This window comes from Chenopodium quinoa, unplaced genomic scaffold (genome assembly GCF_001683475.1).
Source record: "Chenopodium quinoa cultivar QQ74 unplaced genomic scaffold, ASM168347v1, whole genome shotgun sequence".
Taxonomy (NCBI): domain Eukaryota; kingdom Viridiplantae; phylum Streptophyta; class Magnoliopsida; order Caryophyllales; family Amaranthaceae; genus Chenopodium; species Chenopodium quinoa.
Window position 1 is genome coordinate 716,302 of NW_018745026.1, and position 72,089 is coordinate 788,390.

General features: G+C 34.6%; 5 protein-coding genes across 5 annotated transcripts; 2 read left to right on the forward strand and 3 right to left on the reverse strand.

The window, feature by feature from the left end:
- Positions 1–15,050: 15,050 nt before the first annotated feature.
- Positions 15,051–15,986, forward strand: LOC110709050. The gene has a single exon (XM_021887259.1). It carries the CDS (start codon positions 15,051–15,053, stop codon positions 15,984–15,986), a length of 936 nt encoding a protein of 311 aa, XP_021742951.1.
- A 6,754-nt stretch (positions 15,987–22,740) lies between these two features.
- Positions 22,741–24,167, reverse strand: LOC110709070 (BRI1 kinase inhibitor 1-like). The gene has a single exon (XM_021887281.1). The coding sequence runs from the start codon at positions 24,008–24,010 to the stop codon at positions 22,940–22,942; it is 1,071 nt and encodes a 356-aa protein (XP_021742973.1). The 5' UTR covers positions 24,011–24,167; the 3' UTR covers positions 22,741–22,939.
- Positions 24,168–31,832: 7,665 nt separating this feature from the next.
- Positions 31,833–37,941, reverse strand: LOC110709071 (probable protein phosphatase 2C 12). Its single transcript, XM_021887282.1, has 10 exons — positions 37,484–37,941; positions 37,070–37,376; positions 36,637–36,808; positions 36,198–36,351; positions 36,047–36,110; positions 34,870–34,977; positions 33,598–33,723; positions 32,989–33,221; positions 32,663–32,862; positions 31,833–32,568 (listed from the first exon to the last, which is right to left on the reverse strand). The coding sequence occupies exons 2-10, from the start codon at positions 37,265–37,267 to the stop codon at positions 32,543–32,545; spliced, it is 1,281 nt and encodes a 426-aa protein (XP_021742974.1). The 5' UTR covers positions 37,268–37,376; positions 37,484–37,941; the 3' UTR covers positions 31,833–32,542.
- A 2,806-nt stretch (positions 37,942–40,747) lies between these two features.
- On the reverse strand, positions 40,748–43,610 carry LOC110709086 (B3 domain-containing protein At5g42700-like). Its single transcript, XM_021887301.1, has 6 exons — positions 42,632–43,610; positions 42,412–42,507; positions 42,289–42,320; positions 42,008–42,170; positions 41,295–41,501; positions 40,748–41,198 (listed from the first exon to the last, which is right to left on the reverse strand). The coding sequence occupies exons 1-6, from the start codon at positions 42,755–42,757 to the stop codon at positions 41,154–41,156; spliced, it is 669 nt and encodes a 222-aa protein (XP_021742993.1). The 5' UTR covers positions 42,758–43,610; the 3' UTR covers positions 40,748–41,153.
- Positions 43,611–48,155: 4,545 nt separating this feature from the next.
- On the forward strand, positions 48,156–50,213 carry LOC110709051. Its single transcript, XM_021887260.1, has 2 exons — positions 48,156–48,189; positions 49,558–50,213. Exons 1-2 carry the CDS (start codon positions 48,156–48,158, stop codon positions 50,211–50,213), a joined length of 690 nt encoding a protein of 229 aa, XP_021742952.1.
- The last annotated feature ends 21,876 nt before the right edge of the window (positions 50,214–72,089 follow it).

Genomic DNA, 72,089 nt, shown 5'->3' on the forward strand with positions numbered 1-72,089 from the left:
GATGAAACGTTTGAAGAATGGGTAACATTGGTGAAACAAGTGGAGAACCAGCTCACCCACAAGGTGGTCTCGGTAAGATCAGACCATGGTACTGAATTTGATAATGCTAACTTTATTGATTATTGTAGGGAACATGGAGTTAATCACAACTTCTCAGCCCCTAGAACACCTCAACAAAATGGTGTTGTAGAAAGGAAGAATAGAACTCTTGAGGAGATGGCGAGGACGATGCTCATTGAGAGTGGTCTCCCAAAGAGTTTTTGGGGAGAAGCTGTTGACACTGCTTGCTATATATTGATTAGAGGTCTCATTAGACCAAAGTTAAATAAGACTCCCTATGAACTTCTTAAAGGTCGAAAGCCCAACATCACATACTTTCGTGTCTTTGGATGTAAATGTTATGTGCATAATAATGGGAAGAATCAACTTGATAAGTTTGATCCTAGAAGTGATGAGGGAATCTTTCTTGGATACTCTTCTCACAGCAAAGCATATAGAGTCTTCAATAAAAGGACTCTTTGTGTTGAGGAGAGTGTCCATGTCATTTTTGATGAATTTGACATGTCTTCTGAGATTGCGCAGGTACAACCTGATGAAGTGATTGGATTGATGGATTTCACGGGGAACCAGTATACTGGTCCCACGGATGAAGTGCAAGCAGATCTAGGCCTACCAAATACTCCACCAGATGATAATGATGAAGTGCCTAGAGAAGAAAATGAAGATAATGAGGACTCTGAAGGGGAACCAAGTCCTGATGGTTCCTCAAATAATAGACAGGTAATGAGTTCAGGGGGAACAGAAGAAGGTACCACCCCTGAACCTGAGGTAAGTAATGATAGAGGAAACAGCATGAATGTGAATCCTCCTGGCTCCTCAGAAGAAGGAGAGATCCATGAACATGCTGGTTCCCAACTTAATGAGAAAGCACAAAACAGTCTTAATTTTAAAATTTATAGATATCAATCTTCTCATCCCACTGATCAAATAATTAGTGATATAAATAAGGGGATTCAAACGAGAACAAATGTTTTTCAAAACTTTTGTGCTTTCTATTCTTTCCTGTCTAATGTAGAGCCTACTGACTATAAAATGGCTTTGACTGATCATGATTGGGTACTAGCTATGCAAGATGAGTTAAATCAGTTTCAGAGGAACCAGGTTTGGCACCTGGTTCCCCGTCCCAAGGAAAGATTAGTCATTGGCACTAGATGGGTCTTTAGAAACAAGTTAGATGACCTTGGTACTATAGTCAGAAACAAAGCAAGGCTAGTGGTGCAAGGGTACAATCAACAAGAAGGAATTGACTATGATGAGACGTTTGCACCAGTAGCTAGGCTAGAGGCTATTAGGATTTTAATTGCTTATGCTGCTCACATGAATTTTAAGCTGTTTCAGATGGATGTAAAGACTGCCTTCCTCAATGGATATTTAAAGGAAGAAGTATATGTGGAGCAGCCACCCGGTTTTGAAGATGCACTGTTCCCCCAACATGTGTACAAGTTGGACAAAGGATTATATGGGTTGAAACAAGCTCCGAGGGCTTGGTATGAAAGATTGTCCAATTTCTTGATGGCAAATGATTACAAGAGGGGAACAGTAGACAAGACCTTGTTCATAAGAACCAGGGGGAAACACTTGATTGTAGTACAAATTTATGTTGATGATATTTTATTTGGTGCTACTAATCAGGTTTTATGTGATGAATTTGCTAATCTTATGCAGAGTGAATTTGAAATGAGCATGATGGGAGAACTAGGATTCTTCCTAGGGCTGCAGATTAAGCAAATGGATGATGGAATAATGATCCATCAACAAAAGTACTTAAAAGAGTTGCTGAAAAAATTCGGCATGGAGAACAGCAAAGCTTATGATACACCTGTTCCCCCATCTACAAAATTAGATGCTGATCTTAAGGGAAAAGATGTTGAAGCTTCTCTTTATAGAGGAATGATAGGTTCTCTACTTTACCTAACAGCTAGTAGACCTGCCATTGTGTTTTCTGTTGGTTTGTGTGCTAGGTTTCAAAGCAATCCAAAGGAATCTCACTTGAAGGCTGTTAGAAGGATACTTAGGTATCTTGTAGGAACAGCAAATCTGGGATTGTGGTACCCCAAAGGCAGTACCATTGATCTTATTGGATACACAGATGCAGATTATGCTGGTTTCTTAGTTGATAGAAAGAGCACATCAGGTATGGCACACTTTCTTGGCTCTTGTCTAATTTCATGGGGTTCTAAAAAGCAAAATTCAGTGGCCCTATCCACAGCAGAGTCTGAATATATAGCTGCAGCTTCATGCTGTTCCCAGCTACTGTGGATAAGGAACCAGCTGAAAGATTTTGGTGTTATTTATAAAAGTGTTCCTATTTTTTGTGATAACACTAGTGCAATCAATATTTCAAAGAATCCTGTGCAACACTCCAAGACAAAACACATTGAAATAAGACACCATTTTTTAAGAGACAATGTGGAAAAAGGATTGGTGGAGATGTTGTTTTGTAAAAGTGAAGATCAAATTGCTGATATCTTCACAAAGCCTTTGTGTAGAGAGTCTTTTTGTAGGTTAAGAGTCCTTTTAGGTCTAGTTAGATTTTAGGTATTGGCTTCAATTACTTCCTTCAATGATTGGTTAGAATGGTATTCTCTTGTATAGTGTGTGTACATACTTATGTTGATATCTTTCAAGTGTTGTGTAGATGGTTCAAAATCTCAAAAGGATTGAGAATCATTGTTGTAAGAAACAGGTGAAATCAGGCTGAATTGCCAGAAACAGCGTGACATGGTTCTATACAGGTACCAGCAAAGGGAAACAGCAGACCAGCTCTGATATGTCATCCGATAATATCTTTTATTTTCGGAAGATTACTATAAGATATTTCCTTTTGGAAGGAATTTATCTTATTTCAGTTATTTAATCCCATATAAAAGGCAAACATATCATATGCCTTATTTATAGTTGGTTGAGATAATTATGGTAAAAGATAATTACCAAATTTTTGATTTCAATTTAAAAAAAAAAATAAAAAAAAATATCCTTTACAGTTGCTTTTTATTGGCTCAACTAACTCTTTTCTTTCCTTCTTCTCTCTTTGTGCTTCATTGTTAAAAATATACACTAACCCTTTGTGCAGATCATCAATCATCATCACTCGAAATTCTCTTTCTCTCTCTCGTATGCTTTAAATTCATCATTGTTCATTCGGTTACTGTTCACTCAAGGAACCAGCTCAGTCTCAGGGGGAACATCAGAAGGAAGCTCAAATGTCCTTAAGCCCGAAGTTGGAGGAAATTCGGAAAAGTCAGAGTGAAGAGGATAAAATAGAGATTGTTGGTTACAATGAGGAGACACTCATTGTTAAGACCATGGTACGAAGTAGAGTAACTCAATCTTCATTAAAAAAGTTCACTGAGAAGGTGTAGGAGGAACAGTCCATTAATTCTCTTCCGGAAACCAAGAGAAAAAGGGTACCAGCAAGAACCTTTCACACCACAAAAGGGTGGAGGTCTTTGCTTGATTGATGTGATGCTAGTCTTGTACTCGTTATGCAACAAGGAGAACTTTATGAATAAGTGCGGATCTCTCATGATTTATAAAAAAAAAAAAAAAAAAAATAGAGGAACCAGCAGGTCAGGAAGTGGTTTTGAAACAGATTGGGGAATCACAAGAATATGCTTAGTAATATAATGATTTTGGTTTAAGCAGAGCATGGTGACAAGGATGAAGAGGAATCAGATGATAATACAGAAGATGCTGCAAAGTTCGAGGAGGAGGAAGGGAACGAGAATGATGATGAGGAGTGATGCTGTTTCTGTTCTTGTTTCCTCACCCTCATGTTTATTCTAAAATAACTGATTTTGTTGGTCTGTCTACTTCTCTCCATTCCATGAACTTTCTTTTTGGATGGATTTGGGCTTCTTTGGTTGAACTTTGTTGGCTTGTATGAACTACTAACTCTGCTATGGTATGAACTGTTTGACTAATCTCTTTTTGCAGCATAATGCTTGAATGGTGGTTGATGCCATTGTATGGATAAGCACATTAACTTGTGCACATTGCTTTTACTTGTGGATACTTTTTAATGATGCCAAAAGGGGGAAGTAGTTTGAAGTTGAAGCCTAAGGTTTAGCTAGTTTAAATTGAGTCAGTTTGAGGTTTAGCTAGTTTAGATTGAGTCAGTTTGAGTCTTTTTATTTCGTATTTTCTATTTTCTGTTTAGGGGACCAGTTAGCCTAACTGACTTGTTCCAAAGAGTTTTGAGTCCTTGAAGTTTTTGACGGTTTTCTTTTTGAGCATGTCCACAGGTTCAAGAACTTCAAGAGTTTGTCATCATCAAAAAGGGGGAATTTGTTGAGTCCCTTAGGTTTTGATTGATAGTTTTGAATGATGACAAACAGCTAAGGGAAACAGGTCTTTGAAAGTGTTCAATACAGTTGGGGGAACCAACTAAAATAGAACACTGTTTTCCTAGATAAGTTATTGATTATATGAGTTATCTATTGAACTAACTTATCTATATACAGGAAACAGTTAGATGATAAATGTGCTATGTACTGGTGGGGAACCAGTATGAACTGTTTCCTTGACTGCTATGCGGAAAAGCAGTCACATACTCTTTATTGTGCATTAACCATGTTACATGTGCAGTAGTTGAGTTGATTCCAAGACTTGGAGCATAGAAGCCTTTCGAAGATATTTCGAAGAAAGATTGTTTGCTCATAATAGAAGTATTCAAGGAAGATTCAAGTCTTGAAGATTACATGAAGAAAAGACGATTTATGCTTTAATATGTTATCTAGGTTTTCATGTAATATGCTCCGTAGTATGCTTGCATGTTTGGGTTATATAAGTGCTTAAAAGTATATTGAAGTATGATATGAAATCTGGTACAAAGTTGGAACAGGTTTCATAACATGTTTCAATTCAGGGAACCAGGTCGGGGAACCAGGTTCACTGTACGAAATATTCGAGCTGCCGTTTTGGAAAAAGATTTTACAAAAAGATTTTTTCGAAAAGATTATTTTGAAAATATTTTGTGCAGCTGGAAATAAGATGAAATATTCTTGGTTACCTAAAAACTAGGAGTATTTATCTTAATTGATTCTATCTTTGTGATTAAATCAAATAAGATAAATACTTTCCTAAAATTACAATATATCTTATTCTCTAAGATTGTGTGATTTAAGGAAACTAGGTTTTAGGAATCTAAGCTTATATAAACTCATCTTATTTCACATATTTCGTGTGCCTCTCCAGAAATTAAAAAGAGCAATTATTTGAGAGCATATACTTAAGCACTAATCCCATTCATCAAGTCATATACAAGAGCATTCTAGTACAAAAACATTTTCTCTTAATTAGCTTCGTAGAAGTGAGATCAAAGGAGAGTTCTTGATTCTTGTATTGAGTCTTTAACAAAGGGGTTAAAGACTGGGTGAGTGTTTGTGGGTTCAAACACATTGGGCTTACGAGTGTAAGTCGAGAGCACACTCGGAGTAGAGTGTGGGGTAGACTGGTTCCCGGAGTAGGGAAACAGTAGAGTGTTCTTTGTCTTTGTTTTTCGGAGTAGATTAATAAAGGACTTAGGATAGGAGGACGTAGGCCTGAGTTGGCTGAACCTCGTTAAATTTGTTGTGTTCTTTATTGCTTTGTTTTATTCCGCTGCATAAGGGAACCAGCACAACTGGTTCCTTACACATAATCCGAAAAGAAGCAAAAATCGCTAACGATTACTTAACACTCAATTCACCCCCCCCCCCTCTTGAGTGCCCATTGAACCTTCAATCACGATTTAGAATAAAGTGAGATACAGTAAAATATAGTAACATTTAAATGAAAATACACTTCTTATTGCCAATAAAATTTAAAGCTATGTAATCATTACTTAAACTCCGGAAGTTAAATATGGCGAATGAAGATTTGTGAAACAATAAGTACGTCCCTCCTAATTGAAGGAGTTGTCAAACGATATGTTAGACGTGGCTAATTATGTGGTATTTAACGCAAAACCGACTAATTTCACATATTAAATTAAAACGTCAAAGTGACTATAAATACTTATAGTAATTTCACGTATTTCCTTCACCAAACTTTATTCAATAGAGTTTACTTTCTCTCTCTAAAACTCTAATCACACAGTTTCTCTCTCTATTTCTCAAAAACTCAGTCTTTTTTCCTAAATCAAAAGAAAAAGTGAACAGGCAAACCTAGATTAAGGTGCAGTTGTCATGTCTAACATGGAGCTGACAAATTCAGGTTATGTGCAGCTGTAATTTGATACTTTGAAGTACCCTAGTGAATGCCCAAATCACCATATGGCCATTAAAAGGTGTTCCAAATGGAAACAAAACTATAAAAGGGTCAATATACGATGGGGGGAAAGACCATAGATCTTAGAAAACCCAGAGGGGTCTGTTTTCCTTAACGCCATTGTAGTGGGAGAAAATGTTGATCTCCAAAGGAATTGTATTCCTTGAAATCTTCAACGAAGACAAGGAACCTAGCTAGCAATGACGAGTTTGAAGCCTACCTTGAAGACCCTGGTCTACAGAGGGCATTGACTAAGATCAAAGATAATGCTGGTTACTGGAAGGAATACTAGAAGGTTACTCAATAAACATATTTTTGTATATATTTAGGCTTTATTTTAAGATCATTCACAATTCAAGACTCCTTTGTTTGTAATGTTATTGCTTTTGTATATGTTAATTAAAATAGAATATGAAGTAATGTTAAATGCTTTCTATTTTTCTTAAAAATATATAGCGTATAACAAATTCAATAGTTCTATAATTTTGTGAAGATAAGTCATGATTTCCTTGTTTCAAATGCCATCAACCACCAAATCAAGGGGGGCATATTATTTGTTACACTCCAAATTAAAATTTCTTGACTTATGTTGATTTTGACATTTTGACCTATGTGAGTTGACTCTAGAAAAATGTTATTTTATAAGAGGAACATGGCCCATCGATGAGAAAAGAAAGATATATATCAAGGCCTAAGAGAGAAAGACCAAGAGATAAAACAAGAATGGTTTAAGCAATTTAAAAGTATTTAAATTTAAAGGGATCTTGCGCCAAAAATGTAATAACCAGTATTTTTATACATATTTTATTTTAAATAAGTATTTTGTGAAGTATTTAAATAATTTGAAATGAATTATTTACGGCATTTTAATTATTTATTTTAAATAAGTTTGGAAATATTTTATAAAAGGAAATTAAAGTTTTATTTAATTAATTATTTTAATAAGTTGGGATCATTTTAGGATAGTTTTATAAAAGGAAAATTTTATAAAAGTTAAGTTTTATTAGGAAAGGGATTAGTAAGGATAAAATGGGAAATTAAGGTTAGAAGGGTTTCTAGAGAAAGGGGTATAAATATTCAACACATGGGCAAATTTTAATTAAACACATGGGCAAATTTTAATGAATACCCAAGGTAAATTTTCTCTCCCTTCTCCTTTATTTTCTTTTTCTTTTTCTTTCTTTTCCTCTTCCTCTTCCCCTTTTTGCACGCACCATCGTCGGCCACCACCACACCACCGGCGGGTCGCCGCACCACCAGCAGTCGCCGGCTGCAACAGCGGTGCCACCAGCAGTGCGACAGCAGCTGACTATTGTGTCGTGGCTGCTGTCCGGTGCACCATTCGAACAAAATATTTTCTTATTCTTTTTTCTTTGATTCTTCATTCTAATTATGATTTATGGGTTTTGTGGTGATTTTATGATGTTTGATTATAAGTATGATGCAATTTAATTTTAAGATTTTAATTTTAATTAAAAAGCCCCTAATTTGAAACCGTAGATTTGTAAATAATTGATTATTGAAGGAATATGATTTAAGGAAGTTTAAATCTTTAATTTGAAGGTTTTTAAGTATATTTACAGCAAGTTTTTATGAACTAATATTGCTGGAAATTATGTTAGTAAGCTAAAAATTAAGTTTCTTGAAGGAATTTTGACCACCCATTGATTGGGATTAAAATAAGGGTTTTTAATTAATTTTCAGCTTGTTTTAATTAAATTATGAGTGATATAATAAGAGTATATATTGCTGGAAATTTGTGTGGAGTAGATTTAATGCCATGTTATAATTTTGTATTGTAGGAGATTTCCGAGTGATTTCTGTTAGTTGTGGCGATTTTAATACCGTATTCAAGGTACGTTCGCGTACTTAGCTTGGTATTTATTTAATGATGTAAGAACATGCTAGGCTTTGAATAATTGATTCCAAATAGTATCATGATATATTTTGATTGGAATTTATAATTTGGTTGATGTTGGTGATTGAAATATGAAACATGAATTATTTGTGATGGATTATTGAATTGAAATAATTATTTGGGCATGTTGTATATGAACCACACTTTTATTGTTGGCATGATAGGGAGCATGTTTAATGAAACTAAATGTTTAATTTGGTTTGAAATATTAAAAAAGGAATTATATTATGGTTAATATAATTTTTATTGATGTTGTAAGCATGAGAAAAGAGCTATTTATGTGTCTATGTACACAAGGAATAAATTATATTTTGGTGCCTTAGTGCACTTAAGGTGTTTCTAACACCAAGGGATAGGAATTGTGGCGCATTACGCGTTTAAGGTGTCCTTGAAACCGAGGTAGATAAGGGTTCAACATTAAATATTATGTGGTAACTAATTATTCAAGAATTAAATTAGAATGTTTAATTGTTTGAATAATTATAATGTTTGATTGTGTTATGGTTTGAGAGTCATCACCAACTTTAATAAAATGTAATTAACGCAGTGAAAGAGATTACGCACCAAAACTCTTGGAATGTATATACCTTGAGTATATAAACATATGGGGGGAGTTAGCGACTTTATATTTGACCATAACTCCTATTGCGAGTACAGGACGCTGTATTTTCCTTTAATTATTATGCGCAAGAATTCTGCCACTTACGAGTGGTTATTTTATACTAGATGGCACGGTTAGCTCCCGTGTTAGTACCCCTTTATTGGGACAGGTTAGGGGGAAATCCATTCGATGTGCAATCAATGCTAGATGAATCAATTAATTATTTTAATTGAGAGTCATGTTGTATGTTGTATGCTTGTAAACAGGTGCAATAAGGTAAGTTGTATGTTGATAGGTAATAGCATGTTAAATTAGTGTGTTTAATTACGCTTATGTACTCAGCATTGCTGATTGTGTGTTTGTATGTTTGTTTGGCCTTGTCTTTACATTGGCCCTATGATGACCATTTTTAATGGAGAGTGGTAGAAACAAGTAGAGAGAAACTTTTCAAGTGATGAAGCATATTCATGATGGGCATGAGTGAATAGCGAATCATGCTAGTTTCCATAAGTTTATGATGTGTTTATCGCTTTAATTATTTTATTATATTATGCATGTGAGACTGACGCAAAGGTTTTGATTTGGTTCGGTTTTGTTAAGGGCCTACAATGGTTCCAAGTTGTATGTTGACTTCGTTTTACTTTGGTTTGACTTTACTTTCGTTTGGTTGACTTTTAAGTTGAATGGTTTTTGAATGCTTTAAAGATAGTCTTCACTGTGTGTCTTTGATAGTTGTCTTAGCCATTTTCACGGTGGCGGTAATGTCTTAGATTTTCCTATTTTGAGTTTTTAAAAGAGCAAAACTGATATTTTAAAGGAAAATAATTACTAGGGTGTTACAAAGAATTACAAATGTCTGGTGGTTAATTGAATTAGTGGGGTAAACCGCACCGTATTTGCCTATAAATAAAGGAAGACCATCCAGGGAACGAAGAGACATTAGCAAATCAATTAATAAAATCATTTAATTTTCTATAAGTTTTCTTCTTAGCTTTCTTATTTTTCCCTTGACTTAGTAGCCAAGCGATAATTAAACTAGTTCTTTTAGCAAGTATTGAAGATTAAACATTCTTTCCAATTGTATAAATATGGAGGTAATCTTTCCTTCAACTTGTACAATTGTCTCCTTGACTTTATCTTTAATTAATGGAAATCATTTGCATTTTGTGTCATATGTTCGTCTATTCGTTTCTTCAGCAATCTAACTTGTTTAACATCTTTGAGGATAACTTCTTTACTATTTTGTTGTGTTATGTTAGTGAGGTTATCAATCTTTTAAAACCAGTAACAATAGGGGTAGTCCCATAATACTCTAGAACAAGATAGAGTATTTGACTCGTCGGTAAAGAACAGATGCTCGGGGATGAAACAGTCACATATTTCAATCTTAGTAAGGCATTTTCATGATGTAGCATTCACATGGTTTATAGTGATCGTGTAGACAACACGACTAATTATAGTTTAGCTTTTAATAATGTTCCTTAGTCTATGTGTTAAGCTCATGTCCAAAAAAGAAAAAAAAAATGAAAATATATAGCTTTACAATAAGCTAAGGTTAGTAGGACTCGGACACCAGTATTCTGGATTATGACATATAAATCTCACTATCATTGTGACAACATAAGATATTAGAACAACATGAATCCAATCCCAAATTAGCAATTACGTTTATATAATAATTATCAGTGATAGTAATTAATTGTTTTAAGAACAACTCATTGCCGTCAAATTTTTGGTTATTATGGCATAATCTCATATAACCACTCAGAAATTGGTCCCTACGTTTTTCTACCAATTGTAGTTTAATTTTTTCCTATCTCTATATAATAAACTATCAATTGACGATGTTTAATTAAATTGGCATTAATTATATTCAATGTTTTTACTCTTGAATATGTACATAACTTGATCAGAATAGATGCATTTATGAGAATCATACTACAAATAGGTCCTTCACAAATATCTTGAGTGAATTGATTATATAGATTGTTTGTGTACAATATATTTCTCAATCTCATGTAGAGGTATTCTTGCAAACAACTATTAGCATTGATGGCCCCTCCCAACTCCTTCGATTTCGTGTTTTGATTTATGTCTTGTTATCTCAATGTGGGCGTCTTCTTTAATAGATACTTATTTAAATCGTTATAGATACTAAAATATAACATATAGATATATTTTGACAAAAGATACTACTAACATATACGACATAGGAAGATGATGATGAAAAAATAAATAAATAAAACAGGATCAAGAACTATCAACCATTAATGACAATGAGACTTTTTACGAACTACAAGTCAGATGTATTGCTTTTTTTTTTTTTTGAATAGAGTCAGATGTATTGCTTAGTGGATAAAAGTTTGGAGAAATGGGGGAAATGAAAATTCCTAGAAATTTACAGTTCGCAACTTAGGCCTTGTTTGGTTTGATGTAAAATGTTTTCATGGAAAATGAATTTTTCATTTTTTTTTCCCATTTTCCTTTGTTTGGTTTGTTAAGGAGTGGAAAACAATTTTTCAAGAGTGGAAAATTTCATCCTTAATGATGGAAAACATTTTCCTTCTAAAAACAAGGGAAGTCATATTTTCCTCTCTCCTCCTTACCTCTTTTTTTACTTCTCTCTCATTCATCCTTACATTTCCACTCTTATTTTTTATTTTTCTTGGACTTTTCTTGTATGCAACCAAACAAAGAAAAACTAATTTGCAATTGTGTTTTTCCTTGAAAATATGTTTTCCATGAAAACTAATTTTCCATTGAAAATGTTTTACATTAAACCAAACGGGGCCTTAGCTTGCATAAAATGTTGGAATTTATTTCGTGGAAATTTACTTCCTATATTGTTGTTATCAATGTATATGTACACAGAAGCTTTTGTTAACACAGAGATATGACGTTAAGATAAGAATGAAAGATTAGACACAAAGTATATAATAATTTTTGAATGAATTAATAACATGAAAGCACACAATACATATTTAATTATGTCATATGAACTTAACTTAATAATTTTAGCTTATTCTCATATAGAAGTAGTTTGCAAACATTAATGGCCATCAAACTTAGAAACTATTATGCTTCGTCAAATGAAAATGACATTGCTATGTAGTGTGATAAGTTTTAATTCGTTATGACAAGGAAAATATCCTATTTATTGATAACCTAGTATTGAAAAAAAGACCTAACTTTAATACAACTTTGATTGACAATTTTAACAAACAAATTGACACTTTAGAAAATGAAGCTACAAAATACAAACTATATCCAAAAAAAAAAAAAAAAAAAAAAAAAAAAAAAAGAAAGAAAGAAAGAAAGAAAATGACTACATAATTTAAATTGATTTGTGATAAAGTGACATCTAGTTACATTGGAACCGAATATAATATTATGTTACAAATAGAGAAAATGAATTACTCCACCTGAATGTTTCTTAGTACACATCTAAGCTAACCAAGCTAGCCATAACTACATCTCCAATCTTATAAATCTATCTAACTTTTCGTTTGAGATTGCTTATAAAAGATTGTCTTATTAAAGTCTTACAATATATATATATATATATATATATATATATATATATATATATATATATATATATATATATATATATATATATATATATATATATAACTTTTCATTTGAGATTGCTTTTAAAAGATTGTCTTATTAAAGTCTTACAAAATATATATATATATATGAGTCTTACAAAATATATATATATATATATATATACATATATATATATAAATAAAAAATAAAAAATAAAAATTGTCTTATTTTAAAAAAAAAAACTGCCTATGATCTCCGATCTTATAAACTGCCTAACTTTTCTTTTCGCAATGTATGTCTACGGTGCCTTTCAAGACACTTGTTAATCAAGTTTCAGACTCCTTCAAGCCGTGGTTTACGTCAAGGATACCTTTTGTTATTATATACACTATACACCTGTTTTTATTCTGCATGGATATTTTGTTTGTGATGTTCTCGAGGGCTGAAAATTCTCAAAAACTGAAGTTTTTCATTGACTTCCCTTTAAAAAAAAATGAAATCAATCAATAACTATATAGTAAAAGACACATCGACAATGATACGTGTTAATTTCTAGTGTGTCTTTAATTTTTTTTTTTTTTAAAAAAAAAAACCCTTTTATAAAACTTCTATATTATACTTCCTCCGCGTTTTTAGTTGACACATTTCTATTATCACGCTTGTCAACACATATTTTTAACGATTAATATCTCTAATTATCAACATTATAAAATTATAAAAAGTGGATATTAATAAAATATACATTGAAAAGATTCAAACAAGATCCCGCATGAATATATTTCATCGTATTTATAAACCACAAAAGCAAGTCAAGGCGTGTTATGTGAATAGTGTAAAGTCAAACTAACGGTGTCAACTTAAAAGACGGAGGAAGTAGTAAATTATTTTGTACAAGGAACCAAGAAGAAGGCAGAAGGTTTTAATCCTTTGTGTATGTTGATTGATGATATTTGTACTCTCTCTCAATGTTTTGCTAGTTTTTATGTTTCTCATGTTAAGTGGACTGATAATACTCTAGCTCACCATGTTGCTAGGTGGGACTCAAGAGGTTGTAATGAAATTATTTGCTTAGATCCTTTTCCGCAAAGTCTCTTAACTTTGGCGGAAATTGATCTATTTTTTTTTAATGAAATCCCACAGGTGTTTCCTCAAAAGAAATATATATATATATATATATATATATATATATATATATATATATATATATATATATATATATATATATATATATATATATATATATACAATAATAATTGTCACAATTAACTGTATAAAATAAGTAAAGATCTTCTACGTTCTATAGATAGATATGCAACTACTATATGTATGTGTTTTGGCAACATATAATTACTTTAAAAAAACGCAATCTTTGAGAATTTTTTTTTTTATAATATACTCCCTCCGTTGATAGTTATGTGCAACTTTGAAGGGCATTACGGATACCAAGGCAAAAGATGGAGGCAAAGATTAGAGGGAGTAAAGTGACTTAATTAATAGGAGTGGAGAGAGAAAGTTGGTCCCTCCCCTCACTTGCAAATATGGAGGGGAAATCATATTGTTTTGGTGGGGTTTGTTTCCCCCACACCCCCCCCCCACCCCACCCCAATTTTTAACAAAAAATTTGAATTTGGGAATTTAAAAGTTCCCTCTAACTTTTTTTTTAAAAAAAAGAAGTTAAACTTCCTAAATTTCTGATCATCATTTCAGCATTTATGAGGCTTATAAATAGCAGCCTCCAATATTCATGAAGCATTCTGTGCTTCACAATAAATACACAATCATGTTTGTTCAAAAGATTGTTCAAAATAGCCAAAAGTTAGCACTAATTACACACCTTTAGCCCACATTAAACCCAAAAAATTACTCCTAATCTAAAATTAGTGCTACACATAATTAGTCTTCATATCATCATTGCATCATCTTTAGGGCAGCATCATCTAATAAAAAACCTTCATCAGCCCACCCCCTCACCATCTACAGCAATCTGCAAGTTCAAACAGCAAACAGAAGACATGACAGACATAGATGAAGACCCTTTTTTCGACATGATGACTTAATTACAGAAGAAGAAATGGCAGATTTGTACTATGAGTATGAAGAACAGATACAAGATGCTGACTTTGAGGGGTACAACTCAGACAATGAGAACATGCAAGAAGAGAAAGAAGAAGAACAGTCAAGCATAAACAACAACAATCAAACTCAGCAAGATGAAATTCAAGCATCATTGTTTGAAGAAGGGACTCTCCAACCAAACAGAAAACAGCTCAACATGCATCAAAAGAGGGAGATAGTTGATGCAATGCTTGTGAAAATGCAAGATGGTAACTTACCAAGAGGCTACAAGGTGGAAGTAGCAATCAAATTCAAGGTTCACAAATCAACAATCACAAGAATTTTCACTGATATAAAAAAGCAGTTGGCAGAAGGGAATTTGATTGATGTCAAGTCCAAAAAGATAGGCAGGACAGGTCCAAAGCCAAGGGAATTTTCTGATGAATTCCTACAGTCAGTCCCACTGCACTTAAGGCAGACAGAAAGATCATATGCTGCAACACTCAATATTTCACATGTAACTCTTCATTATTTGAAGAAAAAGGGGATCGAAGAATCAGAACACACACAGCAAGCAGTAAGCCAGCACTGACTTCATATCACAAGGTTGCAAGAATGAAGTGGGTTTTGTCTCACATAAACCCAATCCAAGGTAATGAGAACCCCACATTTGATGACATGAAGTATGCAATCGACATTGATGAGAAATGGTTTTATCTCAACCCAGATAAAAGGAGATTATATCTACTACCAAGTGAGGAAGATCCTTATATGGCTCAACAATCAAGAAGGTTCAAATTAAAAGCTATGTTCATGGCCATTATAAAGAAACCTCTTTATGGGAGAAATGGGGAACTCCTACATGATGGGAAGTATGGGATATTCCCATTCACACAGAAAGAAAGGGCAAAGAAGTCAAGTAAAAACAGACCAGGTGGCACAATGGTTACAAAACCACTTCAAAATGTGAACAGAGAGGCAATAAGAGACATGTTAATTAACAAAGTCATCCCAGCGGTAGTGGAAAAATGGCTAGAAAGTTTGCCCAAAAATGTGGTCATTCAGTGGGATAATGCAAGGCCACATCAAATACCAAGAGATGAAGAGTTCATTGCAGCAACACAAGCACATGGATTCAACATTGAGTTTGTTTTCCAACCAGCACAATCACCAGATTTGAATGTGTTGGACTTAGGTCTGTTCAGATCAATTCAGTCTTTGCAATATCAGTCTTTCCCAAAGAATGTAGATGAGCTTGTTGAAAAGGTTATTGAGTATTATAATAATTTCAAACCAGAAGTAAAAAAGTACATTTGGGTGACTTTACAAAGCTGTATGATCAAAATACTCAAGGCAAAGGGAGGAAACAAGTACAAAATCCCACATATGAACAAGAAAAAGTTGGAGAATCTTGGCATTCTACCAAATCAGATTGAAGTGGATAGAAGTATAGTTTTGGAAGCTGTGGAATACTTGAACACTATGTTCAGGCCAGCACCCCAGGGAAATCATGAAGCAGAAACAGAAGACACGGAGGTAGATGCAGACTAGTTACAAAGAGACACAGAAGACAACCAAACACTGCCACACATAACCACTTAGGAGTCAACAATGCTAGGTTTAATTTCTCCTTTGTTTAGTTTTTTTTTTTTTTTGGTACCAATTAATAGGTGGTTAGGTGTATTTTGTATGTAGGTAATTGAAACAAACATCAAAGGAAGTGATGGTTTAGTTCTAGTGCACATGTAACAAGCTTTTTGTAGCCATACTTTAAAGTTAATGAAATGGCCAAAAGTACTTAATTAAATTAATCCATCATGAGATCTTTTTTTTTATATACACAACTCTTCAAACATGGTTACCTCAACATCAATCACTATATAGTGATTGGTGGAGCAAGACCTATATTCAAAAAGTGTTTCATAGGAGTCCTTTTATCATTTGGATTCCATTACAACACTACAGTCAATTAAAAGGGGGGACTCAACAATATCCACAACAACCAGCATATAAAGGGAACTCCATTACATAATGTTCTTTCCTATATGATCATTGAGAACATGTTACACACAACAACCAAAAAAACCAACTCAACAAACCATCATTAAGGCTCATCATTCAACAATCAAATTCCCATAAGCCAAAAGCCATGATTACAACATTAACCAATCATTATCCAAGCAAGTAGAACATGTAGCATAAATTAATCAAATCCATGATAAACAGAACCAAACCAGAACATCCACCAAAAATTAATCTAACACAGAAGGCTACCAAACCAGAACATCAACCAATCATTATCCAAGGAAGAAGCCAACCAAACCAGAACATCCACCAGTAATTAATCCAACAGTCCCAATACTCAACAACAACAAACATAAGTATGAACATAAACAGGACTCACAAAAGGCAGCCATCCAAGATCACAACAGAACGGAACCAGCATAAACAAATCAAATCCAAGAGCAGAACAGAACTTGCATAAACAAATCAAGTCACAAGCATACACAAACATCACATAAAAGGGACTCAATAACAAAAATTAAACAATTCAAGTTAGGGTTAGAAATCGTTATGAGTGCAGCTACTCAAAGGGTTGAACCGAAGGGTTCATCCGCCTCGATCACATAGCACTTCACAACAAGAACAGAACAAGAGGGCTCTTCTGGTTTCTTGGCTAGAGGTTCCTCATCAGGCTCCTCATCAGAAGACAACTCAATCAACTCGTGGTTAGGGAGGCCACGCATCCTTCTCAGAGCAACACGCGTGGCCTTCTTTGTAGCCCTAACTCTTGGGGGTCGCCTTTCCCTCTTAGATCTAGGTTTTGTTGGGACCACAGAACTTCCCTCACCACTCTCAGTAACCAGATCCACAGCCATCTCAGAGAAATCAAGCGATTTACAGCGGGACTCACCTTCACCCTCCTCCTTCTTCGCTCTTTCTTCCTCGTCAATACTTTTTAGAACTTGACCAAGGGCTCTGTAAGTGTACAAAGTACAGTAGGGACCCGTCTCACTGGACTTGTAAAATTGACGAGGGAAAGGAGATCCAACCTCAAAGTAGTGGATGAGGTTTTGGATCAAATTCTCCTCTCCCTTGTCGTCTATGGTCATGTAAGAATCCTTTAAAGGATCCAAGTTCACCATTGTTATGGGGGACTTTGTTTGATAAAGATTGAAGAAGAGAAGAGTAGATCTGGAGAGAAGAAGTGAGAAAATCGCAAGAACAGAGGAGAGAGAAAAACCCAGAAGATGAACTAGGGTTCATCTTAAGAAGTCCCTAGAAAATATAGAGAGAACCAACCATCAGAATTTAATTTTGGTGGTTGGAAATGTAAGTAAATGAGGAGAGAAGGGGGGAAATGGGTACATAAAAGGAGGGAATCATTAGATTAGGAGAATCTGATTAGTCTTAGGTTAATTAGATTAGGTTATAATAAGGGTAATAATTAACAAAATAAAAATTTTAAGTAAGGGCAATATAGTAATTTTCACCTTTTTTTTTACTAAAAATAGAAAGAAAATGGAAAGTTGCACATAACCTCGATAATCTCGAAATGGCAAAAGTTGCACATAACTATTAACGGAGGTAGTATAATCTTCATAAACTTGACAGAATAATTACTAGATTAGGGGGGGGGGAAGCCTATATATATAATTTATATATACTTCTTTTATTAATCCGAAGTAGTAAAAAATATAAAGGATACATCAATTTTGTCTTTGAAAACTTAAAATTACCCATATGATCAAAAACCACTACAAGAAAAAGCGTTTTTAGCAATCAATATTACCGACAGGCGTCAAGTCGGTAAAATGAAATATTAGCGAATGGTTTTAAAAACGGTCGTGAATTACCGATCGTTTTAAAAAAGAGTCATTCGACATAATTTTAAAGTACTCATTGGACTAAAGTACTAAGTCGAGACCCAATTGGGAGATGTTTCAGCTTATATTCCTACTAATGTTATTTCCATTACAGATGGACAAATATTCTTATCCGCCGATCTATTCAATGCTAGAATCAGGTCGGCTATTAATGTGGTTATTTCTGGTTTTCGAGTAGGATCCGCCACTCAAATTAAAGCCATGAAAAAAAAAGTAACTGGTAAATTAAAACTGGAACTGGCACAATTTGCCGAATTAGAAGCTTTTGCCAATTTGCTTCTAATCTTGATAAAGCTACTCGGAATCAGTTGGCAAGGGGGCAACGATTACGTGAATTGCTCAAACAACCCCAATCCGCCCTTCTCACGGTCAAAGAGCAGTGACTATCTATACCGGTACGAACGGTTATCTTGATCATTAGAACTTGAGCAAGTAAGGAAACACCTAGTCGAATTACATACTTATGTAAAAACGAATAAACCGGAGTTACAAGAAATCATATCTTCTACAAAGACATTTACAGAGGAAACACTAAACAACGTTTTCACGTGATATTCAACATTTAAATTTTTGTATGAATAAGAAGAAAATAACTACTAGTATATTTTAGTAAAAATTTGTTGACAGTTATTTTAAAAAAATTTAATTAAATTAAACGTTAATTTATTAATGAAAATTAAAATATATCGCCCATGACATAGGAACTGACCTAGTTTCTTAAATTATAAACAACCCCCCCTAATCCTAATACTACGTTATCTGACAACAATCGTCCTGCTTTCTTTCGGAGATAGCTTTGTATTTTGAAGGTGTTGAACCACCTTATTGGGCTTATTCTAGTCCAATCCAAAGTTAGATGGGTGAAGAATTTGTACCACTGTGTTGATACTGTTGAAACTTGTCTATCTCTATGATGTTTTTCAATAGTATTAATTTATTTAGCTGCTGCTTTCTACCAAAAAATAAAATGTATATATGTCCAAATACTTCGGCAAAATTAATGGCAGCATGTAGCTTTTATCGGTCGGCTAGTGAGAAGCTGTGGGGCGTGTTTGACAAAACATAGCTGTTAAGGTATCTGTTAGCTATGTGGGTAGCTTTTAGCTGTCAATAAACTGTTAACTATGAAGATAGATAATTTAGGTATGAGTATTCGGTAAAGTAGCGGTTGACTAGCTTTTACATATAAAAATCAATATTTTATTTTTAAAACTATAGATTAAATTTTTAATAGCTATCTCAAAAGATACATGTAACTTCAAAAGCTAATACTTTAACTTTTCATAAAAGCTACATCCACCACTTTTGTTAAGCAGTGGATTGACCCCAATCAAACCACTAAAAACTACTCAAACGCTAGTGTTGAAGTAATGGGTAGAATTTAGCTGTAAAAGTAACGTTTGATAATATGAGCGTTTCGCAAAAGTAGCGGCGATTGCAATATTAAATTACATTAAAATTCTTACACATTGTTTGAATAAAGTAATCAAATTTGTCAAACGCTACTCGCTACTATGAAACGCTACTGTTTTTAACGTTTTAGAAAAGCTACCCAAATGCTACATCTACCACTAAGCTAATCGCTATCCAAACCACTACCTTCAAAAACACTCTTATGTTTTCCTAGTGGGGTTTAGACTTGATCAAAATGCTAATTCACTACCTCAAATGCTAACGCCAAATATAACCTAATTATTATACAATTTAATTAATTACAAGTACCCAACTATTCTTTGGACAATTTAAAGTGCCATAAAATAAGGGACGCGATCATATATTACTCGTATAAGTTAAGTACTTTATCTAGTCCAAGTTCTTCATAATAAAGCGTCCAAGCATTTTTGCACTGCTCTAGGATGATTAAGGTCAGTCACACGTGTATTAAAGCTCATAAATCAAAAAAGATTTTACTTTAGTCAATTATTTACATTTTTTAATTTACCTATGCTAATTGAATATTTCAATCATTGCAAAATGCTTTCTCGTTAATTCATTAAAGCAAATTACTTTCTTAATTATTATTACAAGATCATCTACTAAAGATGCAAAAGTTGATCTCTGCTGTAAATCTAAATTAAGATCGAGCAATCAAATGAATTACTTTAATAAGGTATCTTCATGCTTAATTCTTCAAACTACCAAAAAATAATCAAACTAGAAGATCTACCAGGATTTCGATCTTGCACACACACGCGTAATTATACACATAATCTTGTTTATACATACAATAAATCACTTTTTCTAGCTAATCAAAGCATAACAATGGTCCTAAAGTAGTAGTTTTTTTCAAAAGAAGAGAAGTATATAAAATAATAATACAAATGGGTGGGCTCTAGTTACCAAGGTTATGAGCTAATTAAACATAATTAAGGGAGGTTCTTAGAAGGAAAAGATCGTTAATTCGCCTCGTGATTAGTTGCACTAATCATGAATACCATCATGCTTATTATCATTATTATGATTTGATTAGTTTCGGGGCGTAACTAAATTAATAACATGGTTAGCATGCAGCCATGCATGTGCATTAGTACATATAGATATCATTGCACATTATAGTACTTGAGGTACTCTTAAGCCTTTATTCTAAAAGTCTTGAGTTTTCAAATCAAATGACCCACATTATCAATTTGCTATCTGCTAACAACGAAGCTTCAGCTATATGCTACTACCCAAATTTATTTCTGTATAAGTGCGTTATTTAATTTATACAATTGTTCTTAAACAAGTGCATCACTTTTTTAATAGAAATATTTTTCTATATTTTAGATTATATCTCTCGTCTAATTGTGGTTGTTATGTTATTATTTATCTCTTCTTTTTTCCATATGATCCAAATTTACATATGAATTCCATTTATGTGCAAATTGAATAAAATATTCGATTATATCAATGTAGGTACTCGTATTATTTTTCAACCTAATCCACTTGTACAATAATGTACTTAATTTGTTCTTGTATTAAATGTGTACACCATATTAGTATAGTAGTATGGCAGGTCTTTTATTATGTTGCATGCGTTTTAGGAAAATTTGGCATTAATTAGAAGTGTCCTTTATTGTGACATGACTTGTTGATCCAGATGCATTGTTTAATTTGACATATGAGCAATCTAGTCTCCTCAAGTTCAATTCCAAGAATCATCATATATGCATCATAGTCTCGTTAGAAAATTGTTTTTTTTTTTATTTTTTGAAATTAAGTGAACAAGAACAGTGTTGTGTTTGAAATTGCTAAAATAAAAACGAAGATCATATGACTTTTTTCAAAAAAAAATCAATTATCATGTCCATATGATTTGGTTGTATACAATCTTACCTTTTTCTTGAATTAGACTTCACAATAAAGGGGTTGTTCTGATTAACTAAACTGAGCTGAACTGAACTGATTGGAGCTAAATTGAATTGAACTGAATTGTTTATGAGGGAAGGAAATTAAAAAATAATCTGGGCTGAACTGAAATGAAATTAAGCTGCAGATAATATGCTCAGAGTTATCCATGTTTACATGCAATTTCTTTCCCAAAATCATATAACTAGGGTCTCTAAATGTATTTTAAGTATAATATTCATTAGTGCTCAACAATGTCAATTCGTGCTTCTTTTTACATAAACTGTGACATAGTATCCTTTATTTGCTATAATGTAACGAGCACATCATTAAACATAATAACGTGTATTGTTAATTCATTATCACACAAATCGTATCAAATTAACACTAATAGCGCGATTTATTGTCAGTTTTATCATCGTAGCCCCATCCTTACACGTCTTTAGTGGTGGTTATGATAAGAATTAATTAAAATGACAAGTACATTATAATAATTTCATCTGGAACTAACGATCAATCCCCTGCAACAAATTGTATTCATCACCTCAAACTTGTGGGGCAAAAGGCAGGCCCTGTTGGAACTGTTTTGAGCTAGCAATCCAACCATTATTGGACCAAAATTGGTTGGAAGCTCCCAAACCTTGTGTTTTGTACCATGAATATGAGGTTTTAATTCATTTGCCATTATGTTTTTTCAAACCGACGACTAAAATACTATACATGAAGATAATGATGTAGACAAAATTCAATTTATTGTACTGTCGTAATTACCACGTGCCAACATTTACTAGCATACAGTTAACATCTACTCCCTCCGTCCCAAAAAGAACGACCCATTTGGATTGATTACGCGGGTATTAAGGAAGTTAAGTAAAAAGAAGTAAAAATATATTGGAAAGATAAATTTACATGGGGTTTGTAAAAAAAATAGAGAGAAAAAGTAATAAAATAACATGGAAAATCAAATTTTTATATGGGGAAGCTAATTTTGCACAAATATTGTAGCAAATTGGTGGGTGTTTTAATGCAAATGGGTCATTCTTTTTGGGACAAAGTTTTTGGCCAAATGGGTCGTTCTTTTTGGGACGGAGGGAGTATAATATACCAAGGCTCTGTACTTTTGAGTTAATATGGTCTACTACTCTGCTGAAATCTGCTTTAAACTGCTCACAAACTCAAAAGAATAGGGCCTAATGCAATCTAAAATAAAGAATTATATTTGAAAACAAGAAATGAAGATAAAATTATGATTATATTGATATTAATAATGAATGCTAATTTTAATTTAATTTAATTTACAGAAATTGATGATGAAATTTCTTGTGATGATTTCTTATCTTCAGTTGAAATGGAATTCTTGCAATGAGCAATAGCAGATTGAATAGCAGCCTGCAACTCTTCCATGGTGCTATCACTAGAAGGTGATGGCACCCCTGCAGTAGCCAAAAGAAGTCCACTGTTAGTAGGTGATGTCCTCATTGACGCAGGAGCCGAAAACTCTCCTCGTCTTCCCCTCATTAGCTCTCTATTGTCTCGGGGACTAACCGTCCCCGAGAACGAGTACGATTGCCTTCGTACTCGTACACTATCCCTTCTCCCACCTCTGGGAGATAACAGTGGTTTCACCATATTGATGTATCTCTTAAGAAATTGAGTTACATCAGACTTCAGTTTATTTCGTCTGCTGCAGTTTTCTGGGTGTTCTGTTTTTTCTTTACTGTCAGACAGTTTTTTCCATTTTGATAATCCAAAGAGGGAGAATGATTTGAACTTGTTGTTGTTGTTGCTTCTGCTTCTTTCTTTGCTTCTGAAATCGTTTCCAATTATATTGTTGTTGATTTCTATTTCGCTGTAATCTTTGTCGAATGAGATGTACTGGTCGTCGTCTTCAGTACAGCTGCAGGTGGTGCTGCTGTTATCAGTAGTGCTGCTTGTGAGTGGCTTTTCTTCATGAAAGGCGTCTCTGATTGGGCCGGAAAACCCGTCTAACGAATGAGTCGAGGGGCGAGCAGAGGAGGCGTGGAGGTGGGATAAGAAGTGGAGAGGAAGTAAATGACCATGGAAGAAGATTTCATCAGCAGGAGATAAATCAATTGCTAATGGTGCCTGCTGTTGGTTCTTCGATTTCGTTGCTAACGAAGGCGATGATGATGCTTTCGGTGTCGTTGCTGCAGAGGTATGCAATGAGATTGTGAAGGAAAATTCATGTGATGGTGAAGATGCTGGTGAATTCGTTGCTGATGCACCTGGTGTTGCTCTTTGCTGCTGCACTACCTGTTCTGCTAGCTCTTTTCCTTCTGTTTCTGAATCCCGAATATTACGATTTTCGTGCCGAACTTGTTGCTGAGTTTCCATGGACATGGTAGTAATAAAGATGGATGGATGTTGAGAAAGAGTGAGAGATAAACAGAGAGAGTTTAGAGATAGATTTTAGAGGCAAGAAAGAAATAAGTTGGTTTAAGAAGCAAATGTCTATTTTAAGAAGAATACAGAAAAAGAAGGTGATCGTATTGTATTATATTCACATACAAATATTGACGTATGTAGTGTATAGTGTATAGTGTGTTTGTGGGGTGACCTTATAATGTTTTTTGATTAGCTGTTTTTGTTAGAAATTGTGGGTCCAATTTAGGTCTTAAGAGCTAGTTATTCATCTTTAGGAGTGGCTATGATTATACCCCTAATTTAGTGATTAGATAGTCATGGACTATTTAATATAATCTGTATTATAATGGAAAAAATGGGGGAAAATCCAATAACAACAACTTGGTCGTTATGTAAGCTGTCAAAAATATATCGGTTCATGTACTTTGCACTTAAACAAATCATTACTGCAATTAACTTATAGATTTCACTGTTGTGTATCTAAAATGATTAACGTTAGCAAATAACCAAACATGTTTGAGGTCACAAGTTCAATTTGAGTATGATCATCTACTTTAGCTCAAAAATAGCGGATTTTCTTACCCATTACACTTAAATATTGACATATATGGTTAGATTAACTGACTTATAGAGGCGCCTATTTAGTAAAATCTTTTAGCGGAAATACATAACGATTAACTGACTTATAGTCGGCGTTTATTTAGTAAAATCTTTTAGTGGAGATACAAAAGGAGTTGAGTAAACTCAAGTAATTGTAATTACCCTTCTAGATGGTGAAGAAAAGCACAAACTTGGTATTTGGAGAGGAATCTTTTGAATGGATGAAGCAACTTTAGTGTTAAAATTTGATAGTATTTAAGTATGAGTAGTACATGATTTGCACGCAATTACATGTATGGTTGGAGTGTGCTTTTTGTTTGGGAGTGGGTTGATTTGTCCGTTTTGAGCACTTGGGATTTTAGGAATAAAAAGACGAAGGAAGCTGCAAAATGTGGTGAAAATATCTCTTTTTTTAAAAAAATTCTTTTTCTGAACCATGTTTATTTATGCATAAATTGTGGAAATATACAAATTATAATGGCAGACCATACTTGGTCTTAATTTCAATCCTTTTCCTCCACTCTACCTAAATTTTTGTGCTACTATTTGCATTTTATAAAAACCAAACATAAAATAAAACAAAGTATGATCATTTTATTCCAAGAAATAGTAGCATTATGATGCATTAAAATTGGATATATGCTTTTTTAAAAAAAAAAATGGATATATGCTTTCAACCATAGTTGAATTTTATGCATTGTGGTTGTAAAGTACGTAAATTCTCAATCCTCAAATGGATATGAGAGAGTACATGTTTAATTGATTTGTGTTTTTAGTATTCCAAATCAAGAAATTGTAGTGTTCCATTCAATCTACAAAATGTAATCACATGCACCCACTATTTTTCTTGCTATGTTAATTTATACGGATTAGTTCACTTTATAAACGCAGGAAGTATTAGAAAGCTTTCGAATATATACAAGCAAATGATGTTACAATAATCTACAAATATATATGGTCAAAAGGGAGGCTCGGCTTCTTTCAATAGAATAAGCTTTATACTTTCTTTGATTTATTTTAATAGTAACGTAAGATAAAATAATTGCAAAATAAGTTTATTTGAATCATGATTTTATTTATCTTTCTCCTCTTTTCATAGGTCCCTTATTTTTTTGATATGTTTTTTTTCTCTAGTTTTTATGGATATCTTCCCAAAGATTTACGTAAAATTAAATCCTACTTCAATGTTCATTAAATCTTACTCCTATTATATGCTTTATCATTGAAAATTATGTTCTCTTCTGAAGTAAGAAAATCCAAATAGCTTAACTGTGCAAGTTACAGTATTGCAAGACAAGCAATAATGAAGATAACATAATCTTGAAAGAATCAATAACATGCATAGTAGCATTTATAATATAGAACCAACTTATACAATGCAGATTGAGACGACAATTTGCAAAAGGAATGAACAATATAACTATGACAATATCCTATTTGAAGGTATGGTCTAATTCACAAAATGTAACAATATCAAATAAATAAATAAGAAATGAGATAAGTGCAATGTTTAGAACCATGTTCTATTAAAGATGAAGTACACAAAAGGACAATGAATTGTAGATGAGATAGAAACTTAAGGCCTAGAATTTAAGAAGTGTACTATCAAAGATATATGCTTTCCAATGAGGACTAGAGAAAAAAGAGAGTGACGGTTCATACACCTCGTGGACAAACTTGGCCAAATATGGACCCTTTTTTTTGTATATATGCATTGCATATAATACTTGCATGCACCAATTTTCTTCCCTATACCATATCATATAGCTAGGTTTATGGAGCATAGTTTGGTCAAGTGGTGGGAGCTCCATTGGCAATCTCAAGGTCCCATATTAGAGCCAGTCGTACCATGTTTGGCCTCCTATGTCTACGTACATGAGACTCGGCTCGCAAATCTAGCTTTAATATAAATGATAGGTGAGGCAGATCATAAGATTTTATGTACCAATTAGGATAGATCGATAAATAAATAAGATGTTGAAGTGTTATGATACAAATGGGTTGTAGGGATGATAAACAATAAGTGAGGCAGACCATGAGCTACATTAACATCTTATTTAGATAAAGTGGGAGCTACATTAAGTTTAAATAAGATGTTATAGTTAAGTTTAAATAAATATAGATAAAGTGGGAGCTACATTAACATTTCCGAGGTCACGAGTTAAAATAACTACAACATTCAACCTTATTTTTTACCCATATACAAGAGACTTATAAATAATAAACTGAGTTTTAATATTAACGATAAGTGAGATAGATCATCAGCTTGTGTGTACCGACCAAAATTAATAAATAAATTAAATGCTAAAGCCAAGTTTTGATGAAAAGAGGTCATGGTAGACCCGGAACACACGTGTAGAAGTGGTCCAACATGCATAGAGGATTTTTGTAAGGTATCATGAGGTCAACATCTCAATCATGGAAGCATTATTTAATGGGTGCCACTAAATTAAGTCTCTCAATTAATATTGAAAACTAGTCTCACTAAAAACTTACAAAAGTAACAAGAGAAAATAAAGAATAAGAAGAAAAATGGTTAGGTAAGTTTGCATGAAACAAAGATTTCACATTCATATAGGTTTGCAAATCCATCCCCCTTTTTTCTTGTGTTTTCTTCAATAACCACTCAAATAAACTTCATCATTCATGTGTTTATTAGCAATCTTTCTTAATCAATTCTTAGTAAATCCAAGTTGTAAACGTGGAAAGCTAAAAAAAAATTTGGCCCTTTGGCCTCCCATCGCTTTCTTTTGCGCCCATGGCTAAGTGTCAAATGACAATTCGGTGAAGACGTGAAGTTATTCATGTTTCATAATTTAGTAATAAGTGTTTACATATTATATTATTAAAGTATTAAGGAGTAAAACTTTTGATAAAAAAAATGATAAATACACTTATATATATGTTATTAAACATAAACCAATTTATTGTGATCATATCTAATTATATATGTTAAAACATAAGAAAATATATGTATTCTTTTTCTAGTGTTTCGGATATATTTTTCCGAGTCTAAGAGGGTCATGGCCCTCTGGTGTTTTATCTTATATGTGCTTCACCTTACTCGCACTTATTAAAGTAACATGGATGCATGCATATTGGACACTCTCAATCCCTCATCAATATCATTTTTATTAGACCGACCCCCTCCTCAATTAAGTTTTACTTCGCCCTTGAGATAGAGTGTTCTAGCAAGGATGTTTTTAGAATACTCAAGGGTGTTCTTGTACATTTGAAAATGTATTTAGGATGTTCTATGTATGTACATTAGATACTTAGAATGTTCTAGGAGGTTAGCATGGATATGATCTAGGTTCTCCCATTTGTTAAGGTTATGGAAGTTTCTAAGACATCTCTTTTAAGTAAGATGATGGCCTATAAATAGGCACCAAGAGACCATTTGTAAATTTAAGTTGAGAGTTCTATATATTTAATCAATCCCAAATTAAAACTTGTGTTTCTCTTCCAACTTTACCTACTTCCGGATTTCAAGTGATCAAGTACACTAGCAAGGGTCTTGTATGTTCACTTGTTTACAATATTAAGTTGTAATCTCCAAGATCGACATTAAGGGACACACATAGTCCAACAAAAGTGCATTACTTATTTCATAGGGGCATGCTAGCAATGCAAGTGTATTTAAATTCTCAAACACAAGAAATTGTGTTACATTGCACACAAGGAGTAGTAAAATCTATTACATTTTTGCCCCATTGCCATTATTATAAACTAGTCATCTTAAAGTAAGATGATGGCCTATAAATAGGTATAAATTATGACTAGTTTATAAGTGAAAGAGGTAAATATGACTTTAAGATGGGTTAGGTTGTATAGGCCAATCGAGCCCATGACCATTTGGATGGGTTGGGTTGGCACAAAATAAATTTGAAAAACAAGATGGTGTATGTGGTGAAATTATGTTAATTAAAAATTTTTGTTATAAAAACGTAATGTATTTTGAAATTAATGGGTTATGGTTATTCGACAGAGAGTGAAACTTTCAAAATGGTGGGGCAAAATACAGGACAGGTTACACTAAAATTGGTGTGCTTAGCTATTCAATCGATTAATGGAGTTTTTGGATTCAACTTCAATGATCCAAATTCTTTCTATACCACCAAATAATACGCTTAGCATATTTTGAACACTTAAAAAAAAATGGAGCTTAGCCTTTATTTCAAATTTGTGTCATTTAAAAAATGAATTTAGGTGAACAAGACGCATTTTCTTACTCACTTTTGTATATTAAATTGTATGATTTATAATTGTTGTCTTTGTCTTTGTAAAAAAAAAAAAAAAAAAAAAAAAAAAAAAAAAAAAAAAAAAAACTATTATTACAAATATTCAGAATTCCTAAGTTTTTCATAAATTCATGAACATTGCAAACCCTAAATCAATTTCACAACATAACATAAAACAAAAAAAAAAAAGCTTCATTATTAATGACATAGGTTTTGAAAGTCTTATAAGCGGTTGTTTAGTTCAAGTAATATAGTTATATGATATAAAGTATGAGTTACACCGACTAAAATCAATCCCTCGTCTTTAAAATAAATTTAATTCACACGTTCATATTTCAAACTCATAAGGTACAAGATTTAAAAACGCATGAAAGTGGGTATGACTCATACAAACCCTACAATAATCAAATAGAAGAAAATTGTTCAATTAAATATTATTAAGGGCTTGTTCTCTTCCGTTGAAATTCAGTTCAGTTCAGTTCAGTTCAGCTCAACTCAGTTCAGTTCAGCTCTTAATTTACGTCTAATGATATAAAGCCAAATTTCATTCTTTTAAGCTCTTATTACAACGACGACAACAACAACAACAACAACAACAACAACAACAACAACAACAACAACAACAACAACAACAACAACAACAACAACAATAATAACAATAATAATAATAATAATAATAATAACAATAATAATAATAATAATAATAATAATCAATAAGTAATAAATAATAATAATAATAATAATCAATAAATAATAATAATAATAATAATAATAATAATAACAACAATAATAATAATTGAAATAATAATACTAATAATAATAATCAATAAATAATAATAATAATAATAATCATCAATAAATAATAATAATAATAATAATAATAATAATAATAATCAATGAATAATAATAATAATAATAATAATAATCAATAATTAATAATAATAATCAATAATCAATAATTAATAATAATAATAACAATAATAATAATAATAATATTAATAATAATAATAATAATATTATTATTATTAATATGTACATTTGTATATACACATATGTATAGTAATAAATAATCAAAGATCACTAATCCGTAGTTAAAAATCACTAATTAATAAGTTCAGTTCAGTTCATTTCAGTTCAGCTCAGTTCAGCTGAGTTCAGTCAATCGGAACAGGCCCTAAGTACTCCCTCTGTCCCTTTATTTTTGCCCCATTGCCATTTTTTGGGTCAAACTTTGAAAACTTTGACCATAAATTGTCGTTAATCTATAAAAGGTAATATAGTCATGAGTGGTCTTGTTAGATTCGTCTCATTTTATATTTTATTAATATCACGTTTTTATAATTTTTACGTGTATGGAAATAAAGATATAAAGATTCTAATACATGTCTTGGAGACCGTGCATAGTCAAATGGAGCAATAAAATAGGGACAGATGGAGTACCAACTTTCAACCCCGACCACCCTGAACCCATTTCTAATCCTAAACTCACATTACCCCGCGATCCAAATACGTCAATAGCAAACGTTAGAGCTAAACAATAACCTGGGCCAGACCAGGCCAAAATCTGGTCAAAATTTTGAATCAATAGACCATAAAAGTAGACACTTTTAGCCGGGCAAATCCAGGCCAGATTTGATGCCCATATTCAGGCGGGTCAAGCTGTTTTAACACCTCTACTACACTCTGATCATGTAAAACTGCTACAATAACAATGTAATGGTCAAGTTGATTGGTACTCGTTCTCCGCAAGAAAAGAAAGAGGAAAACAAATACTCCCTCCGTTTCTTATTTCTTGCAACAAAGGGGGGTGCACGGTTCCCAAGTCAAAAGTTTTTAAGCATGATTATAAAAAAGTAAGGGCATGTAAATAATGTAATTAAGGGGAGAGGGTGAATAATTAATTAAACAACTAAAACTCCAGCACCACCACCGAAGAACGTGCAAGCCACCCAGAACCACCAGCAACGAAACGCTACCACCTAGAACCACCAACGAAACTCCCCAGAACCACTTGGAAACCACCCAGAACCACCCGAATCCACCTAGAACCACTTGAGATCACCTAACGAAACCACTTCTACCAAAAACCACCCAAATCTAGAACCCAGGCCACCCACAACCGCCACAAAGACCCACTACACCAAACCCACGAAACCACCAAAACCCCTCATCCACCCCTGCGAAACCACCAAAACCCCTCCTCCACCCCTGCGAAACCACCGACACCACCGAACCCAATTCTGATCCACGAACCACCAAACCACCTTAACCACCTACAAACCAAACCACCTAAACCACCGACGACCCAGACAACCTAGACCACCGACAAACCCCTGTGAAACCCATCGACACCACCAAACCTCCCCGATCTAGGCTAATGAACCGCCAAAACCACCCACAACACCACCAAAATCAACGAAAGCACCAATAAGCCAAATTTGCTTAGGAGAGATGAGAGATAAGGAGAAGAGAGAAAGATAATGGGGAGATGATTTCATTTGGGTGGGAAGGGTTAGAGATAATTAAATCAGATTAGGCCCGATTAGGGTTATAATGAGTTGTAATTATGTGTAGTGTTATGTGTTTAATTTTTTTAAATAAGGGTATATTGGTCTTTTTGGCAGAAAAAAGTTTCTAAATAAGGAAAAAAAGAAGTTTGTTGCAAGAAATGTGAGACATCTAAAACTGGTAAATGTTGCAAGAAATAAGAAACGAAGGGAGTACGTAGTATTAGTACAGCTGGCTATGAGTGTTATACATGTTGCAAATCATCAAATCAGCTGCTTTATCTTCGATGTCAAACATTGAATTAATCAATCAATTAAATTCAACTAAATAAAAACCAAAAAAAGGAAAAAAAAAAAAAAAAAACCTATAATTTTCAATGGCTCCAAAATAATTCCATAAATTAAAAATGTTTGATTAAATTATTGCACATGTCTAAGCTGACTGCCACCTTGCATAACCCAATTGATTATATTAACCACAAATGATTAACTTTCAGAAATACGATACAAACAAGATCAGTTGAACAGAAAGAATATCATAAAACCATGAGATTTCTATTTAAAAATTCACCACTTTCCTAGTTGCTTAAGAATCTTAAGGAAAGAAGCTTCTATATTTCAACAAATTGGTTGAGTTAACTCAAATAATTAATTTTGCGCTATAAAGAATCCTATGTGTACGTCCGTATAGATAATACAAACCCGAATGCCCCTTTCGGAAATAGTATACAGTGGGAATTCTATGTATGGATGTAGTATACAGCTGAATTGACCAGAGAAGCAGAACGAAACCTGAATACTCCCTTCAGCTGAGCTACGGAGAGAACAGCAAGCAGCAAGTAAATAGGTTTATCGACCTTCCACTAAACTTCCAACGGAGGCTCACGTAATCGAGATAATTAAACACTCACCAGTGAGGGGAAGATGCTAAATTAGGTTAGCCACTTCTAAATATGAGATTCTGACTTGAAATAACATATAAGGATTAAGGAGGGAAGAGGTACACTCAGCAACGCCAAACGAACCTAGATATATGCTTCAACTCCTTTGTGAGTCGAAGAAATAAATTCAAGCAACGGGACAAACCTCCAATTTTCAATTCTTCCATCACTGGCATAACCAATCGGACTTTGCCAACCACATACCGAAATTACTGCCAGCTAATCACTATCACTGTTATATCTATCTGCACGAAGTTAGAAATGCAATGATTCCAAGGTTAGGATCATTTACAACTACTCGTAACCTATAAGCAGATATCTAAAGACAGCAAAACATACTTCCAGACGGTCTTTTCCCTTCCATTGCTTCTCTCTTTTCTTGGCAACTTTGGCACAAGAAAGGGCCATCCCAGGGGCGAGTTTTCCGATTGGAAGAGCCGGCATGTATTGAAATACCATCTCCGGGTTTAATCTCGGCTTGACAAATTGCACACATGAACAACTTGAACATATTGCAAAGTGGATATTTGGTATCAAGCCTGCAAGCCACAATTTACTATTAAAAAAAAAATCCTGAAATGCACAAGTTCACAATTATTGCAGAGTGCCAAAGGAAAACCCAGATGGCCAAGTCACAGTGAGAAATGATCAAAAAGAGAGAAAACCTTTCTGTAAGACATGCAGATCCATCTTCAAACATCTCCTCAACCACATCTGGTTCCAAGTACTCTCGTTCCGCTTGAGATGTTGACTCAGCTGACTTCTTTCGGAAGATGGCCTTAAAAACTCCTTTTCCTGGTTTTTTTGGTGCAGGAGAAGGGAGATTCTTCTCTGGTGGGAAAATGTCAACCACTATACAGGTTGTATCATCCCTGATACCTTTCACCTGCACTGCTTCCTGCAATTTGTACGCAAAGGATAGAAATAAGCTTTATTAGACACAGTTGCAGACTCACAGTTAAGTAAACACAATTACACAAATGGCTTTTACACCCACTGACCCATATAAAGAGGCAACTCCCAGATCTATTAAATTTTGGAAAATAATCCAATGTACCGAATTATATTTCCACATTTTCTAAATCATCTATAAGGTTTTGAAATGTAGGAAAAGTAATTCTCACACACACACACACACACACACACACACACACACACACACACACACACACACACACACATATATATATGAGAAGTATATAAAATAGATTACTGCTCAGAAAACACTTTTTCCTGTACATGGGAGTAACAAAGCACACGACTGTTCAGCATACCTTGACAATTTGGACAGCTGCTGTCTCTGCTGCCATTGTTCGACTACAATCAAGTGCTGCTTCAAAACTTATAATATCCCACACACCATCACTAGCGATAATAAGCCTACCACCAGCAGTTGACAGCTGCAAAATTCAGAAGCAGATCCTATCAGAAACTTGATACACGTAAATTTCTAGTTAAATCAAATAACAGATATAAAGATGTCTCAGTGAGATTGCCTTAATGCTAACTTAATACAAACATTAGACATAAAAAAAAATAATAATAAATAAATAAAAAGAAGTCCCGAAAAAAGGCAGCAAACATCACTAAAGTAGGAAGCATCATCAATGTCTCACATTAAGCATTTCTGAGGTAGTCTCATACTAGATTAAGCCCAACAGATATACATCATAGAGTTGTCAAAATTCAGAAAGGGTCATGAAACAATGCATCTTCAACTTATACCCACCTACTCCCTCCGTTACTTTTAAAACATTATGCTTTTGACCATTCTTCTCTCACAAAAAGATTCCAATGTAAAGATTAAAGAGGGACAGAGGAAGTACAAAACTACAGAGACAGGTAGCCATTTACAACTTTGTATACCTTTTTATTTAAAAAAAGTTTAAAAGCATAGTTTCGGGACATTGAGGCTAGGGGGATGTGAGTGTTTATAACCAGAAAGCTTGATAATGCACATAATTTACATTTGCTACTTATAGTCGTAGACATGTCATGATGTACTAGAACTGACAGCGGCAATAGTTGTCGTAGTATCACAAAAGATTTTAAAGACTGCATCATTGCCTTAGTGACTCTTTGAAAGCCTATAATATCATACTGAAGCAAGATGAGAGACAAGTGCGAACTGCCCATCACAACCTAAATAAGGCCGTTATCTAAAACTTTGATTTGACTGAATGTCTTCGTTCATACTCATGCTTCAGATTAAAAGGCGTCTAACAAGATAACAAGATTTCAGTGGACTTTTACTTCTCTAAAAATATCTATCATTAACTTTGCTCTAATATATGATTGAAATCATCTCAAAGGTAGTCAAGAAAGTCTAATTTGACCATGTCTAAGATATATACAAAGAAAAGGAAATGTGAACAAATCTCAGGAACTTCAACATAAAACAAGTAAATTATTATGCGAAATTCAAAGAGGTCAAGGATATACATTTCGTAAAAATTAAAAACATTATAATCTGCAAGCTTTTCCAAAACACATTGACAGCATTGATGATCAAGCAAAAGAAGAATATTGGTAAATAGTCAACATACCCTCACTTGTTTCACATAAGGGACTGGAACTATAAACTCGCCAACATCCCTATCTCCAAGGGAGCGAGATAGACAAAGGCCACCAGGCCAACATCTCAACGGACCAATCTGTATATGCATTGAATCACATGCTCCAGTTAGTAACAAAATAGGAAAAAAGTGACGCTGAGGGCAAAATAATTATAAAATTGGCAGAACACATAAGATAAAATCTGGCGCAAAACATGCTCCAGATTTTAGTACTTCATCCACTTCACTGGAATTCCCTCAGAAGAAGAGGCATCCGGAGAGGATTCAATAAGCCTTAGGTACACATTCAGCATATATTACTCTAAAGTCCAGCCAAAATGATAAAAAACGATGGGGTAGACCAAACAATTGAATGTCCACTTTTACAGTCAGTTATGAAGTGATATGTCGCCAATCCATTTAATCATTTTGTCTTCCCTATGAAGACAGGATTGTAAGCGGATGATATCCAGCACTTGCATCCCTTTACAACTGTAGATTTACAGGAACTTTTTCATCTTTTCATTCAACAACCACACAGTAGTAAATGTAGATAATAGTTTACAGGTAAAAGAAAAAATTAAGTGGTTCCCTTATAGGTGGGTAATTAACTAAGCACAGAGATTCACTCATTCAAGTTAAAAAGTACCCCTATTTTGTCATAGAAACCTATTTTGGACTTTACTTGGACACTAACATCTTATATAATAAGAGAGAAATATGTTTTCACTAAATCTCTACAAAACCTTAATGGTGTATATGTGTGCGATCCATCCAAAACTCTTCATATCATACTTTTCAAAATCTAAAATGTCTAATTATCTATAACAAAAAAAATATAACACAAAAAAAAAGGATAATGTCTCTGCCTAATTACTGTATCATTTTTTATGTTTAAATATGCCCAGTGCATTACAACGAGCATAGTCTGGTATATAGGATAAAACAAAACAAATAAATAAACATTAACCAATAAATATATCAGGCATTTCTAGTAAGTCTGATACATTAGGCAACAAGATGGATTCCAGTGAAAAAAGAAGGATTAAAAGTTTAAAACTCTATCAATTCAAGCAAGAAGATGTAGTGAATAAACAGGAAAATCAAAAGAGAGAGAAGAATAGGTTTCCGGAGAAAAAAAAAATAAAAAACAAAAAAAAAAAGTTACCTCTGTTCCACCACCAGTATTAAGCCGACCAACTTCACCTCCACAGGCTGTAACACGATCTCTCCTGATAACAAGTTGAACTAATATGTTAACATCGACAGTAGCACAGAATTAAGGTGACTAATAGAACTATGTTGCGCCTACGACTTACTCTTCTTCATTGCTCTCAAGCCTGTGATCAGCAGATAAACAAATTATCTCACCCTCAGCAGATTCAAGTATGCAACGTGAGTCCCCTACTGATGCTACAGTTATAGACCATCCTTCAATAATCGCAAAGGTAACAGTAGTTCCCGACGCTTGTCCTGTAAACAAAGCTACCCACTCGTTACTTATCACGCCTCATCACGAAATCAAGTCTTTTAAAAGATTACAAAACACACTCTTTCAAATAGAGAAAAAGATTGTCATATCAGTCAGCCAAGTCACAGTCAAGGCGTCAATGTCCAACTTACCAACACCCAACTGCTGAGAAAACCGACCCAAAATAAACGGTCGAATACTACTCAAATTCCTCAAATTTTAAATTCAAACTTCCAATACATTAATCTAGAGACAAGTAATAACAAAATTCACAATCATAATTTCACCTTTCTCCAAAAAATCTTTATCCGTTTTGACAAATCCAGCAACCAAAGCCCTGGGCAACGCTGCAACCCAATCGTCTCGATTAAGATCCGTTGGCATCGCGCTTAAAACATTACTCAAAAGATGTTCTTTGGCATAGATAGCAGCAGCAGATCCATTATGTCCATCAAACAGCTGCAATTACAAACTTACTCCCATCAATCAATCAAACAATCAATCTCATTCAACACAACAGTTTCAGCCCCACATCAAATACCAACCAAATTGACAATAACAAACTTACTCCCATCAACCTCATTGATTCTTAAACAACAAATCAATCAATCAACACAATATCAATTCAATAATGATCATAAATTCCAAAAAAAAAAAAAATCGAAAAAAAAAAAAAATCGAAAAAAAACCACAAAAATCATCGAAAAATCGAGAAATTACCCCGAAAACGGAGAAAGTGGTAACACCATCACCAACAATACGCTGGCATTCAGTCTTCAAAAGGGTAAAATCTTCGCCTTTCTTAATTTGATTAGCTTGACCATAAGAAAGTTCTGGATTCTCGATTCTCTCACTATTCTGCTCCCTCCTTAACAACACCGATAAAGGAACCGTTTGATGGTCGCCTCTCGACGACATCGTTTTGGGTTTTCCCCAATTTTCACCCCCAAATCAAAATCGAATCAATCAACTCAAAATCACAAACACCCTAATCTCTAAATCGCTCAACAATGCACATAAAAAATCTCTGCATTAATCAAACAACAATGTAATCAAAACATTTACAAAAAAACCAACAAAAACCAATCAATCAAAATGATTTTGAACGGAGCTTGAAGAGAGAGAAAGACGTACAGAAAAAGGGGAAGAGAAAGAGAGATCGAGACGGCGGTTAGACGGAGAAAGAAGGAGGAGAAACGGCGGTGAAAATGGCAGTTTGAAGTGATCGAGAAACGCGGATCCCGGCGAAGAGCAGAAATTCCATTGTAGAGAGAGAAAAAGAGGAGAGAGAAAATAAGGGGAGAGTTTGGAAATGGTGGTGTTTCGTTTGTTTTTGTGTGTATTTTTTTTTTAATTTTTTCGTCTTCTTATTTGGATTTTTGGTTTGTTTATTTATTTATTTTTATTTATTTATTTGGAGGGTTTACAGATGATTATTACTCGGTGTTATGTGTAATGTGAGTAATGTCTAATGACTAATGTGTCAAATGTGTGTGTTTGGTTTTACATTGTCATGTATGGACCAATTCTTCACAATTTTGATGCTTTTCCATGCTAAATTGACTAAGTTATCATTCAATTTATTATTCATTTTGATATTTGGATGATTTAGCTAATTTAGTTGGTTAATTTGAGAGGTGACATTTGATATTCAAATTTTGGGATTATATGACTGGTTTTATGACACAAAATAGGAATTGATGGATTGTTATTATAAACTTAGGCTAAATCTTGTCCTTTTAGATCACTACCTTCGTCGATGTAAATTTTGAAATTGCATATTTAGAATAATTTTTTTTATATATATAAAAAGGCAAAAGCTAATGAATCACCCGACAATGCTAAATAAGATAGCTAAAAGTAGAAATATAAAATTTAAATGAGTATTAATTACACCGGTCGACCAGTGATTTTAGCATGCATTCCCAATTAATACCAAATATCTAAAATGTTTATCTAACGCACCAAGGGTATTCGTTAGCATAGTCCTTTAAAATATATCGAAAAATAAAATTTATACAAGTCTCTCCCTCTCGCTCTTTTTTTCTTCTTTTTAAACAATTTTGAATGAATCAAATAAGACCGCATATGACTACATTTTCTTTACATGTATAACTCAACAACAACGGCCAGTGTAGATTATGAATTGTTTTACAATTATACAAGTGACAACGTTAATATTTTATTGAAATATTTATTGACTTACATATTGCGGAGTTTTATTCTTCGAATTGCATAAGGACACTAAACTTTACTACTGTGTAACCATGATATGTTTTTAATAATTAAAATTGTTTTTTTTAATGTTACTAGAATTGGAAAAAAAAAACAAACAAAAAAAAAACCTTCGCCATTAATAGATTATTTCATTAGAATTTTTTTCGTGATCACCAATGTACATGTTTAAATACTTTAAATTTGATATACACATAAACATAATGGAATAACGTACTAAAAATCAAAGTATTATCTCATTTGATAAAGTTTTAAACTCAAATCCCATCAAATTTTAAATCTAAACATACAAAACAAAACGGGTTAATCTTTAAGGTAATGACTAATGAGTGATGCAAATTACATTAGTTCCAAATGTTTTTCTTTAAGAACTTTTAAACTTCTCTCTCATAGTCCTACAATATCATCACTAGAATGAGAATAGAGATGTCAAAAAAACCTCAACGACAACGTCGAGAATTCGGCGCTAAATCCAGCCGTATATGAGCCGGTGTTTACCTTGCAAAAAATGGGACCTACACCAAACATACCATCATCCTTATTTTTCTTTATTCTTCGTCTATATATCTACTCTATTCTTACTCTCTTGACTTTCTTATCATTTACATGTTCATGGTCCTAACTTATAGCGTAGTCTTAGGGATGATTATTATTTAAGCTTTTCCAATAATTATTGTACATAATCTTAATTATTTTGTAACCAATTATAAATAAATTAGGCTTATTAATAATAATAATAATAATAATAATAATAATAATAATAATAATAATAATAATAGTGTGTTATATGACTATTTATACAAGTATCATCACCTAAATTGAGTGCTTTTTATGATGATTAGTGGCTTTATTACAAAAGGCTAGAACATGTCAATGTTCTAGATTTAGATGTTGAGCAAAATTGATTTTGTAAAGAATGTGGAAATTGTAAACATGTTGAGTATTCTTTCAACCAAAAGGAGATTTTCAATTTACTTTACCACTTTATAGAATATCATCATTGCAATATTTTAATAGGGATACCAAATGGAGGTTGGATTTTGCTTATTATGATACATTTTTTCTATAATTTATTTATTTAACATAGTTTATTGATACTTCATGCTATAGAATTTTCAACCACCAATATTATTTAATGGTAAACCCATATGTATACTCATGTTTGAGATGACAATTAGGTCATTAAGGTCATTTACGTCGGGTTTAGATTGGATTATCAATGGTTTAAGATAGATTTTGGGTCATTTACGTCGGGTTTAGATTGGATTATCAATGGTCATTACCAATGTTTCTTAAATAAAGATGACCTTAGGTTGGTCAGGCTAGACCATTAGCCCCCATAGGCTACTTAATGTGCTAGGGCGACCTGAAATTACAAAATCATGACCCAAGCATGGCCCATGAGCCTTGTGGACGTGCCAAGTAGGGCCACGTGCTTACCCATGACAAAGCCCAACCCATGGACTATCCTATAAAAATCTAGTAATTTGTATGTTTGTGACATTGGCTACATGCCTACATATACAATGGGAAGAAAAAAAAAGTAATTAGTTATGAACATCATTATTAAAATCTCGATTTAAATATTAGAATGTTACGATTTTACCTATTAAAAAAAAAAGCTTTACGATTTTGCAATTACGTATGTCACACGATTCGATTTGATATTCGACATATTTCTCTTAACTAGCGAATACTTTACAAGTTTAAAACATGCCTACAACGTTATTTATAAGCATATATATTGTCAATTATTGGTTGCTTAGTGGATAAACAACTATTTTCTATTAATAATATGACGTCTTGATTATACAAGTGATTCTATGATTCGATTTTGAGTGGCCTTTCCGATTTTAAAGTAGATCGATTTTAATAACTTAGTCATGAAACTCACTTTTATTAATACTTGTGCTTAGGAAGCTTATAACATTGATGCAAGTCAACTAACTAGTGGTTAGTTCAATGTTTCTTTTATACTTTGGTGTTAGGATATTTTGTGTACTCAGTGGTTGTTTATACTTTATATTATGATTTGTTGTTAGTTTATACCCTGTATTCTATTGTTCATTATGATATGAAGGGAGTAATAAAAATGTAAATGCAAACCATTTGCATTTATATTAATAATCTCAATAAAAACTAAGCCAAACAAACAAAGGGGAGGTCCACAATTGAAAAATTGATCAACTTCAGCAAAAAGGTTTCACATCCATGTTCAGGTTTCATAGCAAAATTATGATATAATTGATTAATTTCATAGTTCCTGAAATTGAAATTCTCCATCTGTACTAGACTAGCTCAGCTAAACGCGCCTAGAATATTAACAAGAAAAACTTTGATTCATGGTTTTTACACCTGATATGGAAAATTGTTACACTAGCTAAAAGCCTAGAGTATTAACAAGTAGATGCTTCAGTTTTTGGATCACAAAAGACTTTAGAAAAAAACTCAATCTGAAAGATCTTTGCTGTTAAAGCAGATTTGTATTTCTGAAAGATCTTTGCACCCGAAAGATCTTTTGAGTTCCAGCAGAATTGTATTTCTAAAAGATCTTTGCAGTTGCGGCTAGTTATTCCTCTAGAGCTACATCGTCTCTTCTCCTTATAATGTATACCTGCAGCCCCATATCATACAAAATTATGTCTCACATAACAAATTAACAAGTAAATAGCTGAGAAAATAACGAAGCAATCGCAGATAAATTCTTCACCTTAAAAATCGAGTGACTGATCACTTGGAAAATGACATTATCCCCATCAACAAGTTCATGAGCCATAGCAAAGCCGCGCCAACCTCCACTTAGTCCAGTTTTGCGTGGTAAGTATACTGTCGGGTACTCATCGCCCTCTTCGTCTACCAGAGTTATTGTTGCGTCGTTGTTAGGTAAGCTCGTCCTGCAAAAGTCACTAGGAAGACCCTGAAGATCAAGTTGAGGAGCTCTGATTAGGTACACTGCTTTAGATTATAAGTGAAGTTTTCATGAATAGCTAACAAGCAAAATGAAGGATCAAAATCAGGTACTGACATTACTCATCATATATCCATCATTTTGTAACAGTTGGGTAGAATTATGTTAATTATCTATACAAGTATACATGTTCATTATTTTAAAAGTTAAAGTTTGTGAAACTATCCCAATTTACCACCTATATAATTTGAACTCTTCCTTTCATACAAGTACCCATACCAAATTCTTGATGTTTGGACCATATACGACACTCATATATAATAGTCAAATTCAGCACTTGCAATAACGAAGGTTACAGGTGTTACTAGCCAAATTAGACATTTGGACACGTACGTACGTCTCCGAGGAATTTCAAGTCCGAGTAAAACAAATAGTCAACAATCCAATTAACCATAAAAGAGTAATTTCTCAACAATTAGACACATATAATATAATAACTAATTAAAAGAGATTACCAGCCAAAAGCAGCCAGTGACATGGGAAGGAAGCATTGGTCTAATGACAGTAGGGTAGCCCTCCTCCTCAAGCTTAGCAACCAATTTCTCCGCTTTCTCAATTGTATATGCTCTTTCTTCTTCTGTTGCTACTCCATAATTCCCTCTTACTACCCCATACGTCCTACAACCCAACAGTTTTTCGTCCGGAATTAATAGTTACGTCAATATAAACATTAATAAAGTGACAACTAAATTTGAACAAGTCGAGTAATTGAACGAATGATTTACAATAAACTCACTTTCTAGGCGAGGCCAATCTAGGCAAATGAACCTGTACAAAAGAAATGTTAAGATAGAAATTCAAAAAATGTGGAGAAATTAGATAAAGGGAAATTAAGGGAAAGAAGGAGAAGAGAACGAACTTCAACATAAACAGGGGCAGGACTTTTAGCAACTCGAGCGGATCGTCTAACGGCCACCATTTTCTTCTCTACTGTCCGAGGCTTCCAAACCTTCATCTTTTCATTAAAATTTTATAAACATTAATAGTCACGTTGATAATGTAATTTTTACTAGTACTAAACATATAATGCGACGACTAAACCCGAACAGAAAGAATAGATGAGAAAGAGGGGTTATTACGGGAGACGATTTGGGGGAAAGATTTTTGAGAGATTGAGAAAGATGAATGAGATTGAGATCTTCCAATCGTTTCTTATTTTCTTCAACTCTTTTTTGGCGACTTTCTTCATACGACACTTTTCCCATTTTCTTTTTTAATTAGTTGTTTTTCTGAGTAATGAATTTGGTATTTTTAGTCTTTTAGATGTTGTACTGTAATTTAATGGTGGAAAGGAGAGGTTAATGAAATTAGGGAAGGTAGGGATGAATTTGAATTAAATAGGTGAGAGGAAAGGACAATAATCGACCGTTGGAATAGCACTGTGTTGGAATAGGTGTGTCAGCTGAGTAGAGTAGTCTTCGACGAAGATTTTGAGGAATGGGTTTTCATTGCAAACATTCGAATAACATTTGAGCTTGGAAAGTTTATAATTTAGAGTGAGGTGAATGGATGACCTGGTCAATTGGTCATTAGTCATGAGGAGAGAGAGAGAGAGGAGTTTTTATACTAAAAACGGAAATTTCACCAAATACTTATTTTTTAATTCACCAAATACCCATTAAAACTTTCAAATTCACCAAATATTCCTGAGTTTATAAAAAATGTCACCAAATGTTGTTAATGACTAACGGCGGTTAACACTGTTAGTCATTAATGATTAATATGCCACGTGGCAGCCTCTAATTGGTTGTTGTAATTTTAGTTGATTAATTATTAAAAAAAACTTTAAAAATAAATAAAAAATTAAAAAAAAACTCTACCACCCCCCAACAGCTAACCACAAGCCACCACCCCCAGACCCTGTGCCGGTGGTCCATTTTCGCCGGCGAGGGCACCCCCCCACCCTCCGACACCCCCCTCCCCTACCCCCAGCCCCTTCTCCTTCCGTTTCCCCTCCCCTTAAACCCCCTCCCCCACCTCGAAAAATCCCCCCTCCCTTCACGGCTGGCGCCCAAACCCCCTCCCCAGCGCCGGCGAACTAATTTCGCCCCACCCCCTTTCCCCTCTAAACCACCACCCAAAAAAACTGAAAACCCCCCAAATCGAAACCCTAGATTTCGATTTGGGGTTTTTTGATTTAGGGGGTTTTCAGTTTTTAGGGGGGAAAGGGGGTGGGGCGAAAGTGGTTCGCCGGCGCCGGGGAGGGGGTTTGGGCGCCGGCCGTGAAGGGAGGGGGTTTTTTCGAGGTGGGGAAGGGGAAACGCTGGGAAAAGGGGCTAGGGTAGGAGAAGGGGTGTCGGAAGGTGGGGGGGCTGCCCCTTACCTGCGAAAATGGACCACCGGCGCAAGGTCTGGGTGGTGGCTGGTGGTCAGCCGTTGGGGGTGGGGTGGGTCTTGGGTGGTTGGGTTTTTTTTTTAATTTATAAAGTTTTTTTTTAATAATGAATTAATTAATATTATGACAACCAATTAGAAGCTGCCACGTGGCATATTATTCATTAATGATTAACGGTGTTAACCGCCGTTAGTCATTAAGGACATTTGATGACATTTTTCTTAAACTTAGGAGTATTTGGTGAATTTGAAAGTTTTGATGGGTATTTGGTGAATAAAAAAATAACTCAGGGGCATTTGGTGAAATTTCCATATTAAAAAAATGAAACAAAGGAAAAAATGGATGAAAGAGAGTACAAGTGTTTAGGTCAATTGTTGCAATTCTTATAAAAAGAAAAGTCATTTTAGCAGAGCTACGATCGTTGTTGCAATTCTTGCAAATCGTACATTCTATAGATACTCTTTTATATCGTTGTGATTTATAGCTTTTTTCGACAAAGTGGTCTATCGATTTATTGTAATTGAAGGATTGACCTCTTTCTCGATCCCGCTCAAATCTTTACCCATGAAACAAATTATACCATACTAAACTCAAAAAACAAAAATAAAACTAGAACAAATTAAAGCCCACCATAGGAGCACTAACTGCACTCAAACCCACAATTGTAGTACTTACTACCTTGAAACTAAAGGAAATGGTCGAAAATAGCCAAATTTTCACAGAAATTTGACTATTTTTGGCCTATGAAATACTTTTTTAAAGAACCCTAGAGAGAAAAAAAGAAGAGAGAAAACGACAAGGGATTTACGAAGAAATATGTTTGCATTATGATGTACACATCAAAATGAGATAATTCAAGTCTCGTGATTGGTATTTAATATTTACTAGGTTAGAAATTTTCAATAATCGTTCTTGAATTATCATTAATTCATTATAATTAGTTTTTTATAAACAAAAAAAATATAAAATATAGTTGACAATTTTTTTTATCAAAATAAAGGAAGGATTACGAAAAATTTGTAAGGTATAAAATGATGTAAAATATTATCAAACTTTTTTTTTTAAGGAAAAATATTATCAAACTTATGTTAAGAATGTTTTTTTTATTTTAAGTAATTATATTATATAAGTTTAGGGAATTATTTTTGTATAAGATCTGTTTCTATAATAGAATTTTTTTATTCAGCAAAAAAAAAAAACACTAAGGACACCCTAGGAAATGACACGTGTCATTGCTGGTGTGTCTTTTAGTATATAGTTATTGATAAGATTTTTTTTTTGGGTAATTAGACGTTGTGATTTACAATTATACTAGGATAAATTGACACGTGAACTTTGGTTTACTATTCACATTTACTTTGTGGGAATAAATTCCTAACTAGGGTCATTTTGTACCAAAAAAAAAATGTATCATTTTAGTGTGACAATGAAAGAGGATTGCTATTGAAATTTAAGAAAAAAAATGTTACACAAAGAAGTGATAGTCTTTTTAGCCAATACTTGGGTCAAATAACTTTAAGGGAGCATTTGGTTCGCAATTGGTATGAGGTTAAATTTAGGAATGAAACTACACTGATATACGTTAAGAACTTAATTCTGAATACCTATGTTTGGTATGATTATGGAATGAAGTTTTTTTTTCTTTTTTTTTTTTTTAATTTGATACCAAAAAGTATAGAAATTAATCAAATCCCCTTCCTCCTTAGGTTTCCAAACCCTATTCCTTTTTGGAGTAGTTTAAGCTACGAGTATAAGTTTGAAAGTTTAAAAATCAATAAACAAATACTTTATCTGTTCCCCTAATATTGCAATAGTTATCGTTTTAGGTAATTGTATAAATATAACAACATTTTAATATTTGTACATGTTTTATTCATTCTCTATCCTTATCACATAAATCTCTACCTTTCTCCTCCTCTTAATATTCGTGTCCAACTTATCTTTTATACAATACAAGTATAATTTAAGAGTCATTTAGCCACAACCCTCCAAAAACCCAATTCTAAAATTTTATACATTTAACTACCTCCGGAACACATTATATGAAATTTTAGAGCTCTCATGGATCCAAAGACAAAATTTCATAATAGTTAATTAATGAATTATAGAGTAGGTAATTAAGGGTAGGAGAGAGAATGAAGATAATTAACCACCACCAACAACAACAGTCACCCCACTAGGCTACCTCCATGAAACCACCACAGCCTCATAACCACCACCTCCACTCACCCCTAAACCGCCGCAAAAATAACCTGAAACCACCACCGCTCACCTTGAACCACCGCAAAACCACCCTACTCACGCGAAACCATAACCACTCACCCGAAACCCCCTTGCCAACCCAAAACCACCCTACTCACCTAAAACCATCCCTAAATCAACCCAAAACCACCCTACTTAGCCGAAACCACCCCTAAACCAACCCAAAATGAAAGGAATGGTGTCATTCGAACAAGTGTATTATTCCGATAGAGGGTTCAAAATTATTAGAAAGCTAATTATTCAGTGAGGTCCAATGATCATGTAACACCCCCAAATCTCCCTCTACGGAAATGCCAGTATAATACGTATAATTATACCGTAGAGATAGACTTGGGCGTATTACCACCGTGTGATTACGCAAGGCTACTCAAAATACTTAAATAAATAATAAACTTGCAGCGGAAACTCAACTTTATTTTATTAATACTTATAAAAATAGTAACATTGTTATGAGTACTCAAAATAACGACAAGACCAACATTCCTAAACTAGGTGAAGTAAATCCCAGGACTCCCATATGCTCATTCATGACTCCACCTGAAAATAGTCAACACTGCTTACCATTATGATAAGCAGGGCGAACCAAAACAAATAGGAAATACGGATTAGCAAATTATGCTAAGTACGATAAGTGCAAGATAGTGTAAACTCAATTTATTTGCAAACACGTAAAACCAATTCCAATAATTAATCCAATAAATTCAAAACTCATTATTCCAAAACCGATTCCAATGATTCATATTCAAAATAATAGTTAATAAAATCAATTCCTCTATTAAGAACCAATTCCTTTTAATACAATTCCTCACCCAAGTGTGCACACTCCTCAAGCTAGTCTCCTTATATTACAAGGCTATTCTTGAGGAAAGACCCGGTCATACAAAGTCCAAGGCCTTATCAATAAACCAAATATGCATAGTGGGATTACTAACATGCTTATAAAGCATTAATAATAATAATAATTCAATGGTTCAATAAATCCTTTTAATATCCAATAGTCCCAATATAATTCAAAATCCTTTTTAATTAATTCCACATGCTTTCAAAATCAAACCTTGTAAATAAATACTTGAGAATAAATCTCATATTAATAACTTTTCAAAATCAATAACTCTTTCTTGAAAAACCTTTTATTTAATTCAACAAACTTTTCAAATCAATTCCTTTAAACATGATAAGTAATTCAAATCATTCAAAACATGATTTAAAAATCAATCATTCAAAATACTTTTATTAAAGTCTATACCTTCAAACATATTTTATTTCAAAATCATAATTCAAATCAATTTAATTCAATCATCAATCAAATCATGTAAAACATGTTATTAAGACCAATCACTTTCAAAGGTATCTAGCCACCTAAACGTACCTTGATCCTTGCTAGAAAAATAGGGGTGTTCAAAAAAACCCGACCCGATTGTCCCAACCCGATTTCCCGATGACCCGGTAAATACCCGCCTAGAAATTTAGGAGAAAAAACTATTTTTTCGGGTCGGTTACCCGACCTGGGAAAATTGCCTTCTATCCGGGTCGGGACATGGGGCGGAATTCTTCATTATCGGGTACCCGAATACCTGATAATAATAAATTAAAATTTTTAAAAAAAATCGCTACAAGGCTACAAGCCCAGCCCACATACCCTTTTGTTTTGAAACAAACTTAGGGTTCTCTAGAAGCTCCACCGCTCTCTCTCTTTCTCTCTCTCTCTTCCTCTCTCTTCCTGCCTTTCTCTTTCTTCCTTCCTTCTTCTTCCTTGAATTCCTTCTCTATTCTTTCTACTTCCATTGCCCCCTCAGTTCTTCCTACATCTCTATTCTCAAAACCTCTTCTCAACCACCTTCTTCTTCCTTGAGCCTCTTCTCAAAACCTCTTGCTTAAGCTGCTACTTCGCCTAACTTCGCGTAGGTGGTCGCTGCGTGCTTTTTCGCCCAACACGGTGGTCGCTGCGTGCTACTTTGCCCAACACGGTGGTCGCTGCGTGCTACTTCGCGTCTTCACCCAACACGATGGTCGCTTTGTTCTATGTTGCAAGTTGCAACAGTACCTTGGGAACAAATTAATTGTAATTTCTAATTATATATTTTTTTATTCTAATTCTTTGTATATTTCAAATTTTATTATTATTATTGAAACAAAGCTTTGTATAAAGTTATTTTGTAGCTTGGTTGTCCAATTGTATGGAGTTTGGGTAGTAGATCTAAATTGTTTTTCAATTTTTTACCTTTTAGGAGCAAATTAATTACAATCATTCTAAAATCCGGGTACCCTATGTCCCAACCCGAATAATTCGGGTACCTGGAACCCGGGTACCCGAGATATTCGGGTCGGGACATGGGACAAATTTACAAGTACCCGAAACTCCGGGTACCCGGGTTTTCGAGTACCCGAAAACCTGGGTACCCGGATTTGAACACCCCTATAGAAAAACCACACAAAAAGAACCTCAAGAACCTTGATCGAACACACCCTACAAATAAATATTACCTTAATCAATATAAGGTTATCAAATAATTAAAAACCCCCAACTATATGTACATGAACCTTTTAAATTAATTTAACATAAACATTATTAAAATCTGATTTTAAAACTACTCATAATAATTTTTATACTACCTCCGCTTCGAGTTACTTGCAACAAAGTACAAGTTTGCGGAGGCCGAGGCAAAAGATTGAAGTGTGTTTAATTAAGGGGTGGGTATAGTATTGAGAGAGATAAAATAGAGGGAAAGGAAGTGGTCCCTTATAAACTTTATGTTTGCATGTGGGGGAATCTTTTTAGTGGGGTTTCCCCCCCCCCCCTTTATTTCTGACTTGTGAACAAGTTTCCCACTTGTTTTGGGAAAATTGTTTTTCCCTCCCAAATTTTTCACGAAAATTTAAAAAGTCACCCAAATTCAAATTTTTCATTTTTGTCAATCAAAATGACCTCATTATAAAGAGGTCACCCCTCCAAATAAACCCATCTTTTTTCACATTCAATCTGAAATGAATGTGAAAAAAGATGGGTTTATTTGGGGGGGGGGTGATAAATTCAGATTGTTTTTCACACAAACCAAAAGTAGTTAAGTTCACAAAATACAGCCAGCCCTAGTAAATTACATTTTCACTAACATTAGTTGTTAATAATCCTAATTCTAAGTGCTGAGTTAGTTGATGCAGCATCCATATTTACTGAATTAGGCTCCACTGAAGACCGCAAAAAAACCCACATCCACCACTTCATCACCTTCACTTGCTCTGCAAAAAAACCAAGGGGACTCATGGAATTCTTTGAATCTGATTTTTTTGGCATGCATCAAATGTATGAAGATGAACAGCAGCAATGGGACTACTACAGCATGAGACTTCATGATTCAGCCCAATATGAATCAGAAATGGAATAAGAGCAACAGAATGGTGAACATGCAGATGGTGGGTATGATGCAGATGTTGATGAGACACAGACAGAGACAGAGGGGACTCTAATTCAAGAAGGTCATGGTAGAAGGCCAAACATAGAACTAACTTTGGAAGAAAAGAGACAACTAGTTGATGAAATCTTGGTGAACATGGAAGGGGACTCATTATCATTTGGATTTCTATCCAAAATGGCCAGAAAACACAATATTCATAGATCAACAACAACTAGATGGTTCCAGGTAATTAAAAACCATTTAGGGGAGGAGACTGCTATTGATGTGAGGACCAAAAAATTAGGACAGACTAGGCCTAAACCCAAAGAATATTCTGATGAGTGGTTAGTGTCTGTTCCTCTGTATAAGAGGACCACTGAAAGAAGCTATGTTGTTGCCCTTCATGTGTCTTCCTTAGTGATACACAGATTAAAGAAAAAAGGCAGACTTAGAACACACACATCAAGTAATCACCCAGCACTGACAGACAATCACAAAATAGCAAGACTTAAGTGGGTTTTAAGCTATGTTCACCTTGTTCCATCTGTTGGGAACCCAACTTTCAGAGATATGAAGCACACAATTCATATTGATGAAAAGTGGTTCTACTTGAACCCAGAAACAAGAACATTTTATTTGCTACCAAATGAAGACAACCCATATAGAGCTTAACAGTCTAGGAGGTTTAAATTGAAGGCTATGTTCATGGGCATGGTTGGAAAGCCACTATATGATGAAAACAAGAATCTCTTGCATGATGGCAAGTTTGGGTTGTTTCCTTTTGTCAAGTATGACATAGCAAAGAAGACAAGCAAGAACAGAGCCAAGGGAACATTGGAAACTAAGGCTGTCGAGTCTGTGAACAAGGATGCTATAAGGGACATGCTACTCAACCATGTCATTCCAGCTATACATGAGAAATGGCCCCCCAGCTACCAAAGGATATCCTTATACAGCGGGATAATGCTAGGCCTCACCAAGTCCTTAAGGATACAGAATTCACAGAAGCATGTCATGCATATGGGTTCAACATTGAATTTGTTTACCAACCAGCACAAAGTCCAGACTTAAATGTGTTGGATTTAGGTCTATTTAGGGTAATACATTCCATTCAGTATCAGCCTTTCCCAAAAAATCTAGATGAATTACTAGAAAGGGTGAAAGAAGCTTGGGAGGCATTTGATCCAACAGTTAACAAGTATACATGGATTACCCTTCAGTCTGTCATGCTTGAAGCCTTGAAATACTAGAAAGGAAGGGCAACAACAAATTTGTTCCACCACACATGAAAAAGAGACATTTGGACAGTCTAGGGCAATTACCAGACTTGCTACAAGTAGACAGAGAGGTTTTGAACACAGTGGTGCAGTATTTGAACACAATAGAAGTGCCAACAACAAGCAACCAACAACAAGATGCCAACATGGAGGTAGATGCAGACTAAGTAAGCAAGGGACACTGAATATGCTTTTGAGACTCATAGACTGCCACACATAACCATGGAAGCCTAAACTATATTTGTTTTTTGTTTAAGTATTAGTTATGTGTATTTTGGTAAATACATAGTCCTCATTTCTAGGCAGTCATGTATTAGGGCTCAAAGGATTACTGTCCTAACTTTTGTAAGCTTCACATGTTTTTGATTGAAAGAAAATGCAAAATAATTCCATCATATAGGGTGTTTTTTCACTCAAAGCAATCTTGACAGTGGGCACCTCAACAGCAACCTCAAAAGAAGTCACTAGAGCCTCCACACTGAACAATGAGCTATCAGTTGAGTCCCTTCATCATTTGGAGAACTAAGTGTCACTGATGCAATACACATTTTGGGACTCATTACATCTAAGGGGCCTAGTGGGGGACTCATATGCCAATACACATACATACACATATCAGGCATCAACAACAACACCCACTACAATTAACACATATAGCACAGCCAAGTACAGATTCAACCAACATAGCCAACACAACCAACTAAGGGAATAACCAACACAGCCAACTACCCCAATGAGACAACACAACCAACTACCCTAAGAGCCAACACAGCCAAATTAGGTGATAATCAACACAGGAAACAACAACAGGAAACACAATCAAATCATCAACACCCTCAACCAGGGGGTAATACACCAAACATAATATAATACTCAAACCAAGTGAAACAAGATTATAACAAATGAAGTCCAACCAACTATCACATCACAAAAAAGGACTCAAACAACATACATAACCAATTATCACCCACCAATTTATGCAATTATCAAACTCAAAAAAATGAATAGCCAAAATAAATTAGATTTTAGGGTTAAAGAGATTACGCTACCCATTTAGGTATGGGGGTTGGAGAACTGGGGATAGTAGATCTGGTGATAAGCCGAATAGACGTCATCAGGCTCCAAACCAGCAGGTAGCCAGATCATATGCGCTTTGCACCAGAACTAGGGCCATCATCCACCACAGTCATCATGGGGTGGGACGTAGGTGGGCGGAGAACCTCCTCAGCAGTTAATTCAACGGGTTCAGACTCCCTAGTCTCAGATCCAGTGTCTGGAACCCCATCAGCAGGTACAACGGCGACATAGACAACATCTCCGGCAGGTTTTTCTATAGGAAGGACAACAGCGATAGGTGTTGGGTCCAGATCAACAACGGTGGAACTTGGAGCGGTCCTTTTAGATCCAGAAGCAGCCATTGGTTTCTCCTCCTCGTCGCTTGAAAACTCGGCCAATTTAGCACCCCTAATCTTCCTTCGCGCAATTACAGAAGCGCGACGAAGGGGTTTCATCACACCAGATCCCCGACGGGGGATGTAGGTCATAGCAAAAGAAGGACGAGGGTTCGACCTTTTAGTAGCAGCAGAAAGGGACTCGTAGCCCATCACATTTGGGTTTTCGTCATCAGAGGAAGCCATTTTGATAGAGAGGAAGAGACAGAGAGAAGAATACGAAGAACTAAGGAGAGAGAAATGAGAGAATAGAGTAAAAGTAGAGAGAGAGAGACAGAGTATTGGGAGAGAGAGAGAAAGATAGAGAGAGAGAGATGGGGGTATATGAAGAACTAGGGTTGGGTGTGAATTCTGGAACATTCAATTCCAAAATTCAATTCGTTCAACCACTTTCATCTTCAATTGAATGATGATTCATTGAAGGGAAGTAGTTGGGAATTGGTAAAGTTTTAAAGAAATTGGGTAAATTTAGTGGGAATGGTAAAATAAAATAATCTAAGGTTAATTGTACATAATTTAGATTAGTAGTAATAAGTTGGTTTTTAAAAAATAAAGTAAGGGTAAATATGTCAATTTGTAGGGTAAAACTTACTAAAAAAGGAAAGAAAAATTTTTGTTGCGAGTAATGTGAAGCATCCATTTTAGGAAAGTGTTGCGAGTAATCAGAAGCGGAGGTAGTATAAATCTTCCATAATAATAATAATAATTGAATAAGAGAAAAAGGAGAAGAAAGATAAGAAACCAAGGAGAAAGAAGAATTGGATTTGCGTTGGAAAAAGTAGGCAGAACTTGCAGAGGCTATAACTCCTTCAATATAACTCCGAATTGGGTGATTATTGAGCCTAAACTCAAGTATTTTTTGAGAGGAGCAATCTTATGAACGTTAATACCCCAAAAACTGACCAAAAGTTCTCGAAAATTGGCTTCAAAGATAAACGGGACGATTTGTGTAAAATTGAGGAGAAGAAAAGAAGAGAATTGGTGTGAAGAATGTCAGAGGTATGAAGGGGTATTTATAGGCTAGCTCATGCAAGAATTATGGAAAGAGAATGTGGGAAGAATTATGGCAAGTAGGGTTTATGGGATTACTTGGAGAAGTGAGTAAAAGAATTAAGGAAAGTTTGGATATTAAGGTGATTGTGTATAATTGAATATGTATAATTTGTGGTTGGTTCACTTGGGTGCACCATGTGCATGGTGCACCCGAAAGAACATTTAGTATATTTAAAAGAACATGAGCAAAAAATGAACATGTTTTTATTTTCTTGCAACTGCAAATCCATCACTCTTTTCGCTCCTGCAATTTCTCACTCCTCTTTCCCTTCCTATCACTCTTTTTCTTGTTGCTAGTTTTCTCTCTCCTTTACACCATCGTTTTCATCTAAGAATTTCAATGAAGGTCTCAAATTGGTCTCACTATGCTGTCAATCTCGTAATACTGGTACTTCTTCTACTGTTTGGGTAAAAATCATTTCCAAAGTACTCATTTTCTCTCTCTAGAACTTTTCTCTCTATCTTTTTCTATTTTTTTTTAAAAAAGAATTCAAAATAGCAAAAATTTTCATCTTCAAAGTGAAACCCAAGAAAAAAAAATTGAACTTAGTTCAACAATTCAACCTTCAAACTTGAACAAATGGTGGATTCAAGTACAATGTAAGTATAAATTTTGTACATGCAAATTGTTTTTCGTCAATAATTTTAAAGTCAAAGTGTTTAATTTTGTGAATTTGGGGGTTTTAAAAAAAATAAAATTATTAAAGCTATGAAGTACAAGCTGTTCAAAAAAGAACAATTGGAGGAGAAAGAAGAATAGTAACGAATTCAAACCAACTGGAAGATAACCAAGCAATCAGGTTAATTTTTCAAACACTAGCTTGTTCTTTTTCAAACACTAACATGTTCTTTTTATTCCATATTCTTTGAAATGTGCCTAATGTTCTTTTCAGAGGCTATGTTCTTTGTCAAACACAAACATGTTCTTTTTCAAATACTAGCATGTTCTTTTTCAAATACTAGCATGTTCTTTTTTAAACACTCGTATGTTCTTTTTTTTCCCTCATGTTCTTTAAAATAAGCCTAATGTTCTTTCCGGGTGCAGCATGGTGCACCCGGGTGCACTATACTATCTTCAGAATATGGAAGGTATGTATGCCATGAAAAATAATAAGGAAATCAGAACTACTTGGGGAATATTTAAGAAGAATGATTGGCAAGAAAATATGCTGATTAGATATTAAAAAGATGGAGAATTAGAATTAAGGAAAATAAGAGATTTTGGGAGATAATTAAAAATATAATTTTGCCTATTAAATTCCCCCAAAATAATTCAATAGGGCCGATAATTTTGAGCTTACCATAGCTCAAATTCTCGGACTCCTATAAATATATTTAGGAAGATTTTGCTTGGTTTTTAAGGAATAAAATAATTGTATAAATAATATAGAATAAATAAATAAATAAATAATTAATTAAATACCAATTATTTACTAATAAATAATCAAGAAAAATCAGTTTTTCCATAATGGAAAATTTGAAAATCCTAGCTAATTATTGAAAAATTTCGGGCATAATAAAATATTATTTTTCTGTAATTAAAATATCCGAAATATGTAAATAATCTGGGTTTTAAAATAGGATAAATTGATAATGTATATTATAAAAAAATGATTAATTTTCAAAATACTTTTGGCGTCAAAATTCAAATAATATTTTGTCTCCAAATAATAAATTTACTAAAATACCCTTTTTATAAAATAATTCTTAATTAATTAATTAGAAAATACGTATGAAAATACGAGGCATTACAGATCAGAATGCCTGGGTGGAGGCCGCTTTCGATCAGTAATATTAATGTATAATTAATATTACAGCTTAATCTTGACCGAACCCTTCGGGTCAAACCCAAGCAACTAACGAACCGAAGCGACGAATTAATTCGGAAGGAATTAATAAGTCAACCGAGTAATTAATATTTAGACGTCGAAAATTCGAGTTTGGACCGTCGAATCTGAGCGTCGAAAGTCGAGCCAAAATGTAGGAATTGGCAAGACGGGAAAATGCTTTAAGTAATAATTAAAACCCTAGCCACGCAAAAGGCTAGGGAAGCACGCCAAATAGGGTCGTGCCATGTGCCAGCGCACATGGCAGAACGCCATGTGGAAACACACGTGGCAGCAGCCATGTTAGCAACGTGCCACGGTGGCAGCGCCATGTGGCATGGGTCGTGGACCCGGGTGAAGGGTCATGAACACGGGCCAAAAAGTGGTAGTTTTGGGTTGGTTCAGGGTTGGATGACACATGGTTAGCTCACAATTCATGTGAGTTGCCTTGGGGAGCAATTAAGTAAGGATGGCAATGGATTCGTATCCGACACGGTCCGTGGATCTATATCCGTTTTCACGGATATGGATCTTGTAAAATTAGACTCGATGGATCCGGGTCGGATACGGATCCTGTAGTAAAAAACGGATCTGGATATGGGTCAGTCCTTAATATCCGTATCCAGATCCGTTTACCCGTTTTTTAAAAATATATATTTGTAAACTGCAACTCTACAAGCCCAGCCCACTAAAATCTAATTCTGACTCTAACATTAACTCTACCAAACCCCAAAACCCTAAAATCTCACACACCTATCAGAGTGTCTCTCCTCTCTGCCAAAAGGCAGCTCTAATTTCCAACAACTCCACCGCTAGTAACTCCAACAGCTCCACAGCAAATAACTCTAGCGACTCACCCTCTCCAACGACCACGATTCCAGCACGTACTCCAGTAGCTTTAATCTGTAGATTTATTCTTTTTTTTTTGGAATAGTAATCTATAGAATTTAGATATTGGTTTTCTATCTTTAACTGATTCTTTTTCTTGCAATTTATAGTAGAAGGGAATTCTATACTTTATGTATATATGGACGTTTGGTTTTATTATGCTTACTAGCAATTGTGTTAGTATATAAATGAGTTGTTTTAATTTGTTCATTTCTTTACAAGTATGCTTGTTTTAATTTTTAAAGTTTTACTTTCTATTTGAATTTATTAGTTTTCGTTTTGTCAGTTTATTTAATTGTTAATTGTGGTTATATTGTCTTTATTATCTTAGCTTTAAAACATTATTAAAATTGATTGTGATTGTTGATGAAAATTAGTTAAAATGTTGTTTTAATTGAAATTTATATTATTTTGTTTAAAAAATAGGTACGATGTGCAAGATCTGTTTTGGACCTGTTTTGGACCCGGATCCGTGGGATCTAACGGATATGGATATGTAACCTCCTTCTCCATACCCGACGGATCCGGATCGGATTTGGATCCAGGGTGTAAAAACGGATCTGGACCTGGATCCAGTCGGATCCGCTCCAGATCCGACCCGTTGCCATCCCTAGGAGTAAGTGAGGAAGTGGTCCTCACCTAATCATGTTAGTATGTGACACTTGATGCTTAGTTATTCCTTGATTTATTTAACTAAGGATTGAATTCAACATTCTTTCCATGTGGGATCTTTTTGTGAAAAAGTCCCACATTGAAAGATGAGTGGAATTCACAAGGAAACATTCCTTATAAATACCCAAGGCATGCCTTGGGATTGTTCACTTGAGTAAGTGTTGAAAAAGGCATCACCATTGTGAAAACCTTTGAACACATTTAATTACTTGGGTTTAGGTCGGGGTTAGCTAACTCTTAAGCAATAGACGGTTGTCGGTGCTCGGGTTGCGGGTGGATTTTGTTGGAGTTCCTCGTATGAGCGGGGCTAAGAGCTTTCGAAGTAAGAGCTCAATTAAGTGAGCGAAGCACGCTACAAAGGTATTAATCTATTACTTAATCTTGTGTTTAAGTTAATTATGCTTTATGGTTATAAATATTGTGAGTTTGGTTTTGGGTCGGGTTTCTTTCCGTGGTGGGTCGGACTCACCAAAACCCAATTGTAGGCGTCGTTCGAAGTGCGCCTACGTCAAAAGCATGTGTGAATATGCTTGGCACTCTTAAGAAGTGGGAATTGACGTATACGATTAGGGAAAAGGAAAGTAGGGAGCCGCCAACAAGTTTTAAGGAACTTATAAACCGTTCACGGATCATAAAAGGCAACCACAATAAAGGGACAACGATATGCAACAACGATTGACCCGTGAAGGTTACACCCCATTCATAATCCATGAGATTACTAACTCCATATGGTTCGGAACCACGAAAGGAGGATCGGAGATGATGGTACGAAGTGAGTCATGGAGTCACATTCGCCCGTATTGGCCTCAACTCGATTCTTATAGTGAAAAGCATTCCAGCGATCTCAAAGTCATACAAACAGAGATTCAATTTGCTCCAAACTATTATTAAGCTAAATTGGTTTAATATTAATGCAACACATAATTCTAATATATTTGTGATCACTTGAATTAAACAACAAGATTAAAAAGGAACCTAAACCGGTTGTCCAAATTATCTTATTAAGCGTGATTTTCAATTACATATTCCCTTTAAACATGCAATATGGTGATCAATAAATATATTAAATTAAACATGAATATTGTAAGCAATTTAACAATAAATCCAATAATATAAAATCGTTAGAAAAATAATAGAAATAAAAGGAACATAATTCTTACTTTGATTCTGTTTGCTTGCAACTATAAAATAATAAACGAGTTAGTAACTTCAAGGAAATAATAATAAAACGATAATTAAATTAAATTAAATTAAATAGAGTTGACTTGGGGCCAAACCCTCAAACAGTTCTACCTTTCACGCCTTGGCTTAAGGATGGAACCACGAGTAAAGTATGGACTCCTTGGAGTGCTTGAAGAAGGAATTTTGAAAGAAGAAGGGTAGGCTAGTGTTTAGGCTAGAGCATAGAGGAGAGAAAAATAGAGGAATTAATTGATGCCCCGTACATAAAAAATGAGGGGGTATTTATAGAAAAAAATGTGCTGAGGGAACACATGGAACCCTAAAAAGATAAAAACCCTACAAAAATTCACCGCGACACGGCAAAAGGGTACCGTGGCACAGGAAATCCCACCGTCAGACGGGGGAAAATCCCGTGAAACGGAGGAAAACTAAGTGACGCGGGAAATAATTAGATTACGGGAAGTGAAAACGCGTTTAGGGATTACGCGGAGAAAACACGGAGCAATCCCGTGTCACGGGATGTGCACCGTGACACGGGAAGACATGTCGGGACACGGTGGAGTTTTTGCGTCCAGATTCTTAAGCGCGTGGGAAAGAAACGCGGAAAAGACACCGGAAAGCATCGTGACACGGTGAAAAATCCCGTGTCATGGTACCATACCCCGTGCCACGTCATCATCTCCCGTGACGCGGGGAATTTTCGCATGAAAAGTACGCGGAAATAAGAACGAGAATTCCTGTGTCATGGCACCAGGCACCGTGACACGTTGAGAATTCCCCTGTCACGGTACCAGGCCCCGTGCCACGTCACTTTGCCCTGTGACACGATGGTTTTGTTGCCTGCGCGACGATTCCAGTTTTTTTACCCGTTTTTAAAATCATCATAACTTTTGATCTGTAACTTGAAATAAGACATATAATATATCATTGGAAATATTATCAAGTGTAATTTCTAACCAAATTAGAATAAGGTCAAAATAATTTGTATATATTGAGATATGGCCGTTTTAGTGGAAGGGTGTCGGTTTTGGGCCGAGTTTAGTGTTTTGCTCACATCTTTTTCGTTATAGCTCGGAATTGAGCTTATGATATATGGTTGTAAATCTTATTTCAAGGCCTATCCAAAAAAATAATAATTGGATCAAAATTATATAGCCATAAAATCAGTTTCTCTCGGTTTTGCGATGTGGACACGAAAAGTGGAAAATAGGTTATGGTTTAGGGAACTGAGCTAGAAATTGGATTGGTTCATGAAATATATTGGATAGAACATGGATTTAAGAACTTCAAAGATTAAATACTCAACCCTACCAATAATGGCGGTGAAAGGTGTTCATCATCGGGTTTGGTTTTGGGGAGACATTTTTAGGTGTATACACCAACAACGGTGTTTGTTGCTCTAAGTGGTGTCTTTCTAGAAAGTAACACATTTTCAAAACGACAAGTGGGAGGAAAATGAACTCGATGACCATCGAGATTAGCAACAAATTAGAATTGAGAATCTCGAAAAACCTTAAAAGGGCTTCATAAGAATACTTGATCAAGAATACTCAAAAGGAATTTACAACTGCCTTAAAAGAGAATTCATTACCCACAAAACTTTTGAAAAGTTGGAGTAAGATCAAGATTATCAAAGGGCTTTGGAAGCACCTTGAAACTCAGTGTTTATTGCAATAACCCCGTATCGGTATAGAATTCACCAAAGGCTTGGATTGAATCCTATAAATTTTCTATTAAGTTAGAAATAAACCTAAGACTTACAAGCATAATATTTACTACTAGATAGTAAGGGAATAATGCCTTAAGATAGCTACGACAAATCCAAATTCCAAATAATGGTTAGAGGCCATAAGATCTGAAATAGACTCCATGTTTGAAAATCATGTTTAAAACTTGATTAATTTGCATGAGGGGTGAAAGACCCATCGATCGCAAATACGTTTTCAAGGAGAAAACTAACAAATGTGGAAATGTATATGCATATATAGCTAGATTGGTTGAAAAGGATATAATTAAATTCATGGAGTTGATTTTAATAAAAACCTATTATTTACCAATCGGAATGCTCAAGTCTTTTCGTGGTTATTCTAGCAAAATTGCACATATGAAATATGGCAAAATAGATACCAAAAACGCCTTCCTAAAATAGGATTTTGGAAGTGTTTATGAAAATAGTCTAAGGGTTTTGAAAATATAAATAATGCTAGATTTGAAAACAAGCTCAAAAAATCCATTACGGGATTGAAGGAAACATTGCATAAAGGAATTGGAACGTGTTTTCTCATAAACTTAATAAAAGGATTGACTTATGAAGAAACATAGAAATTCTTATGAATAAGAAGTTTTGTGGGAGCAAGAGTCAATCTTGTAAGGTCCAACAAGAAGTTTACGAACTTTGTTGTAAATTAACTATCAAATGCTAAATGCTTAGATTTAAAAGTACTTTCGACAATGGACTAAGCAAAATACGATACTTAATACATAATGGGTATTAAGATCTATTGTATAGACTTAATAAAATATTTGAACGTGTAAAGGAATTTACCATGTGTAGACACCCATTTGTGTCTCCCCAAAACCAAACCCAGTGATGAGCACCTTTCGCGTCGAATCATAATCGAATGAAGTGAAAGTGTGGAAAGTCTAGTGTTGCGGTTAGTTTTTAATTCTTTTCTTTATCTCTGTTTTTGAAAACCTATTTTTAGAAAACAGCCAATCCATTTTGGTTTGGTCCAAAGCAAGGTTCCAATAATAATGTAGTTGGGTCGGGTTCGAAAAGAGCTTTCCAACGATTTATTATAAGCCCAATTTCGATGAATAATGAGGAAATCATGACCAAATTACTAAATTGGGCCTGGTTTGATATTTATATGCGGTCCATTGATCTAGAGGAGGGACTGATATTGATTTATCATTCCTAATGCAATTAGAATTGATTATAGTCTTCTAGATTCTTCTAGAAGGTTCTTTTCATTCCTAATTAAATTAGCATTGATAAATTGACTTTAGTTGACTTTTTAGAGTTTTAATCAGAATAAAAGAAGTGTTTTTGAGGAAAATACAGTTTTGCCCTTCTGTACGGACTAAATTTTATCAAAATTAAGAAAACGCGTGGAACTGTTGACTAGCGTCTGACGACATGATTAGCGCCTCGCGCTAGCCTTAGCATCTGGCGCTAGCCTTGGCGCCTAGCGTTAAGGTTTGGCATGTGGCGCTAATACGTTTTATTCTCTTCGAAACTTTGATTCGTTTTTTTATCCATCTGGCTGATTTTCTCTATAAATAGCCTCCTAAAACCTCCGTTTTCAATCATCAACAACTATCAATTTTCTTATTCTCTCTAGTTTTCTAGTATTCTCTCTTCAAGAGATTCTTGATCTCTCTCTCTTTTTCTAAACTAGCTTTTGCATACAAAATTCCGCATTCACAAGATGTAGAAACACCTTGCCAAGTTTGAAGTTGTCTTCGCCCTAGACGTGAAAGGTTTTAATTTATGAGGGTTTGGTCCCAAATATCTCTTTCAGTTCTTTAATTTAATTGTTTGTTTTCTTATTTTCCTTGAAGTTACTAACGTATGTATTTTGCTAGTAGAAAGAGGTACGAGGATTTTTAGTAAGTGCTTTAATTGTTTTATTGTTATTATGATATAGAAATCATGTTTAGGATGTTATTTTGATTCCTAGTATCATGTTAGGATGCTTTTCTTAGTATGATATTTAGGGTGATTTGCTTATATCAATTATGATTCCTGCGATGCTTCCTATTGTCTTTTCTAATATTCATGTTAGTATCATGTTAGGACTATATATTTGATTTTTATTGCTTAGTGACATGCTAGGGTTTGTTATTAATCTTGTCAGTATCATGCCTAGGATCTTGCTATTATTATGCTTTATCATGATTATTTTTATAATTGTTATGATTATTATTATGTTGCTTGATCTTTATTTGTTATTGCTTGATCACGCCTTTTATGCATGTTTAAAGGGAATTTGTACTTGTAATCACTCTTAATAAGATAATTAATAATCTTGTTTAGGGTTAATTTGATTATAATTCAAGTGATCGCCAATAATAGATTTATTTGTTCATTAATATTCAACCAACATACAAACAGGTTTAGGGTTAATCCTATTGATTGCATGTTAGTCAGAAAGCGCACATGAATACGATCAGAATAAAGTAGAGGCCTATTATTAAGGCAGGTTCAATCTCTTTTAGGTTGGATTTTTACCTTCATCCCCGAACTACCAGTCATGGTTCCAGACCTATTGGAGTTGACGATCTCCTGGATCGTAAAGGGGTGTAACCTTCACCCAGTGAGTGGTTTACAAGTTCCTAAAAATTGTTGGCGACTCTTTTGCTCTATCTTCCTTCCCTTTGGACGCCACCGTACTTTAGTGTATGATCATAGTGGGGTTCAAGCTAGGGATAATTGCTTGAAATATTCCCTACACCATGCTAAACATGAATTGAAGGACCTTGAAAGACTTTTGACCCGTATATATAAAACTAAGTAAATCTTTGAACTAAGTATGAGCTAGGCTAAGTACTAAGTCAAACAAGAAAGACTCTAGTAGAGAATTTCAACCATATCACATAGCAAACAGTTTAGCAAGACGCAGTGAATCTGGATGAGCTAAAATGTAACGTGGGTGGAAAAGATTAAGAATCATTCTACAATTAAATCCATCATGTACGCTACGATATGGAATCGTCACACGACTTACTTGCTTAGAGCATGTGTAGTACTACCTCTGTTTCTTATTATGTGCTTAAAAAAGGTATTATTTGTGAGACATAAAATATTCTTTTGTTGCACATAATAGGAAACGGAGGTAGTATTTATATGGTACCAATCAACCTGAATCTATGTAATAGATCATTAGATTATGGCCAAGAACGTCCAAAGTACTTGGATAAGTAACAGGATGAGTTCTTGACTTGTGGAAACAAATACAATTTGAGAATTGAATTAACAAGGATTAGATCCTTAACAAGGAAGCCGTTTATAAGCACGAGCTAACAATGAGTCGTGGCTTGAGAATGGTAACATGGACGTGCATCTATGTGTAATGTGCGGGAATTTAAAGTAAATTTCCATGATCACAAGTGATTAGGGTATCCCAAATCATTGTGAGTCGTTTGGAGTGAAACCCAAGCAAAGCATCATCAGGAAGTCTACTAAAATATATGTTGAGAATATTGTTACCTTAAAGGCAATAATAAGGAAGATGTTCTATGGCAAGTTTGTTGTTGAACATTAATGATTGTAGGTTGTCAAGTTGGAGATCTCAATCATGAAAATGAGTGGAAGCCATCACTTGGACAATAAATCCTAAATCATATATAATTCGTGGCACTCTTAAATTTTATCATCTTATTATGAAAGTGATCTGTAATGAAGATGCTAAGATTAGCAAAGTAATTATAACTAAACCTATGCAATAAGTGAACGACAACATTCACAATTGCACGAAAGAAATCAATCATAATTAGATATGGGTGTCATTTCTATAGATGTTTTATAAAGAGTGATACTCTTAAAATATTCGGAAAAACCATTTATAAAAAGATGAACCATTTAGGTTTTGGAGTAAATTAAAATTTCATGCAATTTTATCACTCCGTTTTCTATTTAATTATGGTTTAGGATTAAATAATGAGTCCATTCGATTTTGAGAATATTCAAAATAGGGTATCAAGACCAGTCTTGATAAGGAAACACCTATTAAGTGACAATGATTATTATAATCGAAAATGATCCCTAATCAAGGTCATTTAAGCGATGGACGATTAATGACCACTTGAGATTAGTGTGTAGTTTGATTTATAGCACCGTTTCTTGTGCTACAAGTACATGATTATCATAAATCATTTGCACAGGTATTGGTTTTGAACCATATTGGATTGACCTATGAGAATACTTTAAGAGACTAAAAATCATCATAAGTATACTTCTCATTATGGCTATCGGAACCTTTTTCCTCAACCATAAGTATTGTGAGTTCTCTTGTTTGAGTACTAGTCCGCTTTGATGTTTTCAAACGTCTGCCGTAATAGGGGATTATAAAGGCAACACTCGGGCGGCTAGGTCCTCTCAGTAAGGGAAGCTATAATTACAAGACTGGCAATGTCCCCCTAATAAAATAGGGAAGATGTCTTTGTTGTTTACAAGGCCTCTCGAAGAGCGAGACTGTAAAATGCATGGCCATGCTTGGATAGATTTTAGAAATAATCTGTTTATTGACAGTCGAACTCAGGATCGAGAAACACTTCAGGACATAAGAAGGATGACGAATAAATATTACCTTATACTTCATGAAGAGACATTAAGTGACATATGAAAAAGGCTATATACTAAAAGCACACTTGTCTGAAAGGACAAGTAGGAGATTGAAAGGAATGGTGTATTATTTCGATAGAGGGTTCAAAATTATTAGAAAGCTAATTATTCAGTGAGGTCAAGTGATTGGAATGCCTGGGTGGAGGCCGCTTCTGATCAGTAATATTAATGTATAATTAATATTACAGCTTAATCTTGACCGAACCCTTCGGGACACACCCAAGCAATTAACCAACCAACGTGATGAATGAATTTAGAAGGAATTAATGAATCACCCGAGTAATTAATATTTAGACGTCAGAAATTCGAGCTTAGATCGTTGAATATGAGCGTCGAAAGTCAAGCCAAAATGTAGGAATCGGCGAGACGGAAAAATGCTTCAAATAACAATTAAAACCCTAGCCACGCAAAAGGCTAAGGAAGCGCGCCAAATAGGAGCGTGCCACGTGGCAGCGCACAAGGCAGCACACCATGTGGCAACACACATGGCAGCCACCAAGTGGCAGCGCGTCATGGTGGCAGCGCCATGTGGCATGGGTCGTGGACCCGGGTGAAGGGTCATGAACACGGGCCAAAAAGTGAGTGGCCCAACCGAACCTAATTTGGGGCTCAAGGTTGGGTGACACATGGTTAGCTCACAATGCATGTGAGTTGCCTTGGGGAGCAAGTGAGGAAGTGGTCCTCACCTAACCATGTAACACTTGTTACTTAGTTATTCCTTGGTTTATTTAACTAAGGATTGAATCCAACAATCTTTCCATGTGGGATCTTTTTGTGAAAAAGTCCTACATTGAAAGATGAGTGGAATTCACAAGGAAGCTTTCCTTATAAATACCAAAGGCATGCCTTGGGATTGTTCACTTGAGTATGTGTTAAAAAAGGCATCACCATTGTGAAAACCTTTTAACACAATTAATTACTCGGGTTTAGGTCGGGGTTAGCTAACTCCTAAGAAATAGACCGTTATCGATGCTCGGGTTGCGGGTGGAATTCGTTGGAGGTCCTTGTGTGAGCGGGGTTAAGATCTTTCAAAGCAAGAGCTCAATTAAGTGAGCGAAGCACGCTACAAAGGTATTAATCTCTTACTTAATCTTGTGTTTAAGTTAATTATTATTTATGGTTATAATTATTGTGAGTTTGGTTTTGGGTCAGGTTTCTTTCCGTGGTGGTTTGAACGCACCGAAACCCTACACAAAACTACCCTACTCACCCGAAACCCTAAACAAAACTACCCTACTCACCCGAAACCACCCCTGAACCAACTCAAAACCATCCCCCACTCACCCCAAACACATAGAAAATTGTCTCCAACTAACCTTGAACCCACCCTTACTCACCCCAAAACACCCTAACCACCCTGAACCCACACCACCGCTAACGCGACCTAGTCTCGACGACCCCCCCTGAAAACCCCCAAAACCAGTCGAAATGTTCCATCACTAACCCCGAACTACTCGAACTGACCCCAAATACGTCGTAAACCACCCAATAAAAGCTTAATTCAACCACCCCTAAACCATCAGATCTGAAGATTTGATTATGAGAAGAAAAGAGAGAGCGGATCGGATTCTTGCGACAGAAAGAAAGCGAACACGCCGGAGAAAGAGAACGAGAGCCCGCACGATGTTGAAGGTTGTGGTGGCCTGTGACGTTGAAGGTGGTGGTGGCCGATGACGTTAAAGGCGATGGTCGGAGGAGTTGTGAAAGATGAAGTTGAATGGATGTTGTGAGTATAGGTTGATTGGATTTTATTTTGGGTGAATTGAATTTGGTGAGAAGAATTATGTTAATTAAGTTTAATTATTACTCTAATGAATTCTAATTTAATTGTTTAATTGTGTTTTTGATATATTAAGTAAGAATATTTGAGGAGTTTCAATTAAAAAATTTACTAAAAAAGGAAAGAATGGGAAAGTTTCATCTAATGTAAAATTTCCGTTTTTAGCAAAATTTCTATATAATATGTTTTGGAGGTAGTAGTTTTATGAAATGTATATATAATTTGCTATATATAATTTGTATATAATTTTCTGTATCCTCTAATTAAATAACTTCCATTTTTCCAAATTTTTTTATAACTTCCAGATCTCCTATTGTTATTCTTTCTAAATATATACTCCGTACATGCTACATTAGGATACACTCTACTGTTGTAATATTAGGATAACGTAAAGATGGCAGTGGGCCGGGCTAACTCGAAGCTCGGCACATCCAAACATGAAAGAAACACCAGTTGTTGTTAGATGGTCTCGAGACCAGCTATAGTTGGATGGTCCCTCGTTCAAAAATGAATATTTACCATAAAAAAATGAATATTTTATAACTAACATATTTTACAATAATTTTGTATTTCACTAAAATAAAATGTTCATTTCCATGCTATAGACACCTAAAAATGTCTCCCCAAAACGAAACCCGATGATGAACAACCTTTCACCACCACTATTGGTTGGGTTTAGTATTTAATCTTGGAGTGCTTAAATCCATATTTTCATTTCATAAACCAACCCGAATGCTAGCCCATTTCCCTAAACCATTTTCCTCTTTTTTCGTGCCTTTAAACCCAAAATAATTCATTTCGTGTCCTTTAAAATCAATCATTTCGTGTCCTTTTTATAAAAACGTTTAGTCCATTTTATTTTGGTCCATAATTTGGATCCAATGATTTAATAATTGGATGGGGTTTGAAAAGGTATTTTCAACGATATATAATAATCCCAAATCCGAGTTATAACGAATAAGTTATGACCAAAATATTAAAATGAGTCCAAACCGAACCTAAGCCCACCTTACCTACGACCCAATGATCATGTGGAGGGTCCAAATTATTTAATCCCATTCCTAAAACAATTAGGATTAATTGGAAGCTTTTATAAGTTTCTAAAAGATCTTAATTATCATTTTTGAAAAGATACGATTAAAGAGTTTGAAATTGAATAAAACTTTTCTTTTTGAAAGTCCTAATTCTATTCGAATTGAAAGACGTTCAAAGATAGACAGATAATATTTTCGTGCCTCATTTTTTTATCCAAATCTTAAATGATTTGATAGACCTTGAAATTATGTTTCCAATTATATATTATAATATCAATTCCGAGCTATAACGAAAAAGATATGAATGAAATATCAAACTCTATCCAAAACTGACACCGTTTCAATATTTCGGCCATATCTTTTATTTTACAAAATATTTTAATCTGATCCTAATTGGGTTAGAAAGTAGAATTCAACGCATTTCCAACAACATATTATTTATCTTATTCCGATTTCTAGATCAAAATATCTGATAAAAACAAAAACCGCTAAAACTGCTGTCTATCGCAAGAGTTTTATTCCGATTCGAATTCTTATCTTTTCTTGATTCTTCGACCCTCTTTTTCCTTATAAATAGAGGTCATATCTATCCTTTTTCAATCAAAAACAATCTTGATCTAGCCTCTCTATTCTTCCATAATACTTCCCCCTAAGCACTCCAAGGAGTTCATACAATACCCGAACTTCTATACTTAAACCAAAACGTGAAAGGTATAATTAACTGAGGGTTTGGACCAAATTAACTCTACTTTTATTTAATTTAATTTCAATTTTATTTATATTTATTGAAGTTACTAACAATTTATTTATGATGTAGCAATTCAAGGAAACGCAGAAAGTGAGTAATTAATTTAGTTACTCTTATTATTTTTATATTGCTAGCATCATGATAGGATTATTATATTTGATTTGACTAACAATTTATTGTTGAATTGCTTCCAATATTAATGTTTATTCTATTATTATTTATTGATCACCATATTCCATGTTTAAAGGGAATATGTAATTGAAAATCTCGCCTAATAAGATAATTTGGATGACCGGTTTAGGTTCACTTTTAATCTTGTTGTTTAATCAAGTGATCACTAATATTTTAGAATTATATGTTGCATTAATATTCAACCAATTTAGCATGATAATAGTTTGGAGCAAATTGAATATTTTTTTGTATGCTTTTGAGATCGCAGGAATCACTTTTCATAATAAGAATCGAGTAGGGGCCAATACGGGCGAATGTGACTCTATGACTCACTTCGTACCATCATCCCCGATCTTCCTTTCGTGGTTCCGAACCATATGGAGTTATTAATCTCATGGATTATGAATGTGGTGTAAACTTCACAGGTCAATCGTTGTTGCCTATCATTGTCCCTTCATTGTGGTTGCCTTTTTATGATCCGTGAACGGTTTACAAGTTCCTTAAAAACTTGTTGGCGGCTCCCTACTATCTTTGTCCCTAATCGTTATCCCTAATCGTATATGTCAATTCCCACTTCCTAAGAGTGCCAAGCATATTCACTACATGCTTTTAACGTAGGCACACTTCGAATGACGCCTACAATTTGGCGATTCCACTAGGGAGGATTCTTGGTTATTTATCGATGTAAGTTTTCGGTATTTAATTAAGATGAGTGGATGAGACTTGAAAGATTCTTGAATTGTATTCCTGCGATTTAATTGGAATTGTCACATATGAATATGCATTTTAGCTTACCTATTTTGCCACAATAGTACGTGTTCTACGTATGTGGCTAGCCCGGGGGATTTATGCTCTATCAACCCGAAAAAGCTCATGGCAATAAGGGTTCATCCGAGTTTTTAAATCCACTCAAACCATGGATTCGAGTTCGATTTCATCACGAACTCGCGGAGCCGCCCGTTGGCATACACCCTCAAGGGAGGTTGCCTTGCTAACGCGTCCAAACTCTTAACCATGGTACCCTTTGACACCCAAAATCATGACCATAGTGGAACATAAATCTTGACTTTAGGTTGCAAACTTCATTGCATCATGCTTGACGATGTGCTTATATTTGCATTTTTTTATTGACTTTTTTTTATTTAATTTTCTTTCTCTTATCAAATCCTTTTTAATTTTTTAGAGTCGAGTCATAAATTTATTTTTTGAGTCAACCCGGATTTTTTACTCTCGTATACTGCACAAGAGTCAATTTGTTTTAGTCATATCCGGTGTTCAAGAAAGAGTTTCGTGTCGTACTACCTACGGATCTTTAGCCCCAAGTTTTAACTTTCATTTGGCCTTGGTTTCGTCCCAATCAAAGTTACAGATCAAAAGTTATAACCGATATACTACAGCTTGTCCAATTTAGATGTCTTTTTAGCGTCAACTTTCGTTTTATTTATTTTTTATTTTTTTATATCTTTTGTGTCAATCTAGTCTTAGACAAGTCCTTTAATCCTTTTCAACTCGTATAATATAGGATTATAGATATTTTTTTATTTTATATCCATGAGTCCTAACTCTTCTAGATTTCTAGTCCTCTTCCTAGTTTCTTGTGATTTTTTGTGCTAACCTTAACATGTGTTCTTTGTCTTTTATTGTGGTTGATCTTATTTATGACTAAAGATTGTCAATGGACCGTTTTCACCTAGTAAATAGCGTAAACATTAAAATTTGACAAAATTAATCAAGTTAGTTTGTCTTTTAGTCTTTCATGCTATTTGGTCATTGGGTCCTTTGTTTTTCACAATGTCTTCATGTCTAGCCATGTGATCATACCACGAGTCTTAATAAACTCACCTAATCACACATGTTGAGTCATTGCACACACTTTGTCTCCGAGTCATTCACTATATTGTTTATGATCGTATACTAGGACCATGCATGCATCTTTTTCTGTCGTAGTAAAAATGAGTGAAGTTTTTTTCTCACCTGTTTTTAAATGTCTATTTTTTTCCTTCCTTTCCTATCTTGAGCAATGAGTCAAAAAATTAAGTGAATTATTTTATTTCACAGTACTTGGTCAAGGAGTAGGGATAGATTAATACGGTTCGAGTTATTACCGCAACAATCTCTCAGATCTAATAGGCGTTCAAAGAGAACTTTGCCATCTCCACATTACTTATCACCTTTCAATGGCCACTAAAGAAGATATTGAGAACATCAAAAAATCCATCGAGGCAATATATGCCATGATGCAAACCCTTACCACTAGGGTCACTACCATGGAACAAAACAAGGTCACTATTTCCACCCTTGACAAATTGAAGGAACAAATGAGTAAGATTTCTAAGGATTTCACTTATGTGGAACAGCCTCTCATTCCTTTGGATGTGAAAGACAGGCTCCCTTAAAAGTTCTCCACTACTGATATTCCAAAGTTCAAGCCTACGGACAATCCAATATTCCATTTGAAGGCGTTCTCTGTAACCATGGCTCTTAAGGGATTGGACGTAACACTCTTCCCTACGGTGTTCCCTCTCTCCTTAGAACACGCTTGCCAACAATGGTTTTATTCCCTAGATGCCAAGCGTACTGCGACTTGGCAAGATGTCACCGACAGTTTCATGAATCGTTACAAGTGTAACATTCAAACTAAAACTTCTGAACGTGAACTCTCCATTCTCAAACAGAAAGAGAATGAAGGCTTCACCGCTTATCTGAACAGGTGGAGGGAAACGACTTCACTCTTGGTAGATCCTCCCAAAGAAAGAGAGATGGTTCGCCTCTTTATTCAAAATCCGACTCACAAATATAGGGAACCTCTCAAATTTCTTCCACTGAACACTTTCGAAGCTGTATACGATATCGACATCAATATCGAGGATGAGCTAATAAAGATTTCTAGTAGTAATAATAATAACACTTGGAAAAACAAGAAGAACGACCATCCTTCTTCTTCGTCTTCTAAGCATGAAAATACTACTAACAATATAAGCCAAGTTTATCTCAATGAAGTGTTAGCTCTTGATGCTCCATTGCCCAAAAAAAAAAAGAACTTACACTCCTTTAGCAATGACTTATGATGCGGCCTTTGATTGCCTTTACAGTCAAGGCTTGATCAAACCTATTGGGCCATTTTCAGAGCCAAAACCCGAAGAAAGGAGCGCCAAATGAAATCCCAATGCCCATTGCAAGTACCATCAAGGAAGGGGCCACCTACGGAGCAATGTTGGAATTTGAAGGACGCCGTTCAAGACTTGGTGGATGCAAACAAACTTCCAGTCCCTCCAGGCGGCAAGAATTAATGAACACAAGGCGCACAACAGATCCTTCGTGCAAGATTTCATGATTTTTTTTTCTTTATCATTCATCTCCATTCCCCTATTCATGTCTAGCATAGGATTCATTTCGAATTTTTATATGTTTCATGTGTTTGGCTCACCTTTTCCATTAAAAAAATGAGCAAATTTCCTTTACATCTCGGTCATAGCATGTTTCTTTCACTCATTCTAAAAAAAAAAATCAATTACCGAACTAAACACAAGGTACACCAATGACTTGAGGCACCTTTGCAACCCTATCATTCCCTGTTAACCGTTCAATCACATTCCATTTCTTCATCAACCACTTTGAGTCTCGTCTAACGTTTGGCCTTCATTTATTCAACCCACATTCACTTAACCCTAGGATTGGAATATGTGTAATTGTATAACATTTAAAAAGCAAGTAAAAAAAGGGGTAGCAAAGCAACAATAAAACAATGTATAAAGACAAGTGTTCCAATGTCTTTGATACGAACACGTCTCGAATTGCGTCTCTTATCGAGTGCTTGGTACCGTGCCAGAGAAACATGAATTCTAAGTGAGTGATGGACCGCATGATCTGAGATTGCCTGCATTGATTCAAAAGAATGAAAAAAAAATGAAAATAAACTTGCAAAATTCAAAATTTTCAAATTCACAATTACACATCTTGGGGATTTTCTCAGGTCTTGAGCCTTGTACCCTTTTCTTCTTTAAAACATCAACTTAACTATATTACAACCCTTGAAAGACCTCTTTGAGGTGTACATACACTTGTGCAAAGTTCGGCTAGAGCTACGTTCGGCCTGATTCCTATCGAATACGTAGGCAAC

Excerpts from the sequence above, each read along its gene's own strand:
- LOC110709050 (XM_021887259.1), top strand. The coding sequence starts at position 15,051 with ATGAAGTGGGTTTTGTCTCACATAAACCCAATCCAAGGTAATGAGAAC.
- LOC110709070 (XM_021887281.1), bottom strand. The coding sequence starts at position 24,010 with ATGTCCATGGAAACTCAGCAACAAGTTCGGCACGAAAATCGTAATATT.
- LOC110709071 (XM_021887282.1), bottom strand. The coding sequence starts at position 37,267 with ATGTCGTCGAGAGGCGACCATCAAACGGTTCCTTTATCGGTGTTGTTA. Across the intron at positions 36,352-36,636 it reads TAAAGATTTTTTGGAGAAAG|GACAAGCGTCGGGAACTACT; the intron begins GTGAAATTATGA and ends CTTTGTTTACAG. Across the intron at positions 36,111-36,197 it reads CTTGAGAGCAATGAAGAAGA|GAGAGATCGTGTTACAGCCT; the intron begins GTAAGTCGTAGG and ends ACTTGTTATCAG.
- LOC110709086 (XM_021887301.1), bottom strand. The coding sequence starts at position 42,757 with ATGGGAAAAGTGTCGTATGAAGAAAGTCGCCAAAAAAGAGTTGAAGAA. Across the intron at positions 41,502-42,007 it reads TCACTGGCTGCTTTTGGCTG|GGTCTTCCTAGTGACTTTTG; the intron begins GTAATCTCTTTT and ends CTTGATCTTCAG. Across the intron at positions 41,199-41,294 it reads TCAGTCACTCGATTTTTAAG|GTATACATTATAAGGAGAAG; the intron begins GTGAAGAATTTA and ends ATGGGGCTGCAG.
- LOC110709051 (XM_021887260.1), top strand. The coding sequence starts at position 48,156 with ATGGTCGCTTTGTTCTATGTTGCAAGTTGCAACA. Across the intron at positions 48,190-49,557 it reads CTATGTTGCAAGTTGCAACA|ATGGTGGGTATGATGCAGAT; the intron begins GTACCTTGGGAA and ends GTGAACATGCAG.